Source organism: Silene latifolia, chromosome 6 (assembly GCF_048544455.1).
Source record: "Silene latifolia isolate original U9 population chromosome 6, ASM4854445v1, whole genome shotgun sequence".
Classification (NCBI taxonomy): Eukaryota; Viridiplantae; Streptophyta; class Magnoliopsida; order Caryophyllales; family Caryophyllaceae; genus Silene; species Silene latifolia.
This window is the reverse complement of record NC_133531.1, coordinates 109724999-109797087: the sequence shown is the minus strand read 5'-3', so window position 1 is coordinate 109797087 and position 72089 is coordinate 109724999. Positions and strand designations below refer to the sequence as shown.

General features: G+C 37.0%; 3 protein-coding genes across 3 annotated transcripts; all 3 read left to right on the top strand.

The window, feature by feature from the left end:
* Nucleotides 1-20480: 20480 nt before the first annotated feature.
* Nucleotides 20481-23593, top strand: LOC141587092 (ubiquinol oxidase 2, mitochondrial-like). The gene is made up of 4 exons (XM_074408513.1): nt 20481-20994; nt 21630-21758; nt 22562-23050; nt 23301-23593. Exons 1-4 carry the CDS (start codon nt 20596-20598, stop codon nt 23358-23360), a joined length of 1077 nt encoding a protein of 358 aa, XP_074264614.1. The 5' UTR covers nt 20481-20595; the 3' UTR covers nt 23361-23593.
* Nucleotides 23594-26078: 2485 nt separating this feature from the next.
* Nucleotides 26079-26855, top strand: LOC141588468 (F-box protein CPR1-like). Its single transcript, XM_074409910.1, has one exon. The coding sequence runs from the start codon at nt 26079-26081 to the stop codon at nt 26853-26855; it is 777 nt and encodes a 258-aa protein (XP_074266011.1).
* A 17376-nt stretch (nt 26856-44231) lies between these two features.
* LOC141588466 (uncharacterized) lies at nt 44232-44897 on the top strand. The gene has a single exon (XM_074409909.1). The coding sequence runs from the start codon at nt 44232-44234 to the stop codon at nt 44895-44897; it is 666 nt and encodes a 221-aa protein (XP_074266010.1).
* The last annotated feature ends 27192 nt before the right edge of the window (nt 44898-72089 follow it).

Sequence of the window (72089 nt, the reverse complement as noted above, 5' to 3'; positions counted from 1 at the left end):
CACGCGAATACGTAGGCAGTCCTTCAGAATAAGGGATTCAATCCACTCATCAACCAAGTTGTCATCTTGTCGGTTTCTTACGGGTCTTAACCAAGTCCAAATGAAGCCACCTTTGTTTGAGTCGGTCTTAGTACTCGATGTAGGCTAGGATAAGGATATGGGTTCAGATAAGTAGTCTCAAGTCTCAGAACGAGCTTTATCTAATGGTTTAGGCAAAGATGCTAAGTCAGATAGATGTGGGTTTGTGTTAGGAACATAAAATATGAAAAACCCGCTGAAAAGAAAGAAGGCGTGGAAGAAAAATAGTAAAAGCCTGCTGAAAAGAAAGAAGGCGGTGGCAAGAAATGATGAATACTCGCTGAAAAGAAAGGAGGCGAGGAGAAGAGTGACAGAATGTTCCCAACAAAAGTCATGTGTGATGTCTAAGTGTTCTCATAAAATCAGTCTGTGTTTAGTGTCGGGCGAAGCCAACGTTGTTGCTCTGTGATTTTAATCCACCTTGTCAATGCCAAGTGATCTTGATTCCCATGTGCCCTCGGGAGCACGCCCATGCCATACGATATCTCCGTCCCAAGTCGACGACCTTGTGATTCCCATTTGCCATCTTTTAGCGCCAGAACGGCCAATTTACCTTTCTACCCCCCAACAAGTCAATGATTGAATTAAAAACCCGTGCACACTTAGGGTTTTATTTTCCTTTTTTGTTTAACGGTAGCGGGCTACGCCCACGTGGTTTACAAGTCATCCGGAGTGTCTGAGTCATGTTTCATGCTCACCCATCAAGGTTCGATTCCAAAAATTTCAAATTTTCAAAATTCCAAAAACTTTTTGCGAATTGTGGATAGATGATCCAAGTAGTAGAATCTTTGCGGGTCGATGGCCCAATCATTCAAAAATTTCAAATTCAATTTTCGGGTCGATGACCCAGTCTTTCAAACTCAAATTTCGGGTTGATGACCCAACATTCCAAGTGATGTCAAATTCAAACTTCGGGTCGATGGCCCAGTTTTTCAAAATTTTCAAATTCAATTTTCGGGTCGATGACCCAACCTTTCAAATGATCCAATTTCAAGATCGATGATCCAAATGTGCTTAAGTGATGATTATTGCTCGTACATTTTCTATGTTTCAAATATAGCAGGATATGCTTCAACTGGGGGCTCTAAAGTCTTCGACTTTAGAGCCATTGCAAATCGGGGCTCGAAGCCGTTGGCTTCGAGACCATTATCAAGATGTAAAGGATGACATCCACCAAGAATTCAATTCGATACAAGAGTATGAAATGGAAGAATTCCGTAGCTGAAAGCAAATGATGAAAGCGGCGGCAACCTCCTTGGAAAGTCCGTCCCATCCGGACAAGCGCCAGCAGATGATAAATTTTGGGCAAATGTCGTGAGATGATGAATTTTGGACATACGCCCGTGAGATGATAAACTTTGGGCATGTGTCGGAAATTTGCTTAGAACTACGACGCGGGTTTGATTCCGTCAGAAACGGATACGTAGGCGCCTACGGATAAGGCTCAATCCACCATGTATGCAATTTATGGGTCGACGACCAACAATGACAACTTCACACAACAAAAGCAAGAGTCAATCCCCAGCGAAGTTTCAGGTATGATCTCTTCTTATGGCTGGCGAGCTTATATACGCAAGTCTAATGGACTATAAACGACCCGCAGAATCCTCAGGTCGAAAGGGACCTGGGGTATACTTTGACTTTCGCCTTGTCCAAGCCTCGGTCAAAGTGGGGGCTCAGAGATACCCGTATCCGTCGATATTGGAATTTATAGAGAACCCGACAAACACCCGATGATGATAGGACACATGTATTCTTTAGTTGTCATTGTCATTATTTGGAGCTCGTTTTACGATGTAGAATGGGCGTCGTCGATGAAGTATTTTATTAATTTAAATGATATTTAAATTAATGTTTTTTTAAGTGAGTTCATTTTATTAATTTAAATGATATTTAAATTATGGCTTTTTTTAGGTGAATTCAATTTATTTTATTTTGAATTTATTTTCCCAAGTTTATTTTATTGAAAATAAAATAAATATTTGATTTGAAAAATCATTTTATGAGTATATTTGGTTTGAAAAATCATTTATTTTAATGTGTTAATTGATTTGAAAAATCGATTTGAAAATCGAAAAGAACTCGTTTTGAACATGTGTTTTTGAGCTCGATTTTAGCTCGGTTTTTGAGCCCGTTTTCTTTGCGAATTGGCACGAATCTCGAGTACACTAACCCACCTAGACCAATACCCATCCACCCATGTTCGAACCCCCATACCATGGCCCAAATTCTCGTTCAAAACAACCCCAAGCAGCCCGCACTAAACCGCAACAGGCCCCTGTTTTGGCCGCCAATTTTCGAGCCCAAACCCGCTCCAAACACTACCAAGACCCGTACCCATTAACCCTAACCCATACCCTAGTATCCTACCCATATTATCCTAGCTTAATCACCAAGAAAACCCCCCTCAAACCCTCACAAAAGTCGATGGACAGCAGCCATCCGTGAGCTAGCCCGATTTGCCCTCCCTCTCTTTTAACCTATTTTAACTCCCTATAAATACCACCCCTCCACCATACAATCATTCCTCTAAGTTCTCCATACATCCTACCATCACCCACAAGCTTTAAACCTCAGAAAAAAACCCTAATTGCCTCCCAAAAACCCTAAACAAAACCGACACACAAACTGAACTGTTTGTGTGTCCTCCTCGAAAAGCAACTCGTTCCTCCATCAAACCTCCATCAAAACTCGATTTTCTTGCTCCTAATTAACCACATAACATCCATCTACACATTAGACAAAGATTTACGAGCCAAATTGCCCTTGAGAGTACACGAAATCCCTCGAAAAACAGAGTGTTATACACTCTGTTTTCGCGGTTTGTTCTTGTCTGTCCAGTTCTGTTTGTGCTCGTTTTTCGTGCCCAATAACCCAAAACGAGCAGGGGTTGCTTTAAGATTCCTGTTCTCCTCTCTTTCTAGTTTTCAAAACATCTTTCAAATCGAATTTTCGTCGTGAAACGAGGGAGATATCATCGTTTGAAAATCGCTGTCCAGAAAGTTTCAAAAACGCGTGTTTGCTTTGCTCTTCGTCGACGACGGCCTCTCGAGATAAAATCTACCATCGATTACGATCCAAGACGGTGTCAACGATACATGTAGGTTGAGGGTGCATCAAATCCTCTTCTTTTCCCTTTTATTTCGTTTGTTTTATGCTTTTTTTATTGTCTTGTTTTTGTTTGTTTTTCGTTTTGTTTATCGATTGTTCTAACTAATTATGAAACTAGTTTAGTCCGAGTATGAGTTAAAGTACCACCATGAACACCCGCGTTGACTTGAGATGGGAAAATAAACCGCTACTTGATCGGTCGTACACCCCGTCTCATTTACATATCCTCGTGTTCAAGGTAGGGCATAAATAAAACGAGTTGTCTAACTTCGCTCTTCGCTTTCGACCCCCTTATTGTTTCGGCCAAATCGACATACCCTAGGACCCGTTGTATGTTAGTTTAACCTCTGATTGTTAACCTATGACGTATTTAGATGACATTAAATTAATTTAATAATCTAATTAGACACTTTAGGGTACATTGACATAGTTTTGAAAATCAACTAACAATTCTGTAAATAATTGAACGCATCTTTCTCATCACTTGATTTCTCGCTAGCATAGGAGTGCGTGATTAGCACCTTCCTATTAACACTCGACGAGTAAGCATTAATCTTATGATATCTGACCTAATTGGACCCTTAGGCCGTGTAGAATAGCACACTTGTGCGTTTCTTCTCAATCGATCAATTTGTTTTATAACTTGTTTTCTAACTCGTTTTCTAATCCGTTTTGCAATCATTCGATCTAACTAATGAACCTAACTTAGGAACTAGGTTGGCCTTGTCTTGGCCGTGAGGGTGGCCGTTGGTTTGGGCCGTGTGTTTTGTCTTTCTTATTTCGTTTCTCTTTCCTTGTTTATCATTTGTTCTTTGTTGTTTTGTAGCTTGTAATTTATAGTTTGTTTATCGAGTTGTAATCTTTCGAGTTAGTTTTCTTTTTTACGGGTCAAAACCTCTTCAAAAAAACCTTAGTCTTATTTGGTTAGACGGTTGTTCCCCAATGCTTGTAGGAGCGTAGTAAACCGCATGTTGTTTAAAGCAACATGGCCCGGTTTATGCTAATGCATGCTTTGGATGCGTAGCCCTATGTCTAATTCGATGGGACTAAGTGAAAGCACACATTACGAGGAGTGACCCAAGGCCGTGTGTCATGTAGGCCGTGAGTCACCCCCCCCCCCCCCCTTGTGCACGGTTTTCTAGGCCAAACGGCCATGTATTGCGTCGTGTGTATAGCTTTGTATTTAGATTGAGTTGTAATTTATTTCTCGTTGTGTCGGCATGAAATGCCTGGGTTGTAATAGGATAGATCCCAATGGCTCCCCCATTCCTCCTAAGCCGTGTTTGCGCATCTTTTATTTCAAATCAACCAACATGCTAAAACAACTTTGACAAAGTTAGTATTCATGCATTAAACGACATAGAAATTGTTGTCACATGTTAGGGTTTTAAAACGATGTTTGCATATCATATATCGTAGTAGCTATGACCTTGTTTGAAATCCATACTTGACTTAGTAGAGGCCGTTATTGACGGGCGGGGTTGGGTGTCCTTATGGGCTTCCCAACACGTACCCTCACCCCTTACTCAAGATCTATGGTTTGTGGATCCGTCTAAATACCATTGGATTACGAGAGTCATTCAAATCGAGTGATATAGGGTACAAGTCTTTATCTTTAATCATTCGTAGTCGATTGGCTTTATGCTTTTCGATGAAAGGTGTAAAGTTGACTTGAACGGTTCCAAGTTCCCAAAAAACTTGGTGGCGACTCTAATTTTTCTTAATTCGATTCGAAAGAACCTCGAGTCGATTATGCCTAGTGTGGATCCCGCGGACGCAGTTCCCGAGGGCCTTGTCCACAGTATAATACGGTTATTACTAGTTTACTTGTGGCGAAGACAACATTAGCCTTAGATGAGACCGTTGTAGTTTTACTAGAGTCCGAAAAGTTGATGAAGTAAGGAGGTGGTGGCTCTTCAAATGAGGGAGGAGCTTTTGTGGTTGAATATCGTGGCAAGAAGAAGGGCGGTTGGAAAAAGCACAATCCTAGTATCAAGTGCTTCTACTGCGATGAGTTAGGCCATATACAAATTGTATGTCCTAAGGCAAAAGAAGATTTGAAAGAGTTGAAAAAGACTCGTGTTAGTGGGGTTGTAGCTATGGCAGAAGTTGATGACGGTGAACTCTTAATGGTTCGATCATGGGGAAAAGGAACCTAAGGAGAGTTGCGTGTTAGATTCGGGAACTTCCTATCACATATGTGGATGAAGAGAGTGATTCTCTTCTTATAAAGAATGTGAAGGTAGTAAGATGGTTAGTTTACCAAATGGTGATAAGACAAAGATTGAAAGGATTTGTGAAGTGAAGGTGAGACTTCATGATGGCCAAGTTAGAAGATTTGGTGATGTGAGATACATACCAAATGTTAGTAGAAATTTAAACTCAATTAGGTAGATTAGATTCCAAGGGTTGTACCATTCATGTTGAGAATGGTGTTTTGGAGGTCACTAAAAAGGGTAAGGTGATTCTCAAAAGTAAAAGAGGTGAAACTAACTTATTCACATTTGATGGAAGATGTGGTGAAGATTGGTTAGTTCAAGGGGAGATTCTTTCAGGTTAAGGTTGTGTCGCTCTACTGGATGATTGACATGTCCAAAGTAATATTGGGCTTAAGTGGAGGTTTGTTGGGGAAGTAACCCCAACATTATTGGTGAACTAGTAACATGTAGAGTCCTAAATTGTTTAGAGTTATTTTTATGTTACTAATATTTACTATTTATTAGTTGTTTATGTTATTAGGAGTAAATATTAGGAGTTAGTATTTGAATGTATTAAGACTCTTAAAGTTATTAGATGAGTTAGGACTTAGGACCTTATAAATAGAGGTCATTAGTCATTGATGGAAAGTAAGAGTGTGTAGACTCTTAATATCCCGAGTTAAGCATAATTGGAAATCTTAGCTAGTAGCTAGGTGTTGTAGGATTTAAATTGCATTATTTTTAGTGTTTGAATATAATACAAGGTTGGGTTGTGGTTAAGTCCATAACAAAATATTGTGTCTTTGCACTTTTATATTATTTGTACCAAAAACCCCAACAAAAACTTTATAACAAAACATTTACGGTTATCACACAAAGATCTTTCAGAAATATATTTTTTGAATGAAAAAAAAAAGTGAATATAAATGGAAAAAATCGAGTAATTCAAACTAAAAAAACCTTATAAGTAAGTCTTGTTTAAGACGGGCATAATCCGTCTTAAGCTTAGAATGGTTCAAATTACGGTGGTAATAAATACAAAACTTTTTGGCATTTTCTAGGTAACAACTAACAAGTGGGTAATAATAATAATGATAATAATGCAAAAAAAGGATGAGAGAGAACTTAGAGAGAGAAAATTCTCCCTAATTTCTGATGTTTAGCTTGTTTCTGAAGCAATCATTGCTCGAAATAAGAAGAACACTAAAAATCCTTCATTTTCATCGCATTCTTCACAAAAAAATCAAAAAAATGTAGTTGATGTTCGTTTCAATAAGGAGGAAAACCCAAGGCATCTTCGGTTTTTATCGGATGACTTTGATTCTGACCTGCAATCGATTATTGAGGAGGATAAACATGCCGCAGCTGAAGAATTGGCACCACAACCGGAGGTGGAGAAGACGACGCCAGTTAAGCCATTACTCAGATTATCTACTGAGATGTTGCTGGTGAGATAAAATTCTGGTCTACCTCTGTTGTGTGTTACATTGTATGCACTAATCCACCTAGTTCTGTGCTTAGTGGCTATCTTAAATGGATTTGGCAGGGTTATGGGGTGGATAAGATTGCGTTTATGCCTAATGGATTGTTTTTGGTACGTTTTAAAACTAAGGAAAAGCAGCAAATTGTGTTAAATAATGGTCACCTCATTTTTGACAACAAGCCGGTAATTGTGAAAACCTGGGAACCCGAAATGGAACTAGTGAAACATGATGTTAAACGTGTTTCTATTTAGATTAAATTGTATGGCTTAGATGTCAAGTTCTGGGTGGCTTAGTGCCTAAGGAAAATAAGTGCTATTGTGGGGGCTTACATTAAGAGTTATGAGGCCACACATAATCGGGATTTTCTGGGGTATGCTAGAACAATGGTTGAGGTTAATGTTAATCAGGAATTCCCTACTGAAATTGGCTTTTTTGATGAGAATGGCAAGCAGCACTCAATTAAAGTGATGTATGACTGGCTTCCTATTACATGTACCGCGTGTAAGGGGATGGGACATAAGGCTGCTAAATGTAGGAAAGGAGATGGTAAGCCTGTAGACAAGGTTTGGAAACCAAAGGCTGCTGGTCCTGTGAAGCAGAAAGCTAAAAAGGTACCAGTTTAGAAAGTGACAGCTCCAATTCAGCAGAAAGTGCAGGTGCAACAACGTACTGCTCCTGTTGAGTTGGGAACTGTTACACATGTGGTTGTCTCTAAGCCTGTGGTAGAACAATCCATGCCTAGAAGACTCCTTACTAGAATGATGAGGCAGGATTCTAGTGAGAGGAGAGTCTTCATTCCAGGGGGCTTGAGTTTCATGAAAGCTTTGAGTCACTCCATTCAGAAGACCGGAGATAGGATTGTTGAAAAGGGTGAAAGCAGCAGAGTCCTAGTTGACAATGGGTAGTTGTGGATTCTGGAATGTGCGAGGGTTGAATAGTATAAATAAACAGTTTGAAATAAAACGTTTCCTTAATCAGAATAATGTAGGTTTGTTTGGTTTAGTTGAAACTAAAATAAAGAGTCATAGATGGAATAAAATAAGAAGTAATTTATGTGATACCTGGTCCATATGCACCAATTCTAGCTTGCATAGTGGAGGTTGAATTTGGTTATTATGGGACCCTACTATGTTTGAAGTTAATGTGAAAGATATGACTGCCCAAACCATACATTCTGCAGTGTATGATAAGCTCAGGAGAAAAGATTTTTGGTTCACCTTGGTCTATGGGTTTAACAAAGCTGCAGAGAGGGAGAGTCTTTGGAGTAGCATTAGAACCTATCATAGGACTCTCACTGGCCCATGGATGGTATGTGGGGACTTTAATGCTATTTTGGCTCACAATGAACGGATTGGTGGGGCACAGTTTTCATGTGCTGATGTTATCCCTCTAGCTCATGTTACTCAGGATTACCATTTGGTTGATCTTAAGGCAACTGGTGCCTTTTTTACATGGAATAACAAGCATGAAAGTGGAGATAAGGTGTATAGTAGAATTGACAAAGTTTTGATAAATGCTGATTGGATTAATACTTTCCCTTACAGTGTTGCAAATTTCCTCCCTGAGGTATTATTTGACCACTGTCCTTGTCTCATCACCTTGGAATGCCTGCAGCAGCAGCGTCCTAAATCCTTTAAGTATTACAATATGTGGGCACTCTCTAAGGATTTTGATCATGTTGTCAGTAATTGTTGGAGGATTGTGGTTCAGGGGACCCCTATGTTTAGAGTGGTCACTAAACTGAAGATGTTGAAAGGAGAACTGAAGAATCTTAACAGGGAGCAGTTTAGTGACATTGAGAATTTAGCAAATGTTACTGAATTAGCTCTTAAAGATATCCAAATGAAGTTGGTTCAGGGTCCTTTGAATAATGCTCTTTGTCATGCTGAAAAAGTTTGTGCTGCAGAGTTGGGAGAGATGCTAAAAGCTAGAAACATGTTTCTTAGTCAGAAAGCTAAAGCAGCCTGGATTGCTGAGGGTGATGAAAATTCTTCTTACTTTCACTCAGTGATCAAAAGACGCAATAGCCAAAATAGGGTGTACAAGGTGAAAGATATGAGACAGCAGGAGTGTTCTTCTACTGGTGCTATTATGACTGCTTTTGAAGAGTTTTATAAATCCTTGCTTGGGGAATCTCAAACTGTGACTCATGTTAATCAGCCAATTGTAAGGATGGGGCCATGCCTAACTGATGAGCATAGAGCTTCCTTGTTAGCTCCTCTTTCAGACAATGAAATTAAGAGGGCTATGTTTGATATTCCTGGTAACAAAGCACCAGGCCCTGATGGATTTGGGAGTCAATTTTTCAAGGATGCCTGGCATATTGTTGGTCATGAAGTGTCTGCTGCTATCAGAGATGCTTTTACTAAGGGAAAGATTTTGAAGCAGTGCAATAATACTGTGATTACTTTGATTCCAAAGGTTGAAATTCCTGAGAATGTTAAGCAATTTAGACCAATTGCTTGTTGTAACACTGTTTATAAGTGTCTATCCAAAGTAATCTGCAATAGATTGAGGGATATACTGCCTGATATTGTAAGCCCTTCCCAGAGTGCCTTCATAAAAGGGAGGGACATTGTGGGGAACATATTGATTTGCCAAGATTTAATAAGACTATATAAGAGAAAAGCTTTCTCTCCTCGACTGTTGATGAAATTAGACCTGCAGAAAGCATACGATTCAGTAGAATGAGAGTTTTTTCATGAAATGCTGGCTGCTTTGACTTTCCCACCTCAAATTATTGAATTGATTATGTAGTGTGTGACTACTAGTTCCTACTCTATAGCTCTAAATGGTGAGACCTTTGGCTTCTTCCAAGGGAAGAGAAGTCTGAGACAAGGAGACCCATTATCTCCTCTTCTCTTCACTATTTGTATAGAGTACCTCAGCAGGATATTGGGGGTGATACAGAAGCACAGGCAGTTCAGGCATCATCCTCTCTGTAAGAGCATTGGGTTGACCCACCTCTGCTTTGCAGATGATCTGATCATGTTTTGTAAAGGGGATATGAAGAGTATTGAGCTACTGTTGAATGCTTTTAGATACTTTTCTAAGGCCTCTGGTTTAATGATGAATAAGGATAAGTCCAATTTCTATTATAATGGCATGGCAGAGCAGTTAGTTAAAGAGATAAAGGCTGACACTGGTATGAAGCCTGACAAGGTTCCTTTCAAATACCTGGGGGTGAACGTTTCTCCTAAAAGATTATCAGTACTGGATTGTCATTGTTTGGTGGAGAAAGTAGTTGAGAGAATCAGGGGCTCAGGGGCTAGGAAGCTTGCTTACTCTGGAAGATTGGTCCTTGTTCAATCTGTTCTAAGCTCACTTCACTCATATTGGGCTAGGATCTTTGTAGTCCCTAAAACTGTCATTGCCAGGATTGAAGCTGTGTGCAGACGTTTTCTTTGGCATGGTGCTGAGCAGCAAGTGTGGGAAATAATCTGTATACTTCTCCTTAATTTAGAAGGATTATAACGATTTAATAAAGATGATCTAAGGTCATAAAATAAAATACATGAACAAAGGTAAAAGATTCAGAAATAACCTTTGGTCCTAGCAAAATTGGCCTAAGAACAATACCAAAGTAGGTATTCGCCTTTAGCTGCACCCAAGACGATCTGAGATATGCCCTTTGATTATGCTAGAAATCAATCTAAAATTTTCTGTAAAATTTAATTGTCTTTGTGTTCTTGTGATGAGAGAAAGAGAGGCAAGGTCAGAAAAAGCATTAGGGTAGAAATAATTCTCTACCTTTCTTTTATACAGACCGAAATACCAAGTTAATTAGGAAAGATATATATCTCCTAATTTTCGGCCAATGTGAACCGAAAAGATATATATCTCCTAATTTTCGGCCAATGTGAACCGAAATAAGGAATTAAATTTCCTTATTTTTGGTCTTTCCAAAAATATATAAAGTGTGTTAAATTGCCATCTAGTGAGGATCGAACCCATGACCTCTTGGCTTGTGTACCCTCACTATTACCACTATGACACATTCAACTTGTTGATATTAAATACAACTGATTATATTTAACTACGAATTAACAGATTAATTCGTCCAAACTAACCTTATATATATTTAATTTAAATATAACTTATTATATTTAATTTACGAATTGTGATTAATTCGTCTCAACTTAATATTATTTAATTTTCATTAAATAATTATCTCATCAACACATTGACTAACTTTTTAGTCATTTTGGGCATCAATGTAATTATATTTCTATAACCACATTTCTCAAACACGTCCTATAGGTGTGACCTTTAGGGACAGTTGATCAAGTCATCGTATGATAATAACGTCAAACTTTCTAGCAAGCCAACCGTTATTAGGTAAACGTTAATCAAGTGATTAAATATACGAAGTATACCCTTGTGAACCTGTAAGAGATTTACAAATGTTATCACACTAATTTGTGGAGGACACCAGCTCCAACAAACTCCCACTTGTCCTCACAAGTGTATGTGCGATAACCGATTCTCATATCCTATAAAATTTCTCCCACTCAATGTAAAACAATTTGCAAATCCGGATTCACAAAGGTCGTATTTTACAAGCGATCAGTATCAAGAGTGGTTTTCCCGACTAGAGAGTAACTTAACTGATAAACGAATCAACATTCGAGCATGGCCATGCATTTCAGTTACAACTCCTCGAGTGGCCTTGAGAAATAACTATACCTGATAAGGGTTGGATATTTTCCTCAACTCGAATCTGCGAGATGTAAGCGCGATATGAAATGACCCAGAAAAAATCTACTTAGCCCCAGTTACGGTAGACCGTGAGAAAGAAACCAAAGTCACCCAAAAACTGCCTTAATCTCAAGAGACAGTCGATAGTCAAAAGAATCGACTCTAGGAACACAATGGATGTCCTATCCACGACTTGGCACTGAATGTTTATTAAACATTTAGGACTCCATTACGTTGTCACAAAAAGTTTTCCTACGAGGTATCGTCATAATCTCGTATCTGTGATCGATCAGTCAACCGTTTGACTTATGGCTCGTTGAACCCACCATCAATCGACTGCACAATATAATAGCCGGAGTTATCAGCTCACATTGGCGATTACGGACCAAAACAAATTTAATGTAATTCAGTTCACTTTGTGGCGTTCAATGTTGTCAGTACAATCCACATGAAAAACAAAATATTATATATATAAAACGATGAAGTTATAAATAATATATGAACAAGATAATGTATCAAATCCATAATCAAGTACTACAACTCTGGAACATGTTTAATTCCCATGGAATTAACATGCCCTACATGCTTATCATAATTCAATGGTTTGGTGAGAGGATCCGCGATGTTATCATCCGTCGCAATCTTGTCAATCACTATCTCTTCTTGCTCTACGTAATCACGGATCAGGAGAGCCTTCCGAAGTACATGTCTAGATTTGTTGCTAGACTTTGGCTCCTTAGCCTGGAAGATGGCACCTCTATTGTCACAATAGATGGTGATCGGGTCATTCGAACTAGGAACTACCGAAAGCCCTTGTAAGAATTGACGCATCCATATCGCTTCCTTTGCTGCCTTCGAAGCGGCATAGTACTCGGATTCAGTAGTAGAATCTGCTACAACACTCTGTTTGGAACTCTTCCAGCTGACCGCAGCACCATTAAGAGTGAAGACGAACCCGGACTGAGATTTTGAATCATCTCTATCCGTTTGGAAGCTAGCATCTGCGTAACCTGTTGCGCATAGCTTAGTATCGCCTCCATAAGTCAATACCCAATCCTTAGTCCTCCGTAGGTACTTGAGGATATTTTTGACTGCTATCCAGTGTGTTTCACCTGGAGTCTTTTGGTACCGACTCGTCATACTCAATGCATATGCCACGTCTGGACGTGTGCATATCATGGTATACATGATCGATCCTATTGCAGATGCATAAGGAACACGACTCATGCGCTTAATCCCTTCAGCGTCGTGGGTGATCGAGACTTGCTCAAAGCGCATCCCGGTCGTCATAGGAAGGTTCCCCTTCTTGGAGTTGGTCATGCTGAACCTCTCAAGAACCTTATCCAGATAAGACTCCTGACTAAGTGATAACGTCCGTCGTGATCTATCTCGGTAGATACGGATTCCCAAAATACGCTGTGCCTCACCCAGATCTTTCATCTGGAAATGGTTCTTCAACCATTCTTTAACCGAAGAAAGGAGAGGAATGGCATTCCCAATCAAGAGTATGTCATCGACATACAATATCAAGAATACAATCTTACTCCCACTCGACTTGATATATAAGCATGGTTCTTCGACCGATCGAGTGAAACCATACTCTTTTATCACTTGGTCGAAACGATGATTCCAACTCCGAGAAGCTTGCTTAAGTCCATAAATGGAACGCTTAAGCTTGCATACTTGCTTAGGATGTTTAGGATCTATGAAACCTTCGGGTTGCACCATGTACAACTCTTCCTCCAAATAACCGTTTAAGAAGGCGGTTTTTACATCCATTTGCCAAATCTCATAATCATGAAATGCGGCAATCGCTAAGATTATCCGAATGGAACGTAGCATGACTACAGGTGCAAAAATCTCATCATAATGCAATCCTTGCACTTGAGTGAAACCTTTTGCCACAAGTCGTGCCATATAGATATCTGGTTGCGCGCGTCTGAACGCTTTATTTTGTAAAGCCATTTGCCTTTGTAGAGGTTTTACCTTATTAGGTAAATCAACTAGATCCCATACGTTATTCTCATACATGGAGTCCATCTCGGATTGCATGGCTTCGAGCCATAGCTTTGAGTCGGAACAGGCCATAGCACCTTTATAGGTTGCGGGTTCATTACTTTCTCGAAGTAAAACATCATTCTCCTCGACCATACCAATGTATCTGTCCGGAGGATGAGAGTCTCTACCCGACCTCCTAGGTTCCTCAGGAATATTAACCGTATCATCAGTTGGAGGTACAACTTCCTCCATCTGTTCCTCGGTTGTTGGTTCTGGAATCTCCGACAGCTCGAAGGTTCTATTACTCGACTTGTTCTCGAGAAATTCTTTCTCTAAGAACGTCGCACAAGCCGCAACAAAAACTCGATGTTCGGTTGGCGAATAGAAGTAATGACCAAATGTTCCTTTTGGATAACCTATAAAGTATGTCTTGACCGATCGCGGGCCGAGCTTATCCTCGTGTCTCCACTTGACATAAGCCTCGCAGCCCCAAACCCGAATAAAGGACAAGTTAGGTACCGTTCCCTTCCATATTTCATATGGAGTCTTGTCGCTTGACTTTAGACGGACTTGGTTAAGTATAAGAGCGGCTGACAAAAGAGCATAACCCCATAATAATTCAGGCACTACTGTGTGACTCATTATGGATCGAACCATATCAAGTAAGGTTCCATTTCTCCGTTCGGACACACCATTTAATTGAGGTGTTCCAGGTGGAGTTAACTGTAGAGCGATTCCACAGTCTTTCAGGTGTTGATCAAACTCATTTGAAAGATATTCGCCACCCCGATCTGAACGGAGTGCTTTAATCTTTCTACCCAGTTGGTTCTGTACCCTATTCTGGTATTCCTTGAATTTCTCAAAGGACTCACTTTTATGCTTCATTAAGTAGACATATCCGTATCTACTCAAATCGTCCGTGAAAGTGATAAAATATCTATAGCCATCTCTAGCGGTAATTGACATAGGTCCACATACGTCCGTATGTATGAGTCCTAATAGGTCACTAGCGCGCATTCCAACACCTTTAAATGAAATTCGAGTCATCTTGCCAATGAGACATGATTCACACGTGCCATATGCAGAAAATCCGAATGAGGGAATAGTCCCATTATCGACGAGTTTCTTTACGCATTTCTCATTTATATGTCCCATTCGACAATGCCATAGATAGGTTTGATCTTTGTCACCAACCTTTAATTTCTTATTATTCATGTGTAATACTTCCGTGGTTTGATCTAAGATATAAATTCCATTCATGGAAACTGCTTTGCCATAAATCATTTCATTAAAAGAGAAAATACAACTATTATCCTTTATTGAAAATGTAAAACCGTCTTTAGCAAGTACGGAAACAGAAATAATATTCTTAGATAAACTGGGTACATAGTAACAGTTATTTAAAGATAACTCAAAACCACTAGGGAGTTGGATTACATATGTTCCCTTCGAGGCGTGACTACTCGTGCTCCATTCCGACTCGCAGTCCACATCGCCTTTTTCGAGAGGTATGATGTTCTTTAGGCCCTGCAAATGATTACACAGATGAGAACCACAACCAGTATCTAGTACCCAAGTTCCGAAACTTGCATGGTTAATCTCAATCATATGAATATAAGATGACATACCAACAGGAACGACGCGGCCTACCTTGATGTCCTCACGGTAAACGGGACAGTTTCTCCTCCAATGTCCAGTCTTGTGACAATGGTGGCACTCTATGTCACCGTCCTTGCTCTTTGTCTTGCCCTGTGAGCCACTAGTCTCACCAGGCGCACTCTTACCGTTTCCTGGCTTCTTAAACTTTGGCTTACCTACAGCTAGGTCGCCATGAGCCTTGCCCTTACCTTTACCTTTGTTGTGAATCGTGAGAACATCCTGCTTCATGCTCCCACTCAATTTCATATCCTTCTCGGTCTGTACAAGAAGGGAGTGTAGCTCATGAGGACTCTTTTTCAAGTCATTCATGTAGTAGTTCGCCCTGAAAAGGGCAAAACCATCGTGAAGAGAATGAAGCATTCGGTCAATGACAATGCTCTCACTGATTCTACAATTCAGTGACTCCAGTTTCTCGACATTCTCAATCATGTGAAGAATGTGTGGGCTAACCGGTTGGCCCTTCTGGAGTTTTGCATCAAAGAAGCGATAGGTATGCTCATATGTAACGATTCTCGGTGCCTTTGAGAACTCGTTAGTGAGCGTGGTGAAAATCTTGTTTGCACCTTGGGCAATGAAGCGTCTCTTCAAATTGGTTTCCATTGCAAAGATGAGTACGTTCTGTATCGCACCCGCTTCCATAACGAAATCACTATAAGCGAGTGACTCGTTGACTCCTGCATTTGGGCACAGGTTGACCGGTATTGGCTCGATTAAATACCGAGCTTACCGTCGCGATGGCGCATTCCGTAGTGCCGCCTCCCAGTCCGCATAATTGGACCCATCATTCTTGATCGAGTGGTGATTCATTTGGTCCATGAACATTTTAAGCGGAGACGAACGATCTAGTGTGGCACTAGGCATTGGGATTGCGTTATTTCCAGCCATTTGTTGTAACAGTATTATTGATAATAAGCGTGTTCTACACTGCGAAAGAAGAATAAAATAATAAGCATGCATCGTTTTATTTTAAGTCTAATGAACTAATGTCATAACGCGAAGACTCAAAAACATTTATACAATTGACCTCCCTCAATAATTATATAAATGACCCCAAGACTCAATTTTCTGTAAATTGATAAGCTAACCTTTTAGCTAATTCTACCGTTAGAATTCTTGGTCGATAAATTTCTGTAAATACTATCTTTAGTCCATCATAATCACGAGAAACTCTTCGGACTATGATGTTGAGGTAAACTAAGTCAACACAACTACTTACCCAACGTAGAAGGGGTCATATTAGGCCTACCGACGAAGAAGGGATTCATAGATGTTTGCCCTTATAAAGACTAATCTCAATTTCCGTTTTAGAGGAAGATCCCATCAACTTTTTAATTCATTTTAAGTGAACTATAATCTAGCATGCGAGAATGATTTAAACTAAGGTGATGGTTTAAAGACTGTGACATCTGCATGTCCATGAAAACAAACATACAACCTATATGAGTCAATTTTCATTCATTTTAGTAGTAGGTGGTTTGGTTTTAGGCGGAATATGATGCAATTACTAGCATGTGAATGAAAAGCAATAAAATGAAAAACGTAAAAAAACAGTAAAAGTCCTAGTGTGGCCTATCCTATCAAAATGAACAATAAATACAAGTTTGGAATCCATCCTTGGACCCGAGAAGCTTGTCTTGATGTTCCATCTTGATCCATGTAGCGGGAGTGAGCTTGAATCTTCATCTTTAGTCTTCTTTGAAATTACAATAAATAAAATTACATAATTGACTTATTAATTACATTCTAATTTCAAAAACCCAAAACTAAAATAAAGGAGATTCGAGATATCATAATTACATAAAAATCATGTTTCCTTCATTACGAAAACATAATTGACTAAGGCCACACTAAGTATTACAAATTACAACCGATTGCAAAATTAAGTACGTAAATAAAATTCATTCATTCGATTCATTCAACATAATTAAAAGCATCAACTAAAATAAATTAAACATACATAATACAATACATTAATTATGTTGATTAATTTATCCAAACCACCTATTTAAATTAAATTAAGTGACAATTCCGCAATTTAATCACATTAATTTCATTTCACTCCATATTAAACTTGTAATATGAATTCTATCCGTCATAATTTTAAACCGCTTTAAAATAACTCGGTATCATTAAATTGTGAACCGATTCACAATAACTAATTGGCCAAAAATAAAAAAAAAAATAAAAACCAATTAAAATTGGTTCGGCTGGAAAATAAACAAAAAATTTTTTTTTTTTTTTATATTTAACAGCTGCCACGGCTGGAAAAAAAAATAACAGCCCCACCCTTTTTTTTATCGGCAATTAGGAAAAGGGGAAAAAAAAACTTTCCATAATTTTTCTTTTAAAAAAAAAACAAAATTTCCTTCTTCCCTATTCTGATTCGGTAAAAAAATAACCTAAAATCAGTTGTTGTTTTTTTTTTTTTTACGGCAACCAAAAATTGAGCCGTCAAAAATTTTTCCTTTTGCGGCATAAAGCCCTAAAACAAAATTGATGAAGAACAAAGTTTACAGTTGCTAATAGAACATGGTTTAGCAAATGGATTAACAAGCATGATTAATCTTATATGCTAAAACTATATAGCAAAAACAAGTTCTTGTATCAAAGACATGATGATACTATATCTATTCTAACTTAATCTGCATTAAATCAAAATTCGCCAATTCTTCATATGATAATTTTAACCGATTAAAACAATGATATGAACAAAAGAAATTGGATATAAATCATCAAACGAAAAGAAAAACAAAACACACAAAAAAAAAAAAAAAAAAAACACAGGCCGAAAATAAAAAAAAGGTCTCGGCCAAAAGAAATTTTAACCGAAAAAAAAAGAAACCCTAATTTATTTACTCGAAAATTAGGTTATAGTTTACATACAATTTTATGAAAATCATCAAAATTAAATTCGTGGCCTAGTGCTCTGATACCACTTGTGGGAAATAATCTGTATACTTCCCTTTAATTTAGAAGGTCATAAAATAAAATACATGAACAAAGGTAAAAGATTCAGAAATAACCTTTAGTCCTAGCAAAATTGGCCTAAGAACAATACCAAAGTAGGTATTCGCCTATTAGTTGCACCCAAGACGATCTGAGATATGCCCTTTGATTATGCTAGAAATCAATCTAAAATTTTCTGTAAAATTTAATTGTCTTTGTGTTCTTGTGATGAGAGAAAGAGAGGCTAGGTCAGAAAAAGCATTAGGGTAGAAATAATTCTCTACCTTTCTTTTATACAGACCAAAATACCAAGTTAATTAGGAAAGATATATATCTCCTAATTTTCGGCCAATGTGAACCGAAATAAGGAATTAAATTTCCTTATTTTTGGTCTTTCCAAAAATATATAAAGTGTGTTAAATTGTCGTCTAGTGAGGATCGAACCCATGACCTCTTGGCTTGTGTACCCTCACTATTACCACTATGACACATTCAGCTTGTTGATATTAAATACAACTGATTATATTTAACTACGAATTAACAGATTAATTCGTCCAAACTAACCTTATATATATTTAATTTAAATATAACTTATTATATTTAATTTACGAATTGTGATTAATTCGTCTCAACTTAATATTATTTAATTTTCATTAAATAATTATCTCATCAACACATTGACTAACTTTTTAGTCATTTTGGGCATCAATGTAATTATATTTCTATAACCACATTTCTCAAACACGTTCTATAGGTGTGACCTTTAGGGACCAGTTGATCACCGCCATCTGTATGATAATAACGTCAAACTTTCTAGCAAGCCAACCGTTATTAGGTAAACGTTAATCAACTGATTAAATATACGAAGTATACCCTTGTGAACCTGTAAGAGATTTACAAATGTTATCACACTAATTTGTGGAGGACACCAGCTCCAACAGCAAGAGGGGCCAGCATTGGGTCATGGGATGCTATATGTCACCCTTTCAAGCAAGGAGGGCTTCGGATTAAAAAGTTGTATGAATAGAATATTGCAGCCTTGGGGAAATATGTTTGGTGGATCGAGCAGAAAGCAGACCATCTATGGGTGAAATGGGTGCATTCAATCTATATAAAAGGGAGTACTTGGAGGGATTATGAATCATCAATCAATAGTAGCTGGGCTTGGCGAAAGATTTGCCAAGTGAAAGCTATCCTTCATCAATTCTTCTATGGCAATATGGGCAGACTGAATGGGAATTATACTATCAAGCAAGGTTACCAATTTCTTAGACCTGATATAGAGAAAGTTAGGTGGGCGCCTTTGGTGACAGTCAGATGGATGTTACCAAGACAGATTTTTTTTTGTGGTTAATTGCTCAGGAGAGGCTCTTAACACAAGATAGGCTTCAGAAAATGCAGATCATTTAGGATAACCTATGCTTCCTGTGTGGTTTGGTAAAGGAAGACCATGAGCATCTCTTTTTCAGTTGTGATTACAGTAGGAAGTGCAGGGACTTGGTTCAATGTTGGTGCCCTGTCCAGTTGCCTGCAACTCGCTGCTGTGACTGGTGGCTTAAGTGGAGGTCAAGAAACCAGACGAGGAAGAAGCTGATAGCAGGTATTCTGGCTGCTCTGATGACTAACATTTGGTGGTGCAGGAACAGATGTAGAGCGTACATGTTTCTCATTAGGCCTGAATTGTTAGTTAGTCAGGTTCATAATGAAGTGAGAATGAGACTTAATAGTGTTAATTTTGCAAGTAAGAATAGTAAGGTGATGAGTTGGAAAGACATGCTATGTAAGATCTAAAGTAAGTATAGTGCTTACCTTTCTAAAATGTTGTAAAAGGGACATGGTTAATTATTTTAATGATAAGCTTACTTTTTCCAAAAAAAAAAAAAAAAAAAAAAAAAAAAAAAACTGAAACAAGTGGGTGATTTTGTATATATTTGATCCGTCTAAACTTTAAGACGAATAGTACCATCTTAAATGAGAATTTGCGATTTACGAAAATGTGTAATATAGAAAATGACATTTTGGGAAGAAAAGAAAAAATCAAACACGTCAATTCCAGACAAAAGATAACTGCAGCCTTGCTCACCATACATTATACGAATACACGATACATTCTTGTTGCCCAAGAAAGAATTCTCTCTTCAACTAATTTTGAATTTTCCAGACGCCTTCGTTATTCCACCTAATTACAGGTCAACCAAATACTATTAATATAATAAAATAATAATACTAAAATTCCATTGGTCCACGTCATCACCCATTCACCGACTTACCTTCTTATATAAATAACCCCTCCCCTCCTCACGCCGTCACATACATGTCGTGACAAACACACAACAAAAAACCTAAACAAATCCTCTCCAACATTTTCGCAAAAAATAAAATAAAAAAAATATAATCCCAGATATTTTGTTAGGGTTTACAAGATGATGATGACACGTAGCGCAACAAGAGCGGCACGATCAGTCATCACGGTGGTGCGCCCACGCTACTTTTCAACCACCACGCCAGCGACTTCCGGCATTCTTGAAACGACGGCGTTGAGCAAGATTCTTGGTTCTGCTCACGTGAGTGGAGGAGCGGGCAGTCACGTGCGTGGAGTTGCGGCTGAGTTTAGTCGGTTTCCTGTTAGGTATAAGAGCACGGCAACGTTGAGTGACGTGGATGAGAAGGAAGTGAAGGAGGAGAAGAAACCGGAGGCGCCGGTTACGGGTACTGGTGGAAGTGGTGATGGTAGTGAGAAGGGGATTATCAGTTATTGGGGTGTGCAGCCTAAGAAGGTTACTAAGGAGGATGGTACTGAATGGAAGTGGTCTTGCTTTATGGTATGTTAGTTTTCGCTTATAAATTCTTATATGCGACGGTTTTGCAATGATTTCTGTAATTAAAATGGAAATCAAATGATGGGTCGCCAATTTGGCCACTGATTTCATTGGTTTTCTGTTATTTTCAATTATTTTACGGAAAAAAGGCGGTCGCTAATTTGGCTTGGTTATTTCAGTAGCCAGACTGGTCTTTGCAGTCTCTAAATTCAGTCACCCGTATTGGACCGTCCATTGATCATCCTAGTCGACAAATTTAGGGTTTTAAGTGAATTATTTGGATTATGAGGGTTCATTAGGAAATTAATTAGGGATTTAGTTTCCATTTGAAACTATTTTACCTCAATGGATACACTTATTACTTTTATTTTATTTTTTTCAATTTTTACGTAAAACTGCTAGTTTTAAATTGAACCTAAATCTCTTATTAATCTCTTATTAATTTGCAAATTAACCCTCATAATCCAAAACAAAATCGTTTTAAGTGGTTGTTATTAAGATGAAATCTTCGAGTTTAAAAATTTGGTGACGTCGATGATATTATTGGGTGCGTATAACTGTAGTTATTTTTTTGGTTGGAAATGTAAAATATTGAATGATTAATTTATTTGTTATGTTTGATTGTGAATGTGGTATAGCCATGGGAGACGTACCAAGCGGATTTATCAATTGATCTTGGAAAGCATCATCAGCCCAAAAACTTTTTGGACAAGTTGGCTTATTGGACTGTCAAATCTCTTCGTTTGCCAACCGATATCTTTTTCCAGGTATACATCTTGAATTAACGATTTATCAATTTTAAAGTTGATTTTTAATTAAAGATTCTAGTCCTTTGTTGGATAAGTTGGGCTTATTCTTTTCATTTGGCAATTTTATGCGAATTTTTCATTTTCTTGGTCTCAATTGAAGCGTCAAAGTGTCGAACACGATGAGTCTTAGACGCAACACGGTGATGTATTTGCTGTGTGATTGGGTGTATCTATACTTTTCGGCCCATCCTGACAAGGTTTATATTATGCAATGGTAAATAAATGAGGCGAATGACTTAGTATCGAACATGATGGATTCTTTCCATGATTTTCAGGAGACAGTGTAAAAGGTTTTCCCAAATTTAAACGCCTTAGTGTTTGTTCTTGGATGGCCTAATGCGGGTTATTCACATGTACAGTAGTTACTAAACGCGGGCACCCTTTATAAATAAAATCAATTGTTTTCCTAGTGCCAATTAATTAACTGGTCTCTGTTTACTACTAATTGCCAATTCCAAATTGGTTCTTAATAGCTTTCCAAATTTAGTCCTCAATTGATTTGATATGTGATCAGCATTGTTGTCTATGATGGTCATGCTCCATGGACGATTCCTAATCAGGTCGATTCGTAATTAACGCATTGTATCATCTATGCATAAATCTTAAACACTTTCCGGATGTTATTATTTGCTTTACTGTTCAAGTCCTAATTTGCTTGTGAAAAGCAAATGTTACACATAAGAAAAACCCCACTTTCAACTGTAATCAGAACTTACTATTTGGACATTGTCAATTATTCTTTTGTATGGTTTGTATGACAGAGGAGGTATGGATGCCGTGCAATGATGCTCGAGACAGTGGCAGCAGTGCCAGGCATGGTCGGGGGGATGCTCCTGCACTGCAAGTCTCTTCGAACTTTCGAGCATAGTGGTGGGTGGATAAGGGCACTACTTGAGGAAGCTGAAAATGAGCGTATGCACCTCATGACCTTCATGGAAGTGGTCAAGCCTCGCTGGTATGAACGGGCTCTTGTAATAGCTGTCCAAGGCGTCTTCTTCAATGCCTACTTCCTTGCTTACATTGCGTCCCCCAAGCTTGCCCACCGTATAGTGGGGTACCTTGAAGAGGAAGCAATTCATTCTTATACTGAGTTCCTTAAGGAGATTGACAATGGTAATATCAAGAATGTTCCTGCCCCTGCTATTGCCATTGACTACTGGAGGATGCCTGCTAATGCTACTCTTAGAGATGTTGTCACTGTCATCAGAGCTGATGAGGCTCATCACCGTGATGTCAACCACTTTGCATCGGTAAGTTGATATTCTATAGTGTATGCTTGTGTTGTTACAGAGTCTACCATCATCTAACATGCCCTTGAACTCGATGAGAAGTTCTTAAACTAAGTACACGTGTGTGTCTCTAAGTGTTGTTAGAAATAGTAGACGGTATGGTTGAATTCGAGAAAACATGCGGGACAGGAAATCCCCTATTGATTTTTCTACTACAAGTTACAACCCATTAAATTTGCATTTCTCATTCCTCTGCATGGATTTACTGCAGGATATTCACTTTCAAGGCCGTCAGCTCAACGAAGCTCCTGCTCCCCTTGGTTACCACTAAATGGAATACAGTATTCTGAAAGAGCAATTGATCAGAATGAACAATGAAGTCATATTACGCCAGATATAATCACCTGACGACAACTTCTAAGAATAAAACTAAAATTAGTTTATTTGTTTTGTTGATGCAACTGTGAGATTCAACAGCATACTGCCAGAGTAATGTAAATATTTTGTACTTGAGGAGTTTTGCGACTTCATTGCGATTTCAAACCAAATTAAGGATTGGTATTATATCTTTTTTGTGACTTACATTAATTAGGTGTCATACTATTGCAGGAAGCCAGGGAAAGAAGTCTCTGGCGTTCCTTGCCGTTGTTTTGCAGCTTGAATGAAGGCATTTGCATCAGTTTCTGAACAGATAAACTAAAACCAAGAATGCCAGTAATGAAATTAGAAGTCCGGATAAGTGTGTTTTTCATTGATGGGATACATTGTACAGGATGATAAATATGAAGCTAGCAGAAAACCAGCCAAACCCACCCGCCCAGAATCGACCGCTTCGATGTTCATCTTCCCTTTGTGAATATCGGTTTGGGGAGTGGAAAACGGCATGCTGATAAAACATGCCGCAAATACTAAAGCCAGGGTGTAAAAGTAGAATACACTTGTAAGCAGGTAGAGTATGACTGCAAATGCTATTATTAACAGACGGTTGAAGCTATTTTCTGGGCATTTTCTGGCAATTGGTTTGATGTAAGTGAAACTAAGCCAAGAATTACGAGAAATTGGATGGTGCATACTCCATTTATAGTTCGTATGTTGGTAACGTGGAGGATTATAATTATGGAGATGGTCCATACTCCATCTTGACGAAGTTTTTAGCAGTCAAACTTTACAAACATGGTAAGAGGGCAATAAGAAGGAATGCTCTGTTTCATAGTTTCACGCAAATTGGCCTTAGAGTGACTTTGCTAAACACTGAATTTGGACGCAAGCAATAAAGGAGAAGCTCTCCCCACTAAAAACCATTCGGTTCCTGATGCACCATATGCTTCTGATAGTAGAGAGGGATTGATTAATCAAACTAATATGATCCTCTTTATTATCCGTTCTAATACCATGAGGCGATGAAGCCCATATTCTAGTCCTCATAGGACAATCTTTGAAAAGATGGTCGACAGTTTACGTTACTCCCTCATCCCCACATAAAGGACATTATCGAATTTTCATTAATGTTACTAGTTCTGAATTCGGATCCCACAGCGAGCTAGTTAGAAAGGAGACGCCATAATTTTGCCTTGCAGAATGTAATATAACTCTGCTTCATCCTAGATTTAATCTTTCTCATTCCCGCCATTTTCTAAATGAGCAAAAAGAGCCGCATCACACCCGCTTTTAACCGTGCAGTCTACAGTAACAGTGTGCTTCCAATAAAGGTAATCATATTGGGTATAGCTATGGTTCTGCACTTCTGCTCCATTCCTCATTAAACCGAATTTTACTTGTTCCACGCACATCATTATCCCTAAATAACTTCATAATAATTTACCCGGAAGCAACTTGAACCAGAAATGATCCCACTCGACAGGATCTAGCATGAATTCTTGCAAAATCGAAATGATTCAAATCGACTTGACCGGACTCATACTTGATCGATTGACCCGTTTGCCATATATAGTCCTGGGTTCGAGGGCGTGTTTTTGATTTACTACTTTGGAAGCAGTTTGCTGGGCGGGCTGCGCTTTTAGAGTAGCACCCCCTGTATCAGCTCTGAGTTTAGGGGGGGAGTTAAACCAGGTCATAGACTCATAGGTAGAGGTGGCAATCGGGTTACTCGGGTCGGTTATGGGTCGGATCAAAGCGGGTCAGTTATGTCGGGTTCAGGTTATGTCGGGTTAGTGACGGGTTATCTTCGGATCAGGTCATCAACGGATGGTAAGTCGGGTCGGGTCATTAGCGGGTCAAAATCGGGTCAGGTTATTTGTTGTCTTTTTCCATTTTAGGTGTCTCAGTCATTTGTTGTCATTTCAATTTATTCCATTTATCATTTAGTTATTACCCCCTCATCTTTCCTTGTTCTTTATGCCAAAATCAAAGAACAATAGTTGACCGGAACGGATTGACTACATTACTAGTTTACTGCCACACTCAAATTGAAAAAAAAATCATTTCCACTCACCTGAGTCTTCTTCTTCCCCAGTTTTCTTCTGAAAAAAAGTCCTCTTTCCCACACTGATTATTTTCATTTCTTGTGTCCCCAAACTCTCTTTAATTAATCACACACTCATTTCTTCAAACTCAAACCCTGAACATATAAACTGCAAAAAATTCAAATTGATATCTCAACAAATTAATGGAAGAAACACAAATTACAATCATAAACTCAATCCAACGGATTTCCCTCTCTTCACCATTATCGTCCCTCCAACCAGTGGCGAATGGAGGATTTTGGTCTAGACTCGAAATCGACTTCGTCCTAACCGAAATCCTCCCAAAACTCCCATCCATATCCCTAATCCGCTTCAAATCTGTCTCCAAATCCTTCAAAACCCTAATCTCATCCCCATCATTCATCCGCCGCCATCTCCGTCACTCAATCTCTTCATCCACCAATCGCCTCCTCGTAATCCCATCCACCAACCGAACGCTCTACATCTTCAACCTCGATCCACCGCCTTCCACCGCATCCGCCACCTTCCGCTGGCCCAAAGGCGATATCTCCGTCGTCGGCACTTGCAACGGTCTCATCCTCATCTCTTACTACCAAGCTACTCTCATGATTCTCAACCCTTCAACTCGAACCTACGTCCTTACTGACGGGGCACCGCGTCGTGGTAATGTCGGGTTTGGATTCGATGAAGCTACTGAGGATTATAAGATTGTTAATGTTTTGGATGAACACAGTAGTGGTAACGGTAATGTTGTTAAGAAGAGGATTACCACTGTTTATAATGTGCGTTTGAGGACTGCGAAGATTGTTGATCGAATACTTCCTGATGATTCCATGGATGTGCGGTTTGGCGGGGTTTTGATTGATAATTGTTTGCTTCATTGGATGTTTTGGAGTCCGTCTAAAAAGAAACGGAGAATCGGTTGTTTCGATATTCGAGTGGAGAAATGGGTGGATGATGTGATGTTGCCCGAGTATTATTACAATTCAGAGCACAAGAAGTATCTACTTGATTTTGGGGTTCTTGATGGTCGGCTGTTCTCTTCATTCGAGAATCGGGTCAGTTCGTGTTTCGATGTTTGGGTGATGAAGGTGTACGGTGTTCCTGAATCGTGGGTTAAGTTGTTCAGTGTTACGATTTCGGTGGATTTAATTGGGGGAATTGTTCCGGTTGCCTGTCGGGGGGTGGATTCGAGTGAGGTGTTGCTACGGCAGCGACATACGTCAAAATTGTTTTGGTATAATAAGGAGAATGGTTCGATTAGCGTGGCAAAAGTTCCCGGTTGTTTGGACCATCAGCCTTATGTATGCAAAGGGAGTCTTGTTAATCTTCCTGGTGCCAAGCTATTTGGAGATGTATATGAAAGTCAACAACAAGAGTAGCTTAAGCTTTGTAAGTGTATAATAATGCAACATCCGTCTTACACAAGATTTTGTGATATATATATATATATATATAATCGCGTTGCCTGGATATGTGACTTTTTTATGGTTCCATCATTCCATGCGTATGAAGGGTTTGCTTGAAATGAATTTTATTGTATAACATTTGTTCTTTGGACATACATTTGTATAACATTCCATGCGTGTTGCCAATATGTTGTCCCTCCGTTCCAGTCAATTGTTATCTATTTCCATTTTTGGGTGTATCACTCATTTGTTATCTATTTCCACTTTTGGTAAGCTTTACACAAGTGGGCAAGTGGGTGTGTGATGTGGGCTAATGTAGATGTGAGAGAACACTTTACTTTATTATTATTTTTCTCTACTTTTTCTCATTTTCTTGGTCTTTGTGCCAAAATGAATAGATAACAAATAACCGAGACGGAGGGAGTATAACATTTGTTCTTTAGACTTAACATTTGTATAACATTCCATGCGTTGCCAACACAATGCTATAAATATATCACCCCCTAAGTTCATCTAACTACACCTTCATCCCTCTCTGTCTCCTGATGACATTGAATTGATGCAAAGTCATAAGATACAAATAAGCTGATTTTGAAATTCAAAAAATAAATAACTAAGAAAGTCCTTCAATGCCATTATATCGTCCCCCGGAGTTTATCCACCACCACCTACGCCACTCCCTCTCTACCAACAACCGTTTCCTCGTCACCAATCACATCTATTGCGATTGCATCATGGACATATATGACCTCGATTCACACTCCTCTGTTCCCACCGCTACATTCTGGTGGCCATGGGACGCTTATATTCACACTCCTTCTTAAGACCAATAGCCACTACAATTGTCTCCATCTCGTTTTGCTCAATCCATCCACTCGGACCTACATTGAGTTGCACTCAGAGGAAAGAGACGTTGTCGACGAAACATTGGGTTTGGTTTTACGACCATAGCAATGATTACAAAATTGTGATAGTGACCGACATATCTAACAGTACTAGTACTTGGAGGATTACAACAGTCTACAGTGTGACGCGGGGTAGAGCTGGTAAAAGCTGACCCGACCAGAGGAACCCGATCCGCCTCGCCCGAAATCCGACCCGATACAACCCGAAAATTGGGTGACCCGAAACCGAACCGACCCGACCCAACCCGACCCGATAACCGATAACATCCTTATTTTTTCCAACCCGACCCGACCCGTGACTCGGTATTGACTCAACCCGATAGATGACCCGATAATGAATTAGCTTAATAATGGGGTAAATAAGACCAAGTTGACATTAATCTTAATTATTTTCACTTAAAATTACAATTAATACACATACACGTTTAAACATAAATTTACCCATCTAAAACTAAATACATAAGAGAAAATATATGCTTATAATCTGACCCGATACTGACCCGACCCGACTTGCCACCCGCTGATGACCCGACCCGAAGATGACCCGACATGAACCGTAACCGATCCGACCTGTCGATAACCCGTCACAACCCGAACCCGATATGACCCGACCCGCTTTGACCTGATCCGTAACCGACCCGAGTGACCAGATTGCCACCTCTATGCGGGGGTTTAAAAGAGATGGTGTTTGAGGAGACTTACTGCTACTTCAATCTCCATCTCTTGTTATTGAGTTCTCTATTATGCATTTATGTGTGCATAATGATTAATGAAATAGGTACTCTTAAAATAAATCATGGTTTTTGATAAGGTTAATTTCAGTTGTTTGATCTTAATTAAAATAAATTCTATAATACTACTAACAAATAGCTAGCGGTAAGTAAGGTATCATATCCACAGGAAGGCGATGTAATTAATCCAGTTTATTTATATTTAGATCGTCTGAAAGTAACCAATTTTATGGGGGTTTTGTCTGTTTGATATCTAACAACTAATTGCAATGTAAATAAAAGATGAATTCAAATGTATTAAAAGAGTCTAGAAATCGGGTTCACTAGGCAGTCATCCAAGGGTAAGGTTTAATTCATTGACTGAGCAATTTATATTGTTGAAAGTCATATGATCGGTCGATTCTAATATGTCTTTTTAGATCTAAACTTAACATGCAATCGCTATTATTAAGTCGGTCTAATTCAATTATCGTAGCTATATACTAGTCTTAACCCGGTAGATGAAAATCCTAGTTTATGCAAAGACTAATTAATCAATTATGATCAGTAATTAACTAATTAGAAGTAACACGATAATTGAACAACAATCCAAAACAATTTAATAATCAATTCATAAGTTAACCCTTTTTTAACCACCTAGATCCCCTTTCACCCTAGATAATAGCTTTAGCTACTCATGATAAAAGGAATAACAACAATAAGATTAATGAACAACATGATTAAAAGCATAAAAGATGAACAAGTAATTGAATTAATAATTGAGGAAAGATTAGAACAATACCGTAATAAAGAACAATAGATCTGATGCTAAACTAATGTAAACTAATCTAAAAGTATTCTAAGAGAGTTTTTTAGAGTAGCTATATGAAACTAAGTAAAATAAAGCGTAAAATAAACTAGGTACGATTTGGGTATTTATAATAAAACATAACCGACTTAAGGAAAATTGCGGAAAATATGGAAATATGTGGTTCCTCATAGGGCTGTCAATGATATGAGCCGACTCGTTGAGCCCTCGGAATCGGTTCGATCAAAGCTCGGCTCGTGCTCGGTCAAAACGAGCTCGAGCCGAGCGCGAGCTCAGCAAGGCTCGGCTCGGAAGCTCGTTTGGGCTCATTTATAATTTTTTTTGTATAATCTTTATGTTGTAATAATATTATGTTTATTTCAAATTATATGTTATTTAGACATTTATATAAGTATATTATGATTTTTTAGTATTTTATAATTTAGTTGTTTTTCAAAAATATTTATAATCTATAAAATATAATTAAAAGGCTACCCTAAAATGACAAATAAACGCCACCAAGACAAAGCCACGTAGGATCCAAAAAGTCACCTGGATTAAAATTTAATGTGACGTGCCATATTTAAATGTGATGTGGCATATTTTTAATGTGACATGGATTATCAATTTATTATTACATGACATTAATTTAAATCATTTATCTATAAATTAATTTAATTCATTAATATCTATAATATTAAAGGATATTGTCGTTATTCTTAAATTAATTTTGTATATTAAATATATTGTCTTCCAAAATTTCATAATTTGTAATTAATATTGATATTTTAATTGAAATTTTTGTAATAAAACATGTTAATAAATTTCATAATTTATAATTAAAATTAAAATTTTTGTAATAAAACATGTTAAGGAATTAATTAAACCTCTTCATATTACTAAACACTCACCATTATTAACATTTTCCTATTTAAGTCATTGTTTTTAAAAAATTTGTAATAAAACCTGTTAATAAATTAATTAAACCTCTTTATATTACTGAACACCCATCATTATTAACATTTTTCTATTTAATTTATTTTTTAATTAAATAAGGTAATAAATTGATTAAAACTCTTCATAATACTTAATACACACCAAATTAATTAAAAGTTTTTCCTATTTAATTAGTTTTTATAATATAATATGTTAATAATTTTATTAAAACTCCTTATATTACTCAACACCCATAATTTTCATTAATATTTTGTCCTATTTAATTCATCTCTTGAGGTCCTCGGCAATTAATTATCTAATTTAATAATACCACAAAATAAATTAAAAATTAAATTAAAATATGGGAATTTATGGTTGTGTAATGACTATAAAACCTATAATAACTATAATAGTTTCTATTCACTTTATTTATTTAAAATATGCCCATTTGTCATGAGTTTCTAAGTTGTGAATTTTATTTTATGGTTTAATTTATTTATTTGATTATATTGAGTATATTGAGTATTATTGTCGAGTATTATTGTTGAGTATTGTTGCTGTAGTTTTTTTTTTGATAAGGAAAGGAAACTAGGTTGAAAGAAATCAACCTATAACATCCTCACGATGTGAACGGTAAAAAAAGTCGTCGAAACTTTTAATTTACCAGATAAATCATGATACAACAAAGAGAGATGGTAAAGAGAAAACATTCAATGAGAAAGATAGAAAAGCTTCAAAACCCCAGGAGGGAAACATACCTAAAATGATGACAAGCCTAATATGATAGAAAATAAAAACCAAAGATCTATAAAAATGCAGGAAAGTGAAGTGACACAAATTCAGCCATTAAGGAAAGAAAGCTAAAAGTCCAAAGAAGAATAGAATTCAAATCTTTGGAAAAGTTGCAGAGGAAAGGATTAATAAACCAACAAAACCTCCCCAAGTTAACATTGTTTTGCTAAAATCAATACATATATATATATATAAAGCATAAAATTTTCGAGCGATATTAGAGAGTCCAACTTTTTTAGAATTCCTAACAAGGTAGATCTAGCTTTTTCCTCTTAATAATTTATGTGAAAATTATCCTAATCAAAGTAGATCTAATAATTTATGAGAAACTAATCCTAATAGAAGTAAAACTAATATTTTATAAGAAAAAATACTGATCGAAGTGGATTTAATAATTTATTGATTATTTTTTACTAACATAATAATAGAAAAATAATGTTATAAAGAATATTTATTTTAGAAATATTTATAAATAAAGCAAAAAAAAAGTCATATAATAAACGTATAAAAGTGTTAAAATTGTATATATTTTATAAACATATAATTAATCTTTGTGAGAAACAAAAAAAAAAAAGATCCTAATTTCTTACAAATATAAATATTGTCAAAAATTTAAGTTGTTCGATTTTAACTACTTTGTGAAATTCGTGTAGTAATAAAGATAATTTTATTTGGAAATTTTTTTTGAATATTTAAAAGAATTGCAAAAGATTCGAGTTGGTAATTATAACCAAAACTGTAATTGTCTTACAAAAACCTTACGAAAAAGCTTAAATTTATTTTAAAAAAAATACTTCATGAAAAAATAACATGTTATAATAGGAAAACGATGTAAAGAATGACATTTACTTAGCATTTGACAGAGAAAATTTTCTACAATGACAATATTAAAAATAAACAACTTCAACGATGACATAAAATAGTTTTAACTCTGGCTTTATAAACGTATCAAATGTGTATGATTAGATTTCCAATAATATTCACAAAAGATTAAAAAAATTGAGCTACCATTTAAAAATATTAAATAAGTCTCATATCAATTTTGTCAAATAAGCCAAAAAATTAAATACAAATGAACAAAGTCAAGAATTTTGATTTTATGCGGACTAATAATTCAAGATCAAGCTAACTATGAATAAATCAGTGTAAATATATATCATTGTGAGAACTATATATAATTTACTATTATATCACTAATTTTTTTTTTTCAAACTGATTTCAAATTTATATCAAATTCATAATAGACGTTAAAAATGTATTGAATTGCCAAATATAAAAAACTAGTTTTAACCCGCGCAAAATTGCACGGATTTGCTATTTAAGATTGTTATAAACTATATTCAACTAAATACATATGTTATTTATATGAAAATTAAACAACTATTTAAATTTAAAATGCGAAACAATAACTACGGAGTACCATTCAACATGTTGAATTTACAAATAGTAAGAAAAATGTAATAAAACAGAAATATCCGAAATTTATTTGTAAACTAATTGATCGATGAATAAGCTCTTTCCATGTCCTACTCCATACAAATTGAGCGTCCATATAATAAATTCATGTATTAATGACGATAATTCAAATAATTACTATAACATATACTTTTACGAATCTCTCACATGTTAACTTAGGTTCGGACATGGGAGATTTGTGTCCAACTCTAGTATTAGACGTGGATCTCCCACACTCGGTCCGAATTGTTTTTATAGTAAAATATTTTATTATAAATGTATTATTGTTGTAGTGTGTTAATTTGTTGAATGTTCATCATCATTGTCTGATATAGTTTATATTTGTCAAATTTATTTATTTTTTTAATAATTTGTAATCTCTTTAATTGATTTTTGTTAAATTTGTTGTTTATTTTTTTATATTAAAAATAGTAAATAGAAAAATGAAATAGAGTATACACCCTCCGTCTCAATTATTTATTTGTCTTTTATTAAAATATCTCTTACAAAGATAAACGTTTAAAAATTGAGAAAGATGGAGGGAAAAGATTTTAAAGTCAAGAGTAAAGTTAGGAAAATGGTAAAAAAATCTTGACGACGCATAGTTTTTAGTCGACCTTTTATAACAATTCACCTAATAAACCATTTATATAACATTTTGTTAGGGTCTACTTAATGACGCGTTAAGTTTTTAATTGACATTTTATAACAATTTCGCTACTAAACAACATAAATTTTCATTCAAGACAACATTATCCATATCAAGTTTAAGATGAGTCAAGTATCATACCACTTGTATATATAACACAAAATATATTATTTTCCTCTATGCATTCTTATATACATAAATGATATGTACTTGACCCGTCTTAAAATTAAGACGGATTGTTTTGTGTTTAGGAGACTTACTAACTAAACAATCTATAATGTTATGTTAATTTGTGAGTTACTATAGATTCATTAAGTAAAATTGGGTCGAGACAACACTACAACTTCAACTATTATGCCATTATATTACCCAAAACAATGTCGGTATAAATACCCACAAACCAATATTATAAAACCCTAAACGCCTCCCGGTGAACTCACCTCACCTCATCCCTCCCTAACTCACTAAGCCTTCTCTCATTAACGTAACACAACTTCACTCCATTATTTTACCATGCTTCTCATATACTATACATCTCTTTCATACCCATTATTTCATCAAAAACTATCTTTTACTAAAATCCTAAACAAATATATTTAGTTTGCCATTTTTGTATCATTAAGTAATGAGCAATCCTCTACTTTTTTAATTTTAAATTGACAAATCGAATAATCTGATATAAAAAGATGAAGATCTAAGTTTGCTTGTTTCCAAGGCAATTGTTTTTGGTCAGTTTGATTATTTTATTTATAAATTTTGTTAATTTTAATTGGTTTAGTTGGGGTTAAACGATCTAACATAAATTTTATTTAACTTTACTGACTTTGCCTTTGTAAATCAAAATTTATATAAAGGCTCATCTTTTATTTTTATTTTTTGGGATATTCTACGGTGTACCGCCAAGTTTTTCGGTTTTCTATGTTGTACCCCTCCTTTTTTTTAATTCTAAATCGTACCCCTAAACTTTTTAGTTTTTCTCCATCATAACCTCGTTTAACTCTCCATTAACTTTATCACTATCAAATGACGATACTTTGACCTTTATTCTGACTTATTAATGTTGTATCACCATTCTATATGAGAAATATCATAAATCACTTTTAATAAGTACCAACTACTATTAAAAACATATGTTATGAGTCATGACATGATAATGGAGATTTTTTTAACTTTTAGTTAGTTTCGTATAGTATTTCGTGGGCTAATGAGTAATTCGACGAACTAATAAGTAAATGAGTAGGTTATCGGATAATTGGAATGATAAATAGACGATTTAATAGATCATTTAAGAAACTAAGTTAGAAAATATAATAAATAAGGTCATGGTATAGACTAATGTATAGAGTTTAGGGGTACACCATAGAATATAAAAAAGGAGGGGTACAAGGTTAATGTTGTTTAAAAACCTGTTTTCATATATGTGGAATTTTAGTATTTTAATTTTTTAATGTTTATAAACTCTATATGTGGTTTACAAACCTGTTTTCATATATTTGGAAATTTAGTATTTTAATTTTTGTAAATTTGCTGATAAATTTTAGTCATTTGATAAAAAAAAAAAAAAACATGACCATTGTAGCTTTAAAATCGGAAAGAAAAGATTTATAATTGTAGGTATTTTTTTTAATACAATTAAGACGTTTGTTTACTTCGTTATTATAAAATGTTAAAGGTTTTCTAAAATATATTTCTTGGAATTATAATATTTTGTTCTTTAATTTTTTAGTTCATTTACAGTTAATTTATAGTTGCATTTAGTATTTAAATTTCTTATTTAATAATTTTAGCAAGATAACTTCGATTTTTGTAACAACATTGATTTTTATCAATTTGGGTAATTTATTGTATTTTATTATTAGTTATTTTTATCAAGATACTACGATGTTTGTAACAAAATTAATATTTACGTGTGTAAATAACATAAACGTAAACATTTACGTACACAACATAAACATAGCGGTTTTTCAGAAATTAAATCCATTTTCTTTGTTGCGGGTCCTACTACTATTTTAGAAAAGAAAAAAAGTTGAATGTGATGACGTGGTTTCATGAGGATGGGTTAAATGTTCTTGTATTTATATAGATAAGATTATGCTATTAGATCAATTTTTACTTTCTAAATTGCAATTCTTCTATGTGTTTTTATTCACTTAATTATTTTCCGCGGTTTGCGAATGGCTGGTTGTTACTTTGTCATGTACTGATTGTATATCTAAAGAGCAATAGTTTTTACGGTAGCTTTTCAAAGGTTTTTTTTTTTTTTTTTGGAAAATTTCCATTTTGGTTGTTGGGGTTTGGGTTAATTCCACTTTAGTGTCATGGGGTTTGCATAATTCCACTTTAGTGCCCTAAGGTTTCGACTACTTCCACTTTGTTAACCTGAGTTTTGAATAAAATTTTATTTTGGTGGCCTAAAACATTTAATAGTCAACTTTTATCTTAAGTAATTATATTTTCAGTAAAATGATGTGCAAAATTGGATATTAAACTACATACAAAATAGTAATATTGCAAAAAATGCCAGATTTATTACGTTCAAAATAATTTTTTAGTACTCCCTCCATTATCTTTTATCTTCTCATTTCAATAAAATTCTCTCACATATATTAGAGAAATCGCCGGGGAGATAAAATATGATGAAGGGGGTATAAAATATTAAGAATGTTATGTATATGTCACTTAAGTGGGAAGTAGACTTCAAGGAACCAAAGTGAAATTATGCAAAACTCAGGGCACTAAAGTGAAATTAGGCTAAACCTTAGGTCACCGAAATAGAAATAATCATTTTTTTTGTTAGTGGTTAACTATGAGGTATCCCATAAGGGTTTAGTTGAATATAAAGTACTCCTTAGTGTAATAAATTAGATCAAACTTAAGAGTTTGACCTTAAGATAAAAAAAACGGAAAATTCACGTGGTACCCCTAAACTTTACCACTTTGCACATGGTACCCAATATTTTAAGTTTGTGTACATAATACCCCCATGTTTGATTTTTATGCACAACATGCCCTTTTTGTCGCTATAAAAAAATTCAAATGAGCATAACTCCTAGACCGCAATTCAGATTCGGCAAAATCTTTTTTCTAAAATTATTATTTCACCATAATATACGATTTGAGAAAAAAAAAAATTGTCGATCGACATTTTATACGGTTTTTTCTTATCGAAAATCTCAAATCAACCATATCTTCAATTTTAAATTTTCAAATGACCATTTTCTTTTTATCAATCTGTAGATCTCGAAAAGGACATCAATTTGGAAAAAAAAATTAGTCAATTCCGATTTCTGGTTTATGATTTATGCTCAATTGAAAATTTTAAGAACGATAAAAAGGGCACGTTGTGCTTGAAAATCAAATCTCAAGGATATCACGTGCACAAATTTAAAAAGTTGGGTACCACATGAAAAATGACAAAGTTCGAGGGTACCACGTGAATTTTCCGTAAAAAAAACCTAATTGCATATATATTGGTTAAGAAATGAAACGATTGTACGTATATATTTAGTAATTTGAAGCAATTTTCTTAAATTTGAAACTCTTTCTGAAATCTTTTTTATTTTGTTATTATAAATGAAGAGTAGAATGACAATGTAAGATAATGAGACCTGATTTTGTGAATAGATAACATTTCAAATAAACAAAAATTAATTTTAGTATAATTTTAATAGAATTAATATAAAACTAATCGACTTTAAGAGTAGTATCATAATACCCTACTCCCTCGAATCCACATAAAACCTCTGATTTGTTTTTTGGAAGTCAAACTTTGCAAAATTTGACCGTTAGTTAACTTAAAAATATATCTCACATCTAAAAAATTCTTCTATGTGTTTAGAGATCTAACAAAAATCTCCAAACAAGCTACATATATAATTGAGATACGTGTTGTTTTGCGTACCACCATTCAATATTTATACGGTCGTATGCTTACAAAATGGAATATTCGTAAATGTTGTAAGTTAATCTAATTTGTGAATCTTATAAAATCGGCCTCAGTGTTCATTTTATGGAATTAAACCACATTTTTGGGAATGACGTTTTAAATTAACTAAAATCGATGGTGCGTACAACAATAAAAATACGTAATTACATAACACAACTGTGTCCTTGGATGCTATACAACTGATATAATTAATACCAAAGGAGTAGATTTTAAGTTAAAGGGATTGATGATCCATCAATAATCAACCCAAAATTTTTCTGTATACCGATTTTCAAGATAGTTGGACTTTTTTTTATCAACTTAATTGACTTCTACTATCAAACCATGACAATGTAAACCAACGTTTGCAATCTGTTATTCAACAAATTCTTAGAACATTCAACATGCATATTGTTAAAGATGATCCTAATGGGAGCATCGTGCATTCTATGTAACAGAATCACATATATTTTTGTACTGTTGTTTAGAGGCTACTAATTTTATTGGAATTTAGTATGGATTTGACTTTGTGAGAAAGTATATAAAGAGCAAAATACTCTCTTAATTGTAGATAGTCAAGGTAAACTTTTGCTATAGGAGATCTAACATTTCTCTAAACACACTAAATATAGATAATTATGATACTTGTTGCTTTACATAACACCATTTAGTTTTGCGTAGTTGTTATAGCTTAAAATAATTGGCTAAACTCATAAATGTCTGTCTCAGTTAATAAGGGCGGTTCATTTGGTGAGCTGCACTATATTTATGGGGATAATATTTTGTATTTAATTAATACCAGTGATACCTATAACATAATGTAAAAACTAATTACATACTCTTACTATGTTACTTGATATTTTACAACTGAAATGATAACTACTAAATGACAAAACTCTTATGCTAAAAGCATTAATAGTTCATTGATCAACTATACTAACAACGAACTTTTGTTTTTCAATGATTTAAACATAATTAAACTTCTTTTAACAACTATAAAACATATTTATATAGATGACCCTAATGAGAGCCCCGTACATCGCACATGCTTTTCAACTAGTCAATATATGATAATAGACTCGAAAAAATTTCTAATTCAACTCTTAAGTTAAACCTTTATTCTTAAAGATATGTGACTAAAAAACCTCTCCTATTCCAAAATGGAGAGCAATTAGAGTCAAATCTAAAGTTAGGTAAAACTCAAGAAAAGTGATGATAGAAATTTCTAATAAAAGAGCTGAACAAAAATTGGGGAAGAAACCAAGTTGAGGATTCAACCCCAAATTTAATTTATGGGGATTTTTTTCTTTTTGAGAGGATTTCCTCTCTCTAGAATTTTAGAGAGAAGAAAAGACTTTCTATTCAATATGTTGTTGTTGTTGTTGTTGTTGTTGTTGTTGTTGTTGTTGTTGTTGTTGTTGTTGTTGTTGTTGTTGTTGTTGTTGTTGTTGTTGTTGTTGTTGTTGTTGTTGTTGTTGTTGTTGTTGTTGTTGTTGTTGTTGTTGTTGTTGTTGTTGTTGTTGTTGTTGTTGTTGTTGTTGTTGTTGTTGTGTCCAATAAAGTATATTTTAACATTTTTGTTGTTGTTGTTGTTGTTGTTTTTAAAATTTTTGGTTTTGAATCATTTGCTTTATATTTGAATTCATGTTTTCCAGTTGGTTTAATTTAAGTGACTTACACGTGACAATGTTTTGATTCATTTGTCAAGTTTTTGCCAAGTTGATGTTTAATCTTTTGGTCAATGTATTTTTTATATAATTTTAAAGCACCATGAAACGTATGTGAATGCAGGTAAGGCAAACCATCACGTGGGTAATTTGAAGAGGGAAGAAATACAAAAGGCGCGAAACTGAGGTAAAATTAAAGGTAAAAAATGTAAGGTAAAAACCGATAAGTAATGGATGATTGTTGATCTCAAAATAGAAGTCTTATAATATTTTTTTTAATTTGTTATTAAATGTATATTGTGGTGTAGTTTTACTATTATACTTTCCCGATCAACCTATTTGAATTTGTATTTTTGTATTCACGAGTATAATCATCTCTACCATATAATTTTGTTTTTCATTTTATATGAACTATTATCAAGGCATGTAATAAAAGGAAGCGAAAGTGGACATATGAAGTAGCTCTACAAAGACTGATTTCCCAAGGAACACTTCATCCAATTGGTAGCTACCACATTGTCACTTGCAGGATTCGATTTACAAAAAAAAAACAAAAACCAAAGTTGTCAAAGAAATAAGGTATTAACTAAGTAATTTCTATGCATTTCAAGACTGTATATTTTTAAATGGATCAACAACTAATTGCTCGAACAAATATTAATAATACAATAAAAATATCAAAACTAAAACAGATAAATCGGTGAATTTCACGGGTCACAAACCTAGTTAATTAGATTTAAAAGGTGAGAAAGTGAAAATATATAATGACAAAACGAGCTCGATTCGAACTCGAGCCTAGCTCGAGCCTCAATGTTTTAGGCTCGGCAAGCTTCGAGCCGAGCCCGAGCTCGAGCTAAAAAATTTGAGCCGAGCCCGAGCCCACCCGAGCACGAGCTTAGCTCGGCTCGTTTACACCCCTAGTTCCTCGATCGAGTACACAGGTTCCTCGATCGAGCCTGCTCTTACTCGATCGAGTACACAGGTTCCTCGATCGAGCCTGGCTATAGTTGATCAAGGCACCATCCTGTTTCAGCTCCTTTCTTCGTGTTGTCTTCTTAACTTCTCTTCCTTCATTCTTATGGATTCTCATGCTATACTTCGTATATTCCTTCATGCCTACTCCGCGATGCCCGGCCATTTCATTCCTTTGCTTCTCAAATGCATCATTCCTGCATTAATCATCAAATAGCGGAAGTATCAACGTTCTAACATAGAAGGCATGTATTTAATATAAATTAACACTAAAACTATATCAAAAGTAACTAAGGGGAGGAATAAATATGTATATAATTACGACTCATCAGTTTTACTAATGGTCAACCTTAGGCGTTTTACTCCTCTTCAAATTCCTTACATTTTCCTTCTTTTATCTTTTAAAAAAAAAATCATGAGTACTTAAATTAACCGGTAAGATGTTGTCTACCTTAATCAAAGGGTGAAGACAACCGTGTTAAAACTTATGAGAGAGAGTTTTAGCCCTAGTGGTCCTACCTGACTCGAATCTAATCTAAATCAGATGGTATACACTAATACACTATACACCAAAAAAAGTATATGACCTTGTTTATCAGTCATTCCCACAACTCTATTTAGACCTAGTTTCTACATTAAAATATTAATATATACATCTTAACCTACTTACAATACCTAGTTCCTAATTTTGTTATTTTATCAAGCTCTACTTAGACCTAATTCCTGATTTTTTTTAACATCGTATATTTTTATTATATCTTTACATCATAATTTTATTTTGATAATATTTATAAACGTATTTAAGATTAATATAAATTAAATTTTTTAGAGAAAAAAATACGAAAGAGAAACAAGATTTTATTAATTAAGATATACTAACGTACTAGATTTCATGCCCGGGTCATATCGTAAGTTATTCACTATACTGATTCCATAATATATTTCTTGAGGCTGATGGTATAAAAAAATTGTTCGGACAATGCATAAGACTTAATAATATTTTTATTAATATACGGAAATTTATCGAACCATTCCACAATAATCAGGTATTCGGAATAACTTTACATAAATTAAAATATTATTAATAAAATGAAAATATTATTAAATATATTGAGTTTGATCTCCACTTGTAAAGAATAAAAAATTACTAGAATAGGTATAATTTTTTTTAGTGTGAAGTGGTATAAATTAAAGTAGTTTAGGTGCCCGCAAGGATGGAGTATAGTGGTTAAAACTTGGGTGAAATTCTCAGGAGACCCAGGTTCAAGCCTCCTCAAGAGCTAAATCTTATGGAGCATTCTTGGCCTGAGTCCATGCCTAATAGACTTCGAGCCTGTCACCTCCGGGTGGTTTACCTGGTATACGTGGTTTGCAGGCTATCGTACACCCGCGGGTTGACCCAGTGTGCACCGAAGGTAGCGGTTGCAAGTTCCCTCGTTACCAAAAAAAAATAAAAAAATAAACTAGTTTAGGACCCATGCAAAGTTGCACGGGTATATGTAAAAGAATTTTCAAAGAAATAAATTAATAATGTGAAACTTTGTGTCTAGCATCGTATTTAGCCATTTAGATTATCTTTTTTTTTTTGCAAGAAGGGTAATTCTCATATTTTCCAAATATAGAAGGAGTACATGAGTTTTCTTACAAGTAAAAATAACCATTATACAATATATTTGTATCCTCCCCTCTATCTATACACAAAATCTACAAATTATACGATCATAGTTGGCCTTCCATTTAGTGCCTCAACAACTGCCATATATACATTTTCACCTACAATATGAAGAAATAAAGTGCTGACCGTGTATTGAATGTCTTTAATCAGAAACTTCACAGGACGCTCCCAACCTTCAAAAATCCTTAGATTTTGCTCAGTCCAAAGTGTATAAACCAGAAAACCAATGCTACAGCTCACCCATTTATTCCTCCAGTGCTTCCTTTTAGACCTTAGATTTGACCATAGGAGGAGTCCTTTCAGATCAATTAGGGAAGTGTCCATCTGAACTTAGTGTTTGACTCTAGAGAGTAAGTGAGCAGAATAGAGGCATTTGAAGAACATGTGAGTACTATCTTCTACATCCTCCTTGCATAAACAACATCTGTTAACCATGTAAATCCCTCGAGAAACCAGTTGATCAATTGTGGCCAACTTTTGCTGCACTGCCAACATCACTGATATTATATGCCTGGCCACCATGGTGCCTTGGTGAATGGCCTTGAACTCACGTTTAACTAGAAGTCTATTCCTGATAGCATTATAAATTGATTCAATAGAGAATTTGTTATTAACAACACAAGTAGACGGAATAACTTTAACTTCATGAACATTTCCAACTTGGCTATGTACTCATCTCTGATTTGAAGAATCCCTCTAATGCAATATGAATGTCCTTGTTTGAGCCTCAAGTCCGAGATGGAGTGATGATCAGTAATATACTTAATAATCCATGTTGTCCAAATAGTCTCACTGCCTTGATTCAGTGACCAAAGCCATTTGAGCATTACAACTTTATTCCAAGTACTCACATCTTTTATTTGAAAGCCTCCCTCTTCCCATGGTACACAAATACTGTAGTACTACAGAAATATGAGCTATTGGGCACTCTATCGAGGAAGGCTTACTCTGTCGAGTAAATGAGTTCTACGTAAGAAACAATGTTCTGTCTGATGGGTACTCGATCGAGTAAGGGCAACTCGATCGAGTAGGGGCCCCTCGATCGAGTAAGTCACTTAGTCGATCGAGTAATTTGGTTTATACAAGTTTTGCCGAGTTTGATAGCAACGCGTGAAAAGATTATATAAAGCTTTCCGTCATTATTCTTTTACCTCTTTACTTATTCTAAAACCTTTACAAGAGAAAAGCAAACAACGTAATATCCTTCTCTCGCATTGCTATCAAATTCAAGGGGCTAGAGTCGTCGTATTTCAGAGTTCTTTATACCGTTGAGACCGTCGCATTGTTGGTAAGATCCTAGTACAGTGTTTATATTATTTCGTTGATTTTGGTTGAAACCCTAATTGGGTAATCTGGGGGTTTTGAGACTATTTTGATATTAGATGGTGATTGTACGATTTATAGGAGATGATTTCGTAGAGGAACATTTCTGATTCGCTGTTGTGGCGATATTGGTGATTGCACTTTCCAGGTAGGGATTCCCTATTCAGTTATTGGTTACATTGTATTAGATGATTGGTTGATTGTTGATGATTGTTAATGTTGTTGATCTATATCATATTGGAATTGGTAATTGGTAACTGACGATGTATAGTTGGTTGGTTATGTTTGTTTGTGGTTTGCGAGGTGCATCCTCGGCTAAGTGGAGTCACTTACGGGAGTGGCTTCACGCCCTTGATTCGTCCCCTTGTGGTTCCCGTCACAAGAAGGATGTGCACATTAAGAAACTTGAGTTTTCGCTCGGTGTTGATAAGCGGGGCTTAGGTGGGAACAGCTGCGATTCCTCATTGGCGGTGAGGATTACTAGTTGCGGCCGTAATCTGGCAGGGCTAGACCTTCGGGCTAGTCAGGTAATTGGAGATGTGACGGAGTTGTTTGATTGTATGTATTGTTGATATTGTTGTATCTTATATTGTGTAATTAGTAACTAACCCCGTTTAATTGTATTAAAAACCGTGGTGATCCATTCGGGTATGGTGAGCACTTCTTGCGCAGGTATGAGATGGATGTGTATGGGATATTTGGGGTTGAGTCATCACGTGTCATTTAGAGTCTTCCGTCGTGTTGATGAAGTTCATATTTTATTTAGTTGGTTTTGATAATTTGGAACAGTTGTATCACTTTACAGTTTTCGGATTATGTTATGTAATCGCTTAAACTTATTTATTTAAAGTACGTTCTCTTATGGTCAATTTGATATACATTGCCTCGGGTAACTGAGATGGTAGCACTTTCATGCATTAGGTGGTATTGGTAAGACACCTTGATGTATGGGGGTGTTACAAAGTAGTATCAGAGCCACGATTTTGGAACCTGTAACTAATGAGCCCATTGAACATAGAGAATCAAATTAAAATGAACTCGAGTAGGAGTTGTTAGGAGCTAATGCAAAGACTTGAGAGACGTTCTAAAGTCGCAAACTCGCCCTACCACTTTGAGCTGGTCACCATGGTGTGTCATGGGATCGCTATGTGTTTACTATTGTTCATGTGCATATGTTGGATGAATAGGTTAAATGAATATATTGGATGAATATGTTGGGTGAATTGGTGGTATGATGGATGAATTAGTGGGAAAATAAGGATAATCGTTGCATGATAATATGATTTATGGTTAAGCATGTTATATGATTGAAATAATTTTATAATGTTGTTATGTTAGTAACATGTGAATAGAGGATTTGATGTTATATATTATGTTATTGTCTTTACGTAAAGTTATAGAATAAAAGCACGTGGGTAATACATGGTTGATAAGTTGGAACAAGGCCATGGTTGAGAGACTTGTTGAATGGGTAGCTGCAAAAAAGGACTCCATTTGGGTGCACTGTAATTACCTTAAGGGGCAAGACTTGGATGGATTACAAACCTAGTACGAATTCAAGTTGGGTCTGGAAAAGAATTTTCAAGGTTAAAGAGGATATGGTTGCTGGTTACATCAATGGTAAATGGAATGTGCAACCAGATGGGTATACACCAGCTGGCTGTTATGATTGGTTTAAAGTAAATAGGCCTAGAGTACACTGGTACAAGGCAGTCTGGAATGGGTGGGTAATTCCAAAACATCAGTTTCTGGGATGGCTCATTGCACATGAAGCACTGAACACCACATCAAAACTAGCTGGATTTGGGGTGGACATTGAGGATAAGTGTTGCTTATGTGGTTTGTCTGAAGAAACCACTGAACATCTATTCTGTGATTGTGTTTACAGCAAAAGGGTCATTACGGAGGTGAACAAACAGGCCAGATGGGATTATCATGTGAGGGATGTGCTGAGATGGAGCGTGCAGAGGACTGGAACAATGCTGCAAAGGGGAGTACAGTCTGCTATGATGATGAGTATATTATATCAGATATGGCATCAGAGAAACAAGTGTAAGAATGAGAATGCCCTTCTACGTCCTGAATATGTGGCAAAGCATGTTATAGAGAAGATGAGATCACGGGTTCGAGGCAGGGATAGGTCACAAATGACAATAGCTGAGATGGATTGGCTAAAAAGAATGCGCCTAGTAGAATGATATTTTGTTTTGGTTGGCTTGTAATAAAACTTCCTATGCAAATTCGATTTATTTGATATATAATTACTTACATTTCACCAAAAAAAAAAAAGATAAGTTGAATAATATATGTGCATGATGGATGTTTTTTTTGGGTTTTGTTGATAGTAACATGTGGTTAGGAATACTGATTTTATGAGTATTGAGTTGTTTTGGTTTACTTTGTTGTTGTTTAAGTTGTTTGGAAGAAAGAATCAAGTAGTTATGTTGTCCGATTATAAAGAAGTTGTCTTTAAACTGTTATAACTTGAGATGCATAAATGACATTGATGTGATTCATTTTAGAGGTGATAGCTTGTTCTTTTAAGATTCTAATGACAGGACACACGCCCAAAATGACCAAGAAACGAGTGAGATATGACCATTTTACGAAAATTGGATAGTGCTGAGAACTGCGTAGGGTACTCGATCGAGTAGCCCTTATTCGATCGAGTACACCTCTTGTTACTCGATCGAGTACCCCTTACTCGATCGAGTAGCCCCGGTAATTTGTTGTGCGTGCTTCTGACCTTCACCTACTCGATCGAGTAGGCTATAATCGATCTAGTAACTCCTATTTTGGATCATATGCTTATCTTTTGACTTCGTCACATATCATGTTTAATTCAAAGGTGTTCTTTTGCTTCTTTATACATTGTTTTACGTATGTGTTGATTCTGATGCGCAAGTTACCAGATCTTATGATGTGAGGAGTAGCACCTTATGATGGGTATGAGTTTGGTGGGGAGGACATGAGTTATATGTGGTTGTGATGAATAGTGGAAAAAGGAAAGGGAAGATTGATGAGCTTATCGAGGCAGAGAGCATGTTTTGTGAGATGTGGTGAGTGATATAGTCGCGTGTTGAGTAATGTAAAAGTAAGTGAATATGGGTAAGGAGTGATGTAAGTTTATGGAACGTGAGAATGAAAAGATTGAAATGAGGGATGCGAATGGTGGTAACTTGGGATGTTTAAGAATTATGAAGGGAGATAGTTATAATTGGGTTGTTTAAGAATATATGTATTGGAAAGGTCGTTGTAGATACATGGAAAAGAATGGTGTATAAAGAGCTTAGATTGAGGTATGCCGCGATGTGGATTTGTAGATAGAGATTGAGTTTGAAAATTTGGATTATCAAGAGGTGAGCCTAGTGTGTAATTTCCTTGGGCAATTAACGGTATGAAATGAATTTTGATTTTTAGAGATGTAAAAGGGAGATGCAATTGATTGAACAGTAAACGTTGATTTTGTGGATTGATTAGTGGCAAGTGAGAGTGAGTAGCTTGATGAGAGAGGACCCATGGTAACAAAGAGTGAGAAGGTAACAATATGAATTAATGGAATTTGAGTTTTGGAGCAACAAAAAGGTAACCGGATTACTAAAGAGTTAGGTACAAGGAGTAAGAAGATGAACTATTAATTGGTATTGTTGAGTGTAAAGGGAAAATAAGGATGAAAGAAAGGTGAGAGAACGTCGACCAGAGTTAAGGAACATGAAAGTAAGGAATCATGGAAATGTGCGATAACATCATGAGAGGGTGTGAGTTAATGGTTATATAGGAGTTTCAGGACAACATGTTAGCCATGAGTTTTGAGGAATTAAAGGAGTAAGAAGTTGGTAGAGTATTTGCACGATATGAGATTTTGGTGGAGAGTTGGGTGACGATACAATTAAGGATAGAATTGGAATGGATGTTCAGGTTATTTGGTTGAGGGGTTTGATGTTCGTTATTTGGGATGTTAACCAAAATAGGAATGAACTGTGATAATTAGAGGTGAGTGTAAGAGATTTGTTATATGAACAGTGGTGGTGTCGTGGTGTTGCCCCTAGTGGTTAGGGGTGATGATAAAAAGGAAAGATAGCCATTCTAAAGAGGTTGATTTTGTAGAGGCCGGATCGGTATGTATGGTTGTGAGGGAAATTAAATACGATGTGGTTATGGGAGGCAGTTGCTAGTAGATGGGTATTAATGGTATGGTTACATTTGTCAAGAGGTGATAGTTACGCGAATGGGAGAATGTGTTATGAGGGGCATACGAGTTAAGCTCGGGCGAGAGGAGACTGTTATCAGGTGGTAGCTTACGTGATCGGGATTGACTAGTTAGATGTGATTACTAATGGGTCATAATTATATACATATTTATGTCTCCCCTTAATTGCTTTTGATACGGTTTTCGTGCTAAATTATACTAATTACATGCCTTTTATGTTAGAACAATGATACTTCCGTCATTTGATGTTTAGTGCATGAATGATGCATTCAAGGAGCAAAGGAATGAAATGGGCATCACGGAGTAGGCATGAAGGAATACACGAAGCATGATACGAGAATTCATAAGAATGAAGGAAGAGAAGTTAAGAAGTCAACACGAAGAAAGGAGTAGAAAACAGAGTGATTCCTCGATCAACTGAGCATGGGCTCGATCGAGGAAGTGGTGACTCGATTGAGTAGCTCAAGGCTCGATCGAGGAACCAATGTTTCCATAATTTCCGCAAATTTTCTTAATTTGGTTATGTTTTATTATAAATACCTAATATCGTACCCTAATTTATTTACGCTTTATTTTTTCGTTAGTTTCGTAGAATTTCTCTAAAAACTCTCTTAGAATACTTTAGATTAGTTTACGTTAGTTTAGCATTCGGATCTATTGCCTTTAATTACGGTATTGTTTTAATCTTTCCTCAATTATTATTTCAATTACTTGTTCATCTTTTATGCTTTTAATCATGTTTCTTATTATTGCTATTGTTATTATTATTAGTATGAGTAGCTAAACCTTTTATCTAGGGTGAAAGGGGATCTAGGTTGTTAGAAAAGGGGTTATTATAAATTGATTGTTAAATTGCTTTCAATTGTTGTTCAATTATTGTTCTACTTCTAGTTGATTAATTATTGATCAGAATTGACTAATTAGTCTTGCATAAACTAGGATTATCACCGACAGGGTTAAGACTAGTATAGGCCACGATAATTGAATTAGACCGATTTAATAATAGCGATTACATATTAAGTTAGATCTAAAAAGACATTAGAATCGACCGATCATATGACTTTCAATAATATAAATTGCTCAATCAATGAATTAAATCCTACCCTTTGATGACTACCTAGTGAACCCGATCCCTAGAATCTTTAATATTATTGTTATTCAACCTTTATTTACATTGTTATTAGCTTCTAGAAATCAAACAATCAAAACCCCCAAAATTGGTTACTTGATAGACTTAAATATTAACAAACTAGAATAATTATCTCGCCTCTCTGTGGATTCAACCCTTCTTACCGCTATCTATTAGTTAGTAGTAATTTCGGTTTACTTTGATTAAGGTGATACAACTTTAGCCTTGTCAAATTTGGCGCCGTTGCCGGGGAGGCAACAATTTTTCTGTTGTTTTTGTTTATTTTTGTCTTTTGTCTTAGGGAACATCAATTCCTTGAGACAGTTTCACCAATGTTGAACGTAGGACTCCCATGTCTAACATCTATAGTCGCCCCTGCAGTATGAAAGAATGGTCGTCCTAGAATAATAGGAACACGAGAATCCTCTGCTATATCTATTACTACAAAGTTGATTGGAATGAAAAGTTTTCCTATCTTAACTGGCACATCTTCTAAGATACCCATAGGGTGTTTAATAGACCTGTCAGCCAATTGAATAGTCATGTTAGTACATTTACGCTTAGTCATGTTTAATTGGTTGCAAATTTTATACGGCATGACACTGACGCTCGCTCCCATATCACATAAAAGCATTGTCAATAGTTAAAGGGCCTGTAGTACAAGGAATAGAAAAACTCCATGGATCTTTAAGCTTAGGTGGAGAATTGGCTTGTAATGCAGCGTAGCATTCATGAGTGAACGCGACAGTCTCCACTTCATCAAAAGACCACTTCTTTGACAAAATTTCTCTCAAAAACTTAGCATAAGCCGGCACTTGAGTTACCAATTCAGTAAATGGCACTGTCACTTGAAGATTATTTACTACCTCCACGAACCTTCCAAACTGTTGTTCAAGTTTAGATTTCTGCAATCTTTGAGGAAAAGGTAGTTTAATTTTTATCGGCTCGGCCTCTTTTACGTTGGGAGAAGTTTTAGAAGCACCGTCGTCAGCTACAGGAGTGACTCGATCGAGTTTAGTGGTCACTCGATCGAGTTCATGGGTGACTCAATCGAGCCTTGAGGATACTCGATCAAGGAACCTATTTTTGTCCAATGTCGTAGCTGAAACACGCGAAAAATCACCATCAGGGGGGATTCCTCGATCGAGCCTGGGGTGTACTCGATCGAGCAGCTTGGTTCCTCGATCAAGCATAGTTGGGCTCGATCTAGGATTCTCTGCATTTCTCACTTTTTCGCTTTTTTGCTTATCCCGTGTTTTATCTTTGCTTAATTCTTTCTCGTCAACACTCAATTCCAAGTTACCCAATCCCTTAGGATGCATATAGGGAACTTCATCATCATTAATGGGCATGTCCGGACCGTGATAAGAAGTACCACTCCTCAAAGAAATAGCATTAATTTGCTCATGTGCTTGTTTACCCTGAGGAGGAGGACCAGACTGTTTTGAAGGATTTTGAGCCACCATTTGAGCAACTTGAGTATCCAACATCTTGTTGTGAGCCATGAGTTCGGAGATTTGAGCCGTTTGCTTTTGTTGCATTGACAAAGTTTGTTGTAAAAGAGCTCTCAACTTTGTCATCTCATTATTTGGACCTTAAGGAGGAGGTTGAATTTGTTGAAAACCTCCTTGATTTTGCCGAACAAAATTTCCTTGTGGTTGGTTACCACGATGTGGAGGAATAATATAGGCACCTTGTGGCGGAGTTTGAGCAAAATTATTTTGACTCCTTTCAGGGAAGAAGTTAGAATAAGGAGTACTTTGCTTGAAAGATTGGAAGGCATGAACTTGTTCAATAGTAGTCATACAGTTGGCCGCAGTGTGGCCATCCATCCCACATCTCTCGCAGGACAGTTCTTGTTGAACCATATGGACTATTTCTTGCTTTCCCAAGGACTGAGTAGTCTTCAACTCGGCTATTTGAGCAAGTATGGTCTCTAACTGTTCCGCGACGGCATTATCTGAACCACTTCCTCTCTTACTACCTCTGGGGTTGCCATACTCAGCTGTGTGAGTAACTATCTGATCAATCATCTTCTAAGCTTTACCATCATTAGCATTATCTTGGAATTGCCCATTAGCAGTTGAATCAAGCAAGGATCTATGATCGTCATACAACCCGTTGTAAAAATGGTTGCAAAGGAACCAAATCTCGAAACCATGGTGAGGGACGGACCACACTAGTCGTTTGAAATGAATCCATGCTTCATTAAAATCATCAGTAGGAGCTTGCCTAAAACTTGTAACCTAACTTCTCACTGCATTAGTTTTTTGTGGTGGAAAATATCTCTTGTAGAATGCAAGAGCTAATGAAGTCCAATTGGTAATTGCGTCGGTCTCCATGTCTAAGTCCCGTAACCACTCAGCTGCATCATCGCTCAAAGAGAAAGGAAAGAGAGTTTGTTTCACCTGATCTTGAGTTACCCCAGCTGTTAAAGGAATAGAACAACAATAAATAACGAATTTCTCCATGTGCTTTGCGGGATCCTCTCCAGCTCTTCCTCCAAACATATTTCTCTCTACTAAGCTTATATAGGAAGACTTGATCTTAAAGGTCCCTTTATCAGTGGGTTGAAACTCTTAGGAATAGAAGCAACCGTGGGTTGGGAATGACTTGTCAAGGTCGGCATCTTTGATGTTGTAGAAACCAAAGGTGCGGAAATAAGTGTGTCCTCTTCAAAGGACGAATATTCTGCAAAAGTATATACTGCTCGTAGTCAAGTGTACTAAAGTCTTCCATCTGACTTACTTCTCTTTGAAATTTTCGTATGTACCGAAAAGTCTTTTCTGGCTCGGGATCAAAAGGTATAATCTCTAACTTGTTAGACCTAGGCATACACGAAAACAACAAGAAAATATAAAACTGTCTCAAGGAACTGATGCTCCCTGATACAAAGGACAAAAATATAAAAAACAAATAGAAAAATTGTTGCCTCCCGGCAACGACACCAAATTTGATAAGGTAATTATCAGTCGTTTGGCCTTAATCAAAATAAATCCCATAATACTATTAACAAATAGCTAGCGGTAAGTAGGGTATCGTATCCACAGGGAGGCGGTAATAATCAGTTTGCTAAAGTCCAAGTTTGTCTTATAGTAACAATTCATGGGGGTTTTGATTGTTTGTTTGCTAACAATTAATTGCAGATAGAGTAAAGACTGTAAACAATAATATTAAGAAGTCTAGGGTTTAGGTTCACTAGGTAGTTATTCGGGGGTGAGTCTTAACTTATTGATAGAGCTAATTATGTTGTTTAAGCTTATATGATCGGTCGATTCAATATTCCTTTAGATCTAATTTAACATGCAATCGCTATCATTAAATTATATCTATTCAGTTATTGCAGCCTATATTGATTCTAACCTAGTCGGTGAAAGTCTCAATTCGCTATACTAGTCAATTAACCCTGGCCAGTAATTAACTAACTATATGAAGAACAGTAAACTGAACAACAACGAATAAGCAATTTTAACTATCAATTCATTAATTAATTCCCCCGTCTAACAACCTAGATCCCCATTCACCCTAGATATGAGAATTAGCTACTCATATTAAAGGGAAGAACAACAACAATAGTTGATGAAGACATAACTAAAGACAATAAATAAGAACAAAGAAATAATAGCATGAACTAAATTAATAATTAATAAGGAAAGATTAAGTACCTTAACGAATAATGAAGAACGGAATTTAGATCCAAAAGTAAGAACAATAATCTAAACTAAAAGTATTTCGAGAGTTTTCTAGGGTAGCAATACGAAACTAAGTAAAATAAAGTGTAAAAATAAACTAGGGTACGATTTAGGTATTTATAGCAAAACATAACCGACTTAAGGAAAATTGCAAAAAATATGGAATCAAGTAGTTCCTCGATCGAGCCTCTATGTACTCGATCGAGTCACCAACTTCCTCGATCGAGCCTTGGCCTAGTTGATCGAGGAACCACCCTGGTTCAGCTTCTTTCTTAGTGTTGTCTTCTTAACTTCTCTTCCTTCATTCTTATGGATTCTTGTGCCATGCTTCGTGTATTCCTTAATGCCTGCTCCGCAATGCCCATTTCATTCCTTTGCTCCTAAAATGCATCATTCCTGCATTAAACATCAAATAGCGGAAGTATCAACATTCTAACATAAAAGGCATGTAAATAATATGATTTAGCACAAAAACCATATCAAAAGCAACTAAGGGGAGGCATAAATATGCATAATTATGTGTAACACCCGCTATTTTTATAAGGATACACATATATTCTAAACTCAATTTTGGGTAAATAATTTTCCAAAGTACCATTTTTGTTTAATAATTACTTAAGGTCGTTACTTTTGTTGAAAGTGATAAGTTTGGTTTTGAAAATTCTAAATAACTATTTTAGTACGACTTTTATTTTATTAAGCTAAAGTAAGTTTTTCGTTGACTCATGTATTTTTTATATTATTATAATATATTGGACTGACTTGAGACGGTTATTAAGCTTTATTTCATTTAATTGTCGGATCTGTGATAAAAATGGGCCGAGTTATTCATAAGACGGAATGAAATCATTAATACCCATTATCTAGGTCAACCCCGTTATATCTCTCTCTCAGGTTTTTTTTTTTTTTTTTACTTAAAACCCTCAAGCTCTGCTTCCGCCATTCACATTTCATCGAACACCTCTCAAGCTGGCAATTTTGGATACACTGTTCTCCTTCATTTCTCCATCTTTTTGCGTGGTAGTTGCATCGTTGGATTCCCCTCATTCCCTTCTTCAATATATGTATTGGTTTACATGCCTATCCAACGTTATTTTCGTAATAATAGGGCCGCAAATTTGCTTGTTGCAAAACTGTCGCTGCTGTTGCGGTTTCGTATCGCCTAGTTCGTGAGCCTAGTTCTCTTCACTCGGGTCGACCCATTTGAATCCGAGACTTCTAGAAGATAGCCCTGAATGTCTAGAACCGTCTCATGGTGGTCGTTTTCCAAATTACTCGTGTTTGATCGATCGAAATCCAATTCTTTGAGCTATTCGCTGTTTTATTCGTATTTCGAGTACCCAACTTCAAATACTCATATCTCCCTCATTCCTTAACCGATTTGGGTGATTTTCACGTCGTTTTTTTCGCCTTTCTGCGTTCTTTATAGTAGTGTAAGTATCTCATTATTTATCTTCTTTTATTTCGCACCCTAATCTCATAAAAGCAACGACATGGTAATGATTTATCGCCGTTTCCACTAGGATCAAACTTGGAACTTCAGAGGCCCTTTGTAATGCGTAGATGAGTCAATTGAGGATTATATTGGATGAGGTAACGTTGACGGCTCATGGTGGGGTGCCCTACAATGGTGTGCATAGTAGATCGATTGGTACTCATTTGCTATGTGCTGTTTAATTTGTGGCATGGGTGGTTATTGTTGTTGCTGTGTATGGTTATTCTTTTGGGTGTGTGATGGCTCATGGTGGGGTGCCCTACAATGGTGGGTGGTTGTCTTGTGATTGTGTTTTGTGCTTCGATATCTGGTTCGTTATTTACTTGATTTGGCTAGGTGTTATGGACTCTTGGGTTAATAACTTCGATAAGTTTATGTCAATTATGGTAAATAAATTGCTATTCAGATCGGTTTGGTAACCCTTTAACTTGTGAATGTCTTTTGGTATTCTATGTTATATGGGAAGGTCACCCCTACAATTAAGTGACCAACATTTTGTATACCGTCTTGAATTGCTATAATTGGCTTTTAACTTGTACAAATATCTTACTCTGTACCTTACATTGACAATAAATGTGAAATGTACTACTCGGATACTAAGTTGACAGATATGTTGAGACCGTGTCTGTGGTGGTTAGTAATGCTTTATTGTGGCATAAATGAATGACTTGTATTATTTACTAATATTCGAAGTTATTGGAAAACTCACTTATTGTAATCATATGTGTATTTTGAAGCTTAATATGATATGTTTGATATGGTGAGTTAACTTACGTAACCTTGAAAATTAGTTTGTGTTTATCAGGTAGCTACGTGTCTTAGTATGTCTTGGAAACGTTCTGTTGTATATCCGCTTTGCTTATATCCTAGTATCTGTGGTTATGGGCAGTCTAGGCAGGTCGGAGTCGTCCTATTAGCCCGGTTGTTTATAGGCTAATATGGAGTATATGGGGTCATCAGCCCGGATGTTTATAGGCTTGGTGATTGTCGAATCGGGGTATGTTTACCCCGAGTGTGTGGCCATACATAGACTAGGACCGTATATGGTATCGTCGTCCTACTGTAGGGATTAACAGTGATTGGTTATCTTGACGTTTCTGAGTGCTAACTTGTATCTGATTGATTATGTTTTGCTTTTATTAATGAGGTTATGTCAGTTAATCATCATCTTATTTTATCATACTTTCAGGTCGTATGACCTTGTTTATTATTTCATTTGTACTAATTTGTCTATGTTTCGTACTCTGTCATTATTATTATGATGTAATATGGCTGGGAGAGCTTCCGAGTTACTCCCCACTGAATTGTGGTTGTCATTGTTTAATGACTGACAGGTTTCAGATGCTTGGATATTATTATTTGCTGCTTTTGGGTTGGTTTGGGCTAGCGAGCGAATTGGAAAAGAATTATCATAAGTGTCTTTACAATCATCTTTTTAATTGGAGTCTTTTAAATTGTAAAGTTGGTAATAATTCGGATTACCCCGGTGATTCCGCCACTGAGGGGCATTTGTAATAATGTATTTCACTTTAATTATCTCATATTTTATTGTATAAAATTCGGGTTGTTACATTATGACTCATCAAGTAATATTCTGTTAATGGGACACAATTGTGAGAGGTTGTTAGAGTACTTTTGATCTTGTTTTAGATAAGGCATTGGTGGACATAGTTGTGGCAAGAGAATTGTGGAACATGTGTGGTATTGAACTAGAACCAACAAGTGGTTTATAACCTTTTATTGGGGCAGTGAGTACGGAGTGTTGGGACTTAGTATCATGTTAAGTTATGAGTGAGTTTTGTGGTAATAAAAGAAAAGAACTTGAGAAGCTAATATGAGTGTGTGTATCAATTGTGGATCGTAAGTTATGATCGTGGAGATGAGTGCATATTATAAAAGTATGTCGTTTTGCGGTAATGTTGAAGAGTTGGTGTGGTGGTTTTGCTGAGGATTTTATGGTATTGGTTAGATGGGATGCAGAATAATTTGAGGTGTGAGAACTGTTAGAGAAAGAGAGCCCTGGATATAGGAATGGTTGTAGGTGTTGAGGTTATAGTCGGTTATCGTTGTCATGCGGTGGTGATCAGGATTATGGGAAGTATATCAAAGGATCTAGTATTAGTGAGTTACCAGGATGTAACATTTATCTTAAGAGGAGTAGGATGCGACCAAGAGAGTTTGATGGTTGTACACGCTGTAGTAGATTTGGAAGTTTGAGTCATGGTGGAGAATAAAAGATGAATTTGTATTGGGGTTGATATTGTTAAAAGGTCATGGTCGTGCTTGTCGTAGTGTGATGTTTAGGAGTGTAAGAATACTTCGATAGTGTTGACAGTTGGATGATGATGTTTATGAGTGTGAGTAAACTTCGAGGACGAAGTTCATTTTAAGGGTGGTAGAATATAACATTCCGTTTGGTGGTTGATTTTTCTTAGTGGATTGTCTTGATATTGGATTCGCTAGTGGATAATATGTTAGTGAGACGGAGCTAGCGGCGTTTGTGGAAGATATTCGGTAGTGTATGGAGTTAGTGTCGAGAGGCTATAATGTAGTTGATACGATATCATGAGCTATGTTATGGAGGTAGGTATAGTTGGTGGAGTTAGTGTTAGAATTCATGTATTATAGGTTGGGTTTGAACTTCGGGGACGAAGTTCATTTTTAAGTAGGGGCACTCGATCGAGTAAGTCACTTGTTGGTAAGATCCTAGTACAGTTTTTATATTGTTTCATTGATTTTGGTTAAAACCCTAATTGGGTAATTTAGGGGTTTTGAGAGTATTTTGATATTAGATGGTGATTGTATGATTGATAGGAGGTGATTTCGTAGAGAAACATTTCTGATTCGCTGTTGTGACGATATTGGTGATTGCACTTTCCAGATGATTGGTTGATTGTTGATGATTGTTAATGTTGTTGATCTATATCATATTGGAATTGATAATTGGTAATTGGCAATTGGTAATTGGTAATTGGTAATTGTTGATGTATAGTTGGTTGGTTGTGTATGTTTGTGGTTCGCGAGGTGCGTCCTCGGCTGAGTGGAGTCACTTGCGGGAGTGGCTTCACGCCCTTGATTCGCCCCTTTTGGTTCTCGTCACAAAGGGGATGTGCACATTAAGGAACTTGGGTTTTCGCTCGGTGTTGATGAGCGGGGCTTAGGTGGGAACGGCTGCGGTCCCCTACTGGAGGTGAGGATTACTGGTTGCGGCCGTAATCTGGCAGGGCTAGACCTTCAGGCTAGTCAGGTGATTGGAGATGTGACGGAGTTGGGTGATTGTATGTATTGTTGATATTGTTGTATCTTATATTGTGTAATCAGTAACTGACCCCGTTTAATTGTTTTAAAAACTGTGGTGATCCATTCGGGGATGGTGAGAAGTTCTTGAATAGGTATGAGATGGATGCGCATGTGATAGCTGGGATTGAGTCATCACGTTTCACTTAGAGTCTTCCGCTATGTTAATGAAGTTCATATTTTATTTAGTTGGTTTTGATCATTTGGAACAGTTGTATCACTTTTCAATTTTGGGATTTTGTTATGTAATCACTTAAACTTATTTATTTAAAGTACGTTCTCTTATGGTCAATTTGATATATATTGTCTCGGATAATCGAGATGGTAGCACTTTTATGCATTAGGTGGTCTTGGTAAGGCACCTTGGTGTATGGGGGTGTTATAAATACTCTGCCATCTTTTGAAGACATGCCTCCTCAGTCCTTCCACCTTTCCCTAGAAAATATCCTGCATATTTTATTTTGAATAATATTTTATAAAACCGTCGTTACAAAGAGTTACGGTTAATCATGTATAAAATCGTCGTAAAAACCGAGTTTTTCAAATACGATTTATAAAACAATTTAAACTTTCAAAACGATTTTTCAAATCAAAGCATATTTTATTTTGAATAAAAAATTTAGAAAAATTAAATTCAAATTAAAACAAATAAAATGAATTAAAAACCTTTAATTTAAACATCATTTAAAATAATAAAATATTTTGATAAAACATTTTATTTAAATATCATTTAAATAATAAAACGCTTCATCGACAAGGGCCATTCTACGTCATAAAACGAACTCATGGAGTAATAACAGTGCCAACTGGCAAATACATGTCGTCCTATCATCATCGGGTGTTTCACAGGTTTTCTATAAATTGCAATATTGACAGATACGGGTATTTACAATTCAGAATCGGTACAAAGAGGTACGGTTAATCAAAGTTTAAAGTTTGACTGACCGTAATTCTTGCCACGTGTCCAGAAACTGATTTTTTTTCCAAATCAAAGATCTCATAAAGTCGGCCAATTTGAAAAAAAAAAATCGCCGCTTTTAGAAGTTTTGATCTTGAGTTATCGCCAGTGAAAGATATTTTTGTTAAAAACATGGTTACCATGTAGAAGATAAAAAAAATATAAGGTTACCATATAAAATATCCTAAAAAAGAAATAATCATGTATTAAAATATTGTTCTCACCCTTTCCGTGAAGCAGTCCATATTAGTCCTGGCATTATTTGTCTTCTTTGTGTAACTGTTTTAATGATACATGTGATATTTTTTAATTGGTATCCTTTTTTACGCAACAAGTATCTAATTTATTGTATCTCGTTATATTTCATATTTAGTATCTCGTTTTGTATATTTTTGTACCTATTTTGTGAATTTGATTATCCGTTATTAAGAAATAGTCTCCCACAATGATATATTGTGAAACAGTGTCACACAAGACTTATCCAAAATGTATATTTGAATGCCTTATTTACTTCACAAATATCTAAGGCTGTGTATCTTGATACTTTTTCGTACTTTTGCAACTCTTAATCTAATCATATGGTCACAATATTATGGAATTTTGTCTTACAACGTGATCAAACTCCATAACCAATGGTTTGTTGAGTTTTAATTAAACTCATGCATATTATGAATTTACGAAAAACAAATTTAAGTAACAAAATTAGGGCTTTTGCTGATGATTTCCTTCTTTTATGTAAAGGCAATAGGGAGCATGTGATTATATTTTCTAGGGTATTTGGTCTTTGTATGAATAAGAGTAAGTCTCACATGTATCAAAATTGTGTGGACATAAATAGCCTTCAGGATATATTATTAGGATTTCAGGGATATAGTTTGGTACCTTGCCTTTCAAGTATCTTGGAATTCTTATATTAGCTGGGAAATTGCCTGTTATGGAATTCTCTAGCCTGGTGGAAAAGATTGTGCAAAGAATTAGTGCTTTGGGCAATAGGAAATTATCATACACGGGTAGATTGGTGATGATCAAGGCAGTGCTTAGTCAACTTCATTATTGGCTCATATTTTTATTTTGCCTCTCACTGTCAGATATTGGGGTATATTGTTTAATCTTGTAAAATGTAAGGGGAAAACTAGGTTGATGTAATGTAATACTCTATATTTAATAATTATGTAATAATAACATTTTAATATATTTAGCGAGTTATTTTGAGAAGGAATATAATAATAATAATAATAATAATAATAATAATAATAATAGTAATAATAATAATAATAATAATAATAATAATAATAATAATAATAATAATAATAATAATAATAATAATAATAGAGAGGGAGAGGGGAGTGTGATTTTGAAGCGACTGCACGATCTGCCTGCGCTGTCACTGCCTGCTCTGATCTCCGTCACCACCGTCCTTCTCACGCCGGCCTTCTCACCGTTGGCGTCTCAGGTGTTGGTGGCGTTTATTAGGGTTGCAGTCGTTTAGGGCATCGTTTTTAATTGCCGTTTCTGGGTTAGGGCAACACTTTTCTGGGTTGTCCTTCCGCCGTTGGCTGCCAACAACCACCCCAAGTCGACCTTTAGACCTCACGTCGCCGGTCAGGGGCAGTTGTTGTGGGTTGTTCAAACGGTGGTTTCTGGTTGTGGTGGTTTCGCGTGTGGTGCTGCGTCTTTCAGGGGTAATTGCCGCCTTCTTTATGACAATTGTCAACCTTGTGCCACCACCAGTTAGCCATCAGACCTCTAGTCGCCGGTCATTTTGGTGGTGGCTGACGGCACTGCTGGTTTCCCTTCAACCGGTGAGTCCTTGGTTTTTTCGCGTCTTTTTTTTTCTTTGCCTTTGTTTTTCTTAGTTGCTTTGCTGCGGTGGTTCGTTGCTTCTACCAGTGACCGGCCGCTGCCGCCTCTGCCGCTGCCTTATGTGGGTGGGTGCAGGTTGTAGTGGGTGTTGTGGTTTGCGTGGTGTGGAGTTTCGGGTTGTGTGGGTGTTGGGCCGTTTGTCAACAGCTACGGTGTGGTTTGTTGGTGGTGGGCCTCGGCTGTTCAACGCTGTTGGGTGCGAGGAAGGGTGTTGGGTTTTGTTGTCCTTTCATGCCCGAGCTAGTACGGTACCATTGTCCTTTTTCGGGTATTCATGCGTGTCCGGATGGTTTTGGTAAGGGCTTGACTAAATCGGCTTGGCAGAAACATTTACAGGACCGGCATTGTCATGACGGTGCGTTGGACCTTACGCGTTAGACTCTTAGTAATAGTTTGACTGTTTATTCCAATGCCGAGAGTTGTTTGAGACAGATGGGGCTCTGGTTGTGTGGGGTGTGTTTTAAAACCCGTACTATTAGAGCTAGATGTCGGCATAATCGGGGTGATATTGTTATGTACCCAGAGTGTGTTGATGGCTTCTACACCTTCCATATTCATGGTATTCCGAGACCTTTGGCTCCTTCTACTTCGGTTTCTTCTGATGATAGTGTCGAGCTCGTTCAGTGGTCTATATCTTCGTTGGACCGTTTATTGTTTTTAGGCCTTCGCACAGTTAAATCCATTCCTCCTAAATGCCGTCTTGGGTTTGCTCGGGCTTTGAAAGGGGTCTTGGATGAGGTGTTTGATAAACCATGTGATCTCTCCCGCTGGGTTCGTTTGCTAGTCCTTCCGCTTCGTTTACTTAGGACTTTCGCTCCTCGGAGTAATCATAAGTGTCGGACTGCTATTCGGCGTCAGCATCAGGAGGAGAGTATTGCCAGGGCTATCGTTGCTTGGGGGGCACCTGGGGGGGCGGGGGGGGTTTGCAGTTGTTGCAGGAGTGTTTTGATGAGGGTCCTTCTTCATTTTCTGTGGATGAGGATCTGGATTTGAGTGAGCTTAACCTCCGCCAATGTCGGCGGAAGATTTCTGATGGCCATTATACTGCTGCTGTCCGGGTGCTTTCTTCCTCTAGGGTCGCCCCCTACTCCGATGCCACTCTTGTGGCCCTGCGTGAGAAGCATCCTGTCGCCCCGCCTCCTTCATTGCCTACTCTGTCTGTTGATCATCATCCTCTGGTCGCTTCTTCGGCTGTGGTCTTGGATATGATTCGGAGCTTCCCTCGTGGTACTTCTTGTGGGAGGGATGGTTTTCGTGCCCAACACCTTATGGACTGTTTGAGTGGCACTGCTGTTGCTATCTCCAATGATTTGACCACTTATATTATTAGGGTGGTTAATCTTTTTCTTAAGGGCCAGTGTCCTCTTTCTTTGGGTGAGTATATTGCCAGCGCCCCTCTCACGCCACTCGTTAAACCAGGTGGTGGGGTTCGTCCTATTGCCGTTGGTACGGTCTGGAGACGGCTTGTCTCTAAGGTTGGTGCTTCTATGGTTGGTCCGTCTTTATCTTCTTATTTTGATGGGCTTCAGTTCGGGGTAGGTGTGTCCGGTGGAGGAGAGGCTATCTTGCATGCCTTGAACCGGCTCATTGAGGCTCGGGGGTCTCGGGTGGGGCTTTCTATGTTGCTGGTTGATTTCCAGAATGCGTTCAACCTTGTTGATCGATCGACCATGCTTCAGGAGGTCCGCTGTCGTTGCCCTGCTCTCTCCCGTTAGGTGGAGTTTTGTTATTCCAGCCCAGCCCGCCTTTTTTATGGGGAACACTGCTTGTGGTCTTGTCAGGGTGTTCAGCAGGGAGATCCGTTGGGCCCTTTGCTTTTCGCTTTGGTTTTGCATCCTTTAGTTTGCAAGATCCGGGACACTTTTGACCTCACTTTACAGGCATGGTACTTAGATGATGGCACCATCGTGGGTGATACTTTGGAGGTAGGGAAGGTCTTGGACTTGATTATGGTGGATGGCCCTCGTTTTGGATTGCATCTTAATGTCTCCAAGACAGAGGTCTTTTGGCCTGTTGAGGATCCTCGGAGTCGGCTTCCTGGGGTTTTCCCTCCTTCTATTTCTCGGCCTCTGCGTGGTGTTACTGTTTTAGGTGGACCCGTCAGTGCTTGTTCTGATTTTAGCAGTGGGATTGTGGCAAAGAGAGTAACCAAGACCATTGAGCTAATGGATTTGGTTGCGAGGATTGAGGACCCACAATGTGAGTTGCTTCTTCTTCGGGCTTGTACTGGTATTTCCAAGCTCTACTTCTCACTTCGTACTTGTTCCCCTAGTGTTTTTGGGTCTGTCCATCTTCCTTTTGATGTCGCTCTTCGTTCTAGCTTGGAACGTATTGTCACCGCGTCAGGACCGGGTTTTGGGGATTGGCAGTTACGCCTTGCTACTTTTCCTTTTCAGCTTGGTCGTCTTGGTGTCTATGCGGCGGGAGATGTTTTATTTTATGCTTTTATTGCGTCCCGTTTGCAGTCTGCTGGTTTGCAGGCTAAGCTCCTCGGCCCTTCTGGTATTGTAGCTGCTGGCTCTGCTTTTGATGATGCCGCGCAGGTGTTTACTGTGACTACATGTTCTGGTTTTTTAGGTAACCTTAGCGAAATTGCTGCCCCCAAAATTATGAAGAAATTGGCAGACAATTATTTCGCGACGGTTGCTGCTACCTCAGAGTCTGTTTTCTCTTTGACACCACGCCAGCTTGCTTTATGGCAGTCTCAGCAGGGTTCTCACTCCTCTGATTGGTTACGTGCGGTTCCTATCTCGGGGTTGGGTCAGACTATGAACAAGAGGACCTACCGTAGTGTGCTGGGGTATCGTCTGGGTGTTCCGTTATTCACGGTATCTAGGCCCTGTGCGGCTTGCTCTCGGGTTTTTGCTGAGGATGTTTTTGGGGACCACGCTGTTTCTTGTACTGGCACTGTGGGCGTTAAACATCGGCATAACCTTGTCCGGGACACTCTTTTCGACATCTGCTATAGATCTGGTATTACTGCTGGAAAGGAGGTTGATATCGGTTTGGTTGATGGACATGGCGGCTCTCTTCGTCCTGCGGATTTATTGCTTTATTCTTGGGACAGGGGGCGTGATGTGTGCGTTGACTTGACAGGTTCTTCTCCTTTGACTCAGACTGGGATGACGGATTTTGTGCCTGGCCGGGTTGTCGGCGATCTTTCGGCCGAAAGTGTGCTAAGTATGGGGATTTGTGCGCAGTGGCGGGTTATGGTTTCCTTCCTTTTTCTTTCTCTTCTCTTGGGGAGCTGGGTTCGGATGCTGTTGCCTTGCTCAAGCGGATCCAGAAATTCTCGGTATCTCAGGATGCGGGGGCTCGAGTGGCCGCTTACATTTTTACTAGACTTAGCTTTGCTATTGCTAAGGGTGTGGGAGCCCAGATTGTCTCTCGGCTCCCCACCAATTTCATGTAAACTTTTATTTTTATTTTTATTTTAATGAAAGCTGCGCGCATAATAATAATAATAATAATAATAATAATAATAATAATAATAATAATAATAATAATAATAATTTTGATTTTGATAAAAAAATAAAAAATAATAATAATAATACGTAATACGACACATGTATAATATATGTATACTATACTCACCTTATATACCCTTATCCATCCATCAACCTTATCCTAACACAATCTCACAATATCCACCAAAATCCTAGAGAGAAAGAAGAGAAGAAAAGAAAAGAGAAGAAAAGGGAGAAAACGGGAAGATCGTCTTTTGTCCCTCCGCCTCGAGATCGTAAGGTAAACCGTCTTAAACTAGTTTTTATATTATTTAATTAATACCATTGACCCGCCTTGACCCCGACTCATCTTTGACCCGTGTCTTTGACCATCGTTGACCGTGTATATGGGCGTTTGACCGGGACATTTGAATGGTGTTTGTGGTTTTGGTGACCCGATTTTGAGGTGGTTTTCACCCTTTTCCACGGCTGACTTAGGATAGTGGTAGGGTGGTTTGGGTTGTGGGTTGAGTGAGGAGTATAGTGGTGGTCTTAGGTGGCGGAATGGGTGGTGAGTGGTGGTTGGAAACGGGCTGCAAAAGGAGGGTACACGGGTTGGCTTTGTCGGGTTGTTGTCTGTTGGTGTGGTTATAACTCGTCGTCAAAAGCGACCAGCCAAAACAATATTTATAACTTCACAAACTACTCTTAGTAAAGAGGCAAGTAAAGGTCGGATCCCAAGGGACGGGTATTGATGTAGGATTCTCAATTGTAAGTAGCTATGTCTTAGGGTGTCACAATTCGGGTTGAGATGAAGTTGGTCTAAACTAATTAACAAGATGAAACTAAATCAATGAAAACAAAGCAAATTAGTAAAAGGGATTTGTAAACAAATGATTAAAAGCACTAGGGTGTCATGGGTTCATAGGGGATTCATGAGAGTTGATCATACACACATGTTCTCAACTAGATGCAAGCACTTATTGTGGTGATAGGATCGAGTTAGTGTATATCTTACAATCCCTAAGAAGGTTCGAGTCCTGTAGCCGAGTCGTCTAGACTGTACAACACCTACAAGTCGACTTAATCCTTCCTATTCAACTTTATGCATGGTCTAATGAGGCTCGAGTTGGTTTATAAGCTTACAAGCCTCATTGAAGAGATAGGTGATGGGTAAAAATTGCAAGGATTCATAGGCTCGCATTTCATCAAACATAACATGTGCATAAGTTGAATTCACAACAAGCAAGCAAATTAATTCTGAAAACATCCCCTATTTACTAAAAGAATAGGTGAAACTCCCATTTTTCCCGCCTAAAAACATTTCCTAAAATTGGGCTTTGTATTTTTGGCATATACTATGGGTATAGTATGATGAGTTATAAATAGACATAATTTTTAAAATGTAAATATTTATAAGATTCAATATTTTACATCTCCACAAATTTCTCTCTAATCTTTTCATGATAAAGAAATTCTTTTTTAAAAAAAAAGTTTATGATAAAAATTCATTGACATAGAAGTTGCGGCTAAAGAATACATTTATTAGCAAAAAATTACAAAATAACATCATTACTTTTTCGGTAAAAGAAACATTTTCATTAAAAATACCATGACTTCTTACGATTTTAATTTTAATTTTTTAAATCAAAATATAATAGAAAGAAATATGAAAAATAAACTGTCAATTTAAAATTTAAAAATAATACTTAAAAAAAAGTAAAAAACTATATATACCGTCCATATATTGCACGGGGCCTATACTAGTATTACATTAAGCATGGATCAATCCCCATGTTTGTTTCCCCTAATTTCCCATTAACCCTAGCTAAAGAACTACTCACTCATGATGAAGTTTAGCATGCTAATAAGGTTGTCAATCATACTAACAAAGCAAAACATGATGAATAAATGAAAGTGATTAACAATAATTAAACAAGGGTAAAGAGAAATTATACCTATGAAGATGATTCCAAATAATAAAGCAAAGAATAATAGAAGTACTTGATGATTGATGGAAGGTTGTCAATCTCCCAAATAAACCCAAATAATCTTCTAATTACTCAAATAAAAGGAAGAACAATAGAGAAATTAAGGAAAGATCAAGATGTGATTAATATTGAGAAATGTATTACAACTAAATTAAGAGAGTATTAAGAGATGATTAAGAGATTGATTAAGAGAGCATGAAAGTTGATTAAGGATTGATTCTAATCTAGGTAGTACAAAGGGGTATTTATACTAAAGATTAGGTACAAGGATTAGGGTTACTGAGGGCTTAAATGAATATTAAGAGACTAAGAAAATTTGAGGAAATGCTACTCCCGGGGGAAATGAGCGGATCCTCCTTGTTAGTCCTGCCTCGATCCGCTCGTCCCGTGCTGAGGCACGGGCTGTTCTGCCTTGTGATCCGCTCGGATTCTGGAGGAGACGCTCGGGTGCTGGCACTTCAAGCCGCTCGTCCTGGGGTGATGCCACTCGGATCCTTGCAGTGTGGCACGCTCGGATCGTGCTCAGGCCGCTCGGTTTCCTGGACAGAGTGCTTCTCTTCTTTAGCTCCTCAACAATCCGCAAGGATTGTGTTGGGGATGCAATGATCTTTTCATCATTGCCTATTTCACTTTATTTGTCTACTTAGGCCTCTAGTGTCGGTCTTCTCTTTGATGCTTGGTCATTAGGTGCGATCCATTTAGCTCCATTTCGCCTCATAAATGCAAGTTTAGCAATCCTTTCTTACCAAGGAGACAAAACCTCAAAGAATATGCAAAATGAGAAACTAAAGATAGTAAATGACCTAAATATGTGCTACAAAGCATGGGAACGAGGTTAATTCGGGGACTAAATGTGCTCAAATATAAGTCACATCAAACATCCCCAAACCGAACATTTGCTCGTCCCGAGTAAAGAGGTGACTAAAACTAGGACCTTTATTTAAACTATCCTACTAATATAACCGATATGAGACAATTAGCGGGTCTCACTTCGCCCCTTCAACTCACAACAAGACAACCAGGAGGTAGGATGCCTTATTGCAAGGCAAGGCGGGGCTTGCCAAAATGGCGACACATCCAGGCATTAAGCACACAAAAGCAAGTAATGAATGCATCTACAAAAATGAATAGCCACTTTCCTCATCTAAGTGGCGGAAATTATCTAAAACGGAAACAATCTAAGGGTACACACTCCGTTATAGATACGGTTTCTTCAAGCTACTAATCCTAGGAGGATACCAATAAATCACCTCCAAGTTGTGTCAAGCTAGAGTACCTTTGTCCTCAATCGTTAAATGCTTTTGTCAAGAGTAGACTCCTTATGGTGTTAGAAACACTGTAGGATCGTGGAATTCCCCTTCTTGCCTAGACAAGAAGAAGGGTCCTCCCCTCTCCACCATGCATAAAAGTGGGTTCAATGGATAAAAGGGATAAATGTGTTTTGAGTTTCATATGGAAGTTTGCTTTTGATGTTATTATTCCCCCCAATTTCTTGTGGCATTTGACATTAGAGAACAATTTCTTTTTGCCATTTATTGATGTTTGGCATTTTGATGCTTGATAATTTCAACTTTTTGCATTTTTGAACATTTTCAAAGCCACCCTAATTTGTAAGGAGGGTGCTTATATTTGAAGCATAAGAGTCTATTTTTGCTCCTCTTTTCTTTGATGTATTTTGCAAACTTTTTTGATTTTTCATTTCAATGCTTGAACTCAAATTGATAAATTTTTGTGCCCATTCCCTTTTGTTGACAAAATGTGGTAGATGTGGAAGATGGTTGCATGGCTTCAAAGGTCACCTTGGAATAAACGGTAGCCAAGGAGTTATCACACCACAAGGTACTCTTGACTAGGCCTTAATCCATGGGTCAAACGATACTAGCATGACACATCATAGGGTGTTTTAGAAGTATTCTAGTGAGCAAAGTCTTAAGAAGAAAAAGTATCTACAAGGGCCTTATATACACTTGTCAAGTTTTCCAAATAGATGTTTTCACAAAATTTTTCTAAAATGCAACTATATGCCATGATGTAACTAACATTTATACAACCTAATGCATATGCTTCTATAAACTAGTATGTCATATAAGCTAAATGCAACTCCTAAAATCACATTGGTTCATACCGCATCAATCAAAATAAAGCCACATAGTCATTTACATAGAGAGGAAAAAGGAGATTGGAAAGATCATACCATGCGGTCTTCATAATCCTCATGCCTCAGATGTGGCATAGTCGATCCAATGTAATAGGAGGTTAAACAAACAAACAAACAATTATATACAAAATATACAATTCTATACTATAAAGGAATGAACATGTTTTTGATTTTTTTCAAATTTTTCAAGTTTTTATGATTTTTGTTTTTGTGAAATAAAAGAACATATTTTTGTATTTTTCAAAATTTTTCCATTTTTATAATTTTTGATTTAAAAGTCAAGTTATAATTTCCCATCCCCACACTAGTATGGGTATTGTCGTCAATGACAAATACGATAAGAAATTATGCAAGCTAAATGAGAATGCACGATTTCTACACTAATATGCAAGCTACATGACATATATATAAATGATGCAATCTATATTACACTATATGATGCATGATTTTATTGGTTGGAGAGCTAATTTGGATTAACTCCCAATGCTTATGTTTGAACTTCCCCAAACCGAGTAAGACACTATTTCTAGTGTAAAAGTAGGGAAGTTCATGCACAAGTATGCAATGCATGAAACTAATTGTCATTTTGGATTTTCAAAAGTGGGAACAAAATCAGACAACTCAATGTGACCGAGGTGGGAGTCCTTTGAATGTTGCTAGGACTCAAAACCAATGATCAAGATTAAAAATTTGTAAACAAGAGATATAAATAAAGCTAGAGGAGGTGTAGGAAACTCACAATGGAATCCTCCATAAAGCTTGTCAATCCTCAATTGTCGCTCATTGCGACATCCTCATCACTATTATTGCTATCATCATCATCTTACTCATTATCATAATCATCATCTACCTCCATTGACCCAGAGGCTTCACCATCTTCATCACTTGAGCTTTTCTCTTCTTCCTCTTCTTCTTCTTCTTCTTCTTGGCAAGAGTCACTACCTTCCCCGTCATCAACAACAATCTCCTTCCCCTTAGCAACTCGACTATCCATGTTGGCATCTTTAGAAACACTTGGGAAGAATACCTATCTATCCGCCCAACTAGGCAAAGGACATGTAGGATCAGGTAGTCCTTGCCTAGCTAAATGAAGGAGGGGCGGATATCGGGCTCGGTAAGCATTGACCCTATCTTCATGAGCTTTCGTGCCACTTGGTGTAAATTCTTGGTAGGCAAATGGATATGGTGGAGTCACAATGGAGGAGGAGGAGGGCTTGGCATGAGATTCCCTATGTTGCTTCATAATTGTTTCAGCTTCATCGGAGACGGGTAATAGGTAGCTTGGACTACGGACGTTGATGCGGCATATCTTGCTAGGCAAGATGAAGGACTTAGCTTCTTTGGTGAGCCACTCATACTTGTTGTCAAGATTATCATTCTTGACCCAATGGAACTTGTTGATCATAGTGGCCATATCTAGAAGGTTGCCTCCTTTAACCGGTTTTTATGTCTTGTCTTTGTTGAAATCCGGGTTAAAGTGCTTGGCTAACCATGTTACTAAGCCTCCGTTGACAATAAAAGCCGCTCCTTCTTTTCCTTTATCAATTTCAAGCCACCGATCAAGTAAAAGTTGTAGGATGTTGTATTCTTTGTTGAACTTTTTATTGATATTCATGGTAGACTCAAGGTAGACAAAATCGAGCTCGGTAAAGTGATTGGTGCCTTTTCTTGCAATCAAAGTGTTGCCCACAAACTTATGCCATACCCTTATGCCCGGATGGTGAACATAAAGAACATGACACTCTCGGAAAGAATCAAACTTTCGCCCGGTAATTGCTTTCCAAAGGGGTGCGGCATCATATTTTAAAGGCTTCTTTGTATAATTATAATGTAGTGAATGACCAAACACTTCACCAAACTCACCCAAGGTCATCCTTCTACTCTTGTTCTCTAGGCGGAATTCGACATATTTTTGAGCCTCTAACTTCAGCACCTTCAAGGAGCTTATGAACTCCATGATAAGTGAAGGGTAAGTCAATTCTTGCATTTCAAAGAGGGTAAGCAATTTCATGGACTCGAAAAATGTTTTAGTTCTCCCAAGAACACCCAATTTGACTAAGGCATCTTGACATACAAACTTGGTAGCAATAATGGTCTTCTTAGTAAGGGATAAAAATGCATTCCTATGAGCATCAGTTAAGAAGGTTACCTCCGAAATTTTTTGCAATTGTTCAATAATCGGAGTAGGAGTAGCTTCCTCAATAGGAGTTGAAATCTCTTGACTTTCCACCCTTGGTTGATGCACTACCAAAGCTTTTGAGGCAAGAAGAGCTTGTTGCCTTTTGGATAAATTTGAGGTTTTGGGTGCCTTGTTTCCACCTTTTGTTCTTGCCATGTTGTTCTCTTTGTCAAATTTGTATCAAAAAACCAATGTTGTGCTTGAATGCTCCTTGTTTCCTCAAGCTTCAATCAATTCCCAATCAATTTTAGGATTTTTGAATTTGTACCCAAACCCTAGAAAATTGATTTAATTTATGAGGATTTTGATATGTAGATGGTCTTTTGTTGATAAAGGAGTGATTTAGTCTTAACTTGAGGAAGTTTTGTTTTGATTTTGGTGAATTTGGTTGAGAAATTTGTATTTTTGAATGAGGGGATTGAGGGTTTTGAGGGAGAAAAGGTGTGTGTTTGTATTTATAAAAGATAGAAATAAATTGGGGAAGGAGGGTGAATCCCATGTTTTAGTTAAGTAGCAGCAGGGGACGAGCGGCTTGGACTCGGGACGCTCGGATCCTTAGTCAGTGTGCTCTGGAATTTCTAACCCGTGCTGGGATGCGCAGATATTTGCCAAGACGAGCGGATTTCTACTGGGGATGCTCGGCTTCTCCTGGGGACGCTCGGATTTACAAACAGCGTGAACTTTAAATTTTTGAGCATGCCAGGACGCGCAGATCATTGCCAACACGAGCGGCTCAAATTTAGGTACGGGCGTCTTGTTTATGATCTATGCAGATTTCGTAACAGACTCCTTCTTCAATTCCAGCATTCCCAAAAACCCGCGTCCTAAGGTCAGGACGCCCGGATGCCCCTCTGGGACGCCTGGATTGTCAGCAGCTCGAACGGATTCCCTCCTGGGACGCTCAGATTCTTCTCTGCACCCACGAGCTCAGTTATGCCCGTGGAGATCTCCTTTTCCCGTATCATCCTTTCTTCATTTCCTTTGTTCAACATTGTGGGTGCACTACGAAGGCTCGGTTTGCCTAGACATTTATTATCCCCACACTAGATCAAACACTACACATCAAAACACATTAAAATACCTCCCTCGCTTTGTCTCATGTCGAAAATCTTGATCAAAGTATGAAATTGCAAATCCAAAAGTGACAAAAATGCAATAAATGAAATAAAATGCTAGTTAAAGGGTTAGAATATTTACAAATGGTGGTTTTTGGAGGACTCCACCAAACTCTCATTCTTTGATGAGACGTCAAGGGGGCATAGCCAAGGTGTTGTTGATGTTGCTCAACACCTTGTAGAAGTAGTCGAAGGCTTGTTCATTTTCATTATAAAGATCTTGCATAGATCTTTGCGCATTTTGTTCTTCATGGTGGTGACCCATGTCAAAGTGATGACAAGGATCAACAAAGCCTTGGTCTAAGGTCATAGCATTGCCAATGTAGGGATTGACTAATCCTTCAAATTCGTCATCCCATAGACCACAAACTTCACTAGCTTGTTCCCTAATGGTATCATGAGTTGACAAGAGCAACTCTCCTTCCTTGTTGTCATGGCCAATAAGGCCTTCTTCATTGCTTGTCATGGTTGGTGGTGGGCTATTCAAGCTTTCATTGTTGTTGGAATTTCCTTGTTTTCCGGATAGGGCAACTTGAGGGTTATCCACTTTCTTCTTCCATATGGGTGGTGATTCTTTTCCCATAGCTTGATCTTTGCATTGATCTGCTAACTTCTTCCTATCACTTTCTCGGCTATAGTGATCGATCTTGAAACATAGCTCATGTAGTCGGGGAGCTCTCATTGTCTTGTCAAGATGAAAAGTGATTGTTTCATCCCCCACTTCAAGTGTGAGCTCTCCATGTTTCACATCAATTTCCGCTCCCGCGGTATGCAAGAAAGGTCTTCCTAAAATGATAGGAATGTTGGAATCCTCCTCCATGTCTACAATGATAAAGTCTACCGGGATGAAGAATTTGCCAATTCTTACGGGCACATCCTCCCATATCCCTAAAGGTATATTTGTTGATCGATCTGCCATTTGAAATGTAATGTTGGTGCACTTGAGTTCTCCCATTCCTAGCCTCTTGCATACCGAGTATGGCATGACACTTACACTTGCTCCAAGGTCACATAATGCTTTGTTGATTGTAGTGTCACCAATGGTGCATGGAATAGAGAAACTTCCTGGATCTTTGAGTTTTGGAGGGGAACTTCCTTGTAAAATAGCACTACTCACTTTGGTAAAGGCAATAGTCTCTAGCTTTTGGATGGATTTCTTCTTGGTAAGAATGTCTTTCATGTATTTTGCATAGGTCGGAACATGATTGATTAATTCCGTGAATGGGATTGAGACTTCTAAGTTCTTCACAATCTCTATTAATTTTCCAAGTTGCTCATCAAACTTAGGCTTAGCTTGACGACTTGGGAATGGAAGTCTAATCACAATATGCTCTTTCTCCTTAGCCTTCTCTTCATTCTTCTTTGAAACTTCATTGGGAGTGGGTTCTTCTTCCTTAGAGTTCTCCACAACTCTTTGCTTGTCACTAGCATCCACAACATCTTCATCAATTGATCTCTTTGGCCCTTCATATCTTGTACCACTCCACAAATGGATGGCACTCACCGTTTCATGTCTTAGGGGATTACCTTGAGGTGGTAATTGCCCCTTTTGTCTTTGAGAGCTAGAAGATGCTAATTGAGTCATTTGAGTTTCTAGCATCTTGGTGTGGGCTAGTATGTTGTTGATGGTGATGTCTTTGGCTTGGCTATCTTTTTGCATTTGGGTGAAAAATTCTTGTTGGTTCTTTTACATTTGGAGGACCGCTTTTTGAACATCAAAGCCTTGGTCATTTGATTGATTGTATGAAGGTTGATTTTGATAACTTTGGCTTTGGTTGTAAAAGGGTCTTTGAGCTTGATTTCTCATTGGAGGTGGGGTGTATGTTGGTTGGGGGTTTTGAACAATTTGGCTCTTGT

Bases quoted from the DNA above. Each gene is read 5' to 3' on its own strand.
- LOC141587092 (XM_074408513.1), top strand. From the start codon at position 20,596: ATGATGATGACACGTAGCGCAACAAGAGCGGCACGATCAGTCATCACG. The intron at 21,759-22,561 runs GTATACATCTTG...TTTGTATGACAG, and splicing joins CAACCGATATCTTTTTCCAG to AGGAGGTATGGATGCCGTGC. The intron at 23,051-23,300 runs GTAAGTTGATAT...GATTTACTGCAG, and splicing joins ATGTCAACCACTTTGCATCG to GATATTCACTTTCAAGGCCG.
- LOC141588468 (XM_074409910.1), top strand. From the start codon at position 26,079: ATGATTCTCAACCCTTCAACTCGAACCTACGTCCTTACTGACGGGGCA.
- LOC141588466 (XM_074409909.1), top strand. From the start codon at position 44,232: ATGGATTACAAACCTAGTACGAATTCAAGTTGGGTCTGGAAAAGAATT.